This window comes from Rhinoderma darwinii, chromosome 2, assembly GCF_050947455.1.
Source record: "Rhinoderma darwinii isolate aRhiDar2 chromosome 2, aRhiDar2.hap1, whole genome shotgun sequence".
Lineage (NCBI taxonomy): Eukaryota > Metazoa > Chordata > Amphibia > Anura > Rhinodermatidae > Rhinoderma > Rhinoderma darwinii.
Genome location: NC_134688.1, coordinates 291,086,468 through 291,158,556, shown reverse-complemented (window position 1 = coordinate 291,158,556; position 72,089 = coordinate 291,086,468). Strand labels below are relative to the sequence as shown.

At 42.3% G+C, this 72,089-nt stretch overlaps 1 protein-coding gene across 3 annotated transcripts; it reads left to right on the top strand.

Moving 5' to 3' along the window:
• The first annotated feature begins 43,950 nt into the window (after nt 1–43,950).
• Nucleotides 43,951–68,556, top strand: DHDDS (dehydrodolichyl diphosphate synthase subunit). Of its 3 annotated transcripts, none has more exons than XM_075850573.1 (9): nt 43,951–44,038; nt 45,312–45,386; nt 45,471–45,587; nt 47,146–47,288; nt 52,844–52,960; nt 54,038–54,139; nt 55,098–55,212; nt 55,968–56,075; nt 68,259–68,556. In XM_075850573.1, exons 2-9 carry the CDS (start codon nt 45,324–45,326, stop codon nt 68,490–68,492), a joined length of 999 nt encoding a protein of 332 aa, XP_075706688.1. In that variant the 5' UTR covers nt 43,951–44,038; nt 45,312–45,323; the 3' UTR covers nt 68,493–68,556. The 3 variants fall into 3 exon arrangements, with proteins under 3 accessions (XP_075706688.1, XP_075706689.1, XP_075706690.1); XM_075850574.1 differs by having other exon boundaries at nt 44,006–44,052; XM_075850575.1 differs by lacking the exon at nt 43,951–44,038 and adding an exon at nt 44,123–44,213.
• Nucleotides 68,557–72,089: the final 3,533 nt, after the last annotated feature.

Below are 72,089 nucleotides of genomic sequence, written 5' to 3'. Positions count from 1 at the left end.
GAAAAGTCATTCACCACAGGGTCTCCCTCTTGACTTTCATCGTTCTTAGCCATTTGGTGTCCTATAGCTTCTACCAGCTACATTGTTAAAAGCACTCCCAAATTAGGAGCCGGCACGGCTTAGCAATTTGAAGAAACCCTTTCCTGACTTATAGCCAAAATCAGGGAAGGGGGGTGAGATTCCCTCCCACATTTACGGCAGCTGTGGTTGCTTTCCCTTATTCACCTTGCTGTAATTCTGGGAAGTGCTCCCTCTAGTGGCCAACATAGGAAAACATGTCAAATTATTATTACATTTTTAATACTTCCCACCATGTGGAAGGAAAAAAAAAAGACAGCAAAAAAACGTAAAATATATAATAAAAATAAGTAACTTACTTAAAAAAAAATGTAAAATTCGTGACACATTGCCATTAACCCCTTAAGGACGCAGCCTGGTTTGAGCCTTAAGGCTCAGAGCCCATTTTTCAAATCTGACATATTTCGCTTTATGTGGTAATAACATCAGAATGCTTAAACCTATTCAAGCGATTCTGAGATTGTTTTCTCATGAGACATTAGGCTTTATGTTAGTGGTGAAATTTGGACGATATATTCAGTGTTTATTGGTGAAAAATTGCAAAATTTAGAGAAAATTTATAAAAAATATCATTTTTCAGAATTTAAATGCATCAGCTTGTAAAACAGACGGTTATACCACCCAAAATATTTACTAGTTCACATTTCCCATATGTCTACTTTAGATTGGCATCGTTTTTTGAATTTTTTTTTTATTTTTCTTGGACGTTACAAGGCTTAGAACATAAACAGCAATTTCTCATATTTTTAAGAAAATTTCAAAAGCCTTTTTTTAAGGTACCTGTTCGGTTCCAAAGTGGCTTTGAGGGGCCTATGTTTTAGAAACCCCCATAAAACACCCCATTTTGAAAACTAGACCCCTTAAAGTATTCAAAACAGAATTTAGAAAGTTTATTTAACCCATTAGGCATTTCACAGGAATTAAAGCAAAGTGGAGGTGAAATTTGCAAATTTCATTTTTCTTGCTGAATTTCAATTGTATTATTTTTTTTCTGTAACACAGAAGATTTTACCAGAGAAACACTACTAATTATGTATTGTCCAGATTCTGCAGTTTTTTTAAATGTCCCACGTGTCTCTAGTGCGCTCGTGGACTAAAACACAAGTCCCAGAAGCAAAGAAGCACCTAGTGCATTTTGAGGCCTCTTTTTTATTAGAATATATTTTAGGCAGCATGCCAGGTTTGAAGAGGTGTTGAGGTGCCAAAACAGTAGGAATCCCCAAAAAGTGACCCCATTTCGGAAACTACACCCCTCAAGGAATTAATTTATGGTTGTTGTTACCATTTTAACCCCACAGTTTTTACACGGCACGTATTTGAATTGGGCTGTGAAATTCAAAAAATGAAATGTTTTCCAATAAAATGTAATTTTTCATCAAAATTTCTTATTTTCACAGGGAACAAAATAACCCATTTTGTTGCCCAATTTCTCCTGAATGCAGCAATACCCCATGTGGCGATAAACTGCCATTTGGGCCCATGGGAGGCCTCAGAAGGGAAGGAGTGCTGTGTGTTCTTTGGAGTGCAGATTTTGCTGGATTGGTTTTTGGGTGCCATGTCGCATTTGCAGAGCCCCAGAGGTATCAAAGCAATGGAAACCCACCAGAAGTGACCCCATTTTGGAAACTACACCCCTCAAGGAATTAATTTATGGGTAATGTGACCATTTAGACCCAATAGTTTCTTCACAGCACTTATTTGAATTGGGCTGGGAATTCCCCCCAAAAAATTTTTTTTCCAATAATATGTCATTTTAGCTTACAATTTCTGATTTTCACAAGAAATAAAATACTCCATTTTGTTGCCCAATTTGTCCTGAGTGCAGCAATACCCCATTTGTGGTGATAAACTGCCGTTTGGGCCCATGGGAGGGCTCAGAATGAAAGGAGCGCTATTTGTTCTTTGGAGTCCAGATTTTGCTGGATTGGTTTTCGGGTGCCATGTCGCATTTGCAGAGTCCCAGAGGTATCAAAGCAATGGAAACCCACTAGAAGTGACCTCATTTTGGAAACTACACCCCTCAAGGAATTCATTTATGGTTGTTGTTACCATTTTGACCGCACAGTTTTTTCACAGTACCTATTTGAATTGGGCTGTGAAATGAAAAAAATGACATTTTTTATCAAAATTTCTTATTTTCACAGGGAACCAAATACCCCATTTTGTTGCCCAATTTGTCCTGAGTGTGGCAATTCCCCATTTGTGGTGATAAACTGCCGTTTGGGCCCATGGGAGGGCTCAGAAGGAAATGACCACCATTGGCCTACTGGGGATTTTCTGGTGCGAAGTCATGTATGCAGAAGCCCCTGAGGTACCAGTACAGTTGAAACCCCAGAGAAGTGACCCGTTTTAAAACTACACCCCTTAATTTTTTTTTTAATATGTTAACGATGTTAGTGCTTTATTAAAAATGTTTATATTTATTTGTGTGTTTGTGTTTTACTTTTTCTTATTTTTACACTTTTTCTTCCCTATGGGGGCTGCCATTTTTTTTTCCATTTCTGTATGTGTCGATTAACGACACATACAGACATGGAATACGGCAGCCACAGTCCCATAGGGACTGCGAACGGCTCCCGTCCCATCCACTTCAATGTACGCCGTCTGTGTGGGAACTGCGCATGCGCCGCTCCCACACAGTCCAATTTGAAATGCGCGCCGTCCGGCGCCATTTTCGTGTGGACCGGAAGTCGCGCCCGGACAGTAAGATTACTACTTCCGGTCGCGGCTTCCGGACTTGTGCACTTGGACCAGCGGCAGCAGACGGAGCGGACGGGCCGGAGGGAGCCGCGGCGGCAGGAGCAGGTAAGAGATTTATATGTATGTTCGTGTTTGTGTACGTTTACTACTGTATGTAAACCTACTACACTGTGTGTTAGCTCAAAAAATGGCGACACACAGTGTAGGAGGTTAGACCGTTCAAACCCCTCGTTTATCCCGGCACTAGCCAGGATAAAGGAGGGGGGGGATGCTGAGAGCTCACTAGAGCGAGGGCTTTTTACCCAATTTTGCAGCATAAAGCAATGTGGTTGCTTTACCACATGCAATGCTGCAATTTTGGGAATAGCTCCATCTAGTGACCAGCAATGGGAAATATTATAAATTAGAATTAATTTATAATATTTCCTGACTCGTGAAAAAAATAAAAAAAATTTGAACAATGTTTAATCACCTACACACTAAATGTTTAATTAAAAAAAAACAAACATGTTTTTCTGGCAACACATTGCCTTTAAGGCATTCATCTAGAGGTGTAGTGAGCATTTTGACCGGAGACATACACCCCATAAACTGTAATGTGGGTTCTCCTGGGTATGGCAATACCCCACATGTGGCTGTTATCAGCTGCCTGGGCACACAGCAGGGCTCAGAAAGGAAAGATGAGGGGGGTAAGCTGTGTGGAGTGCATCAGGGTACCTTATACCACACCGCATGGCGCTGTAGGGCTTCAGGACTTGATCTGACAAATCCACCCCTCCCATGTACCTATTGTAGTCCAGGATGCAGTCTGGTTTGGGGGTCTCTGTACTGGTACCTCGTACGGGTACATGGGTACTGGTGTGGCCATGTATTGTTGTCAATACAAGGACATCTCTCTTGTCCTTGTACTTGACACACAATATGTTGTTGGTAGATTGTGGCCTGCTCTCACCCCTACTGAGTGTTTGGCCAAGCAGAGTCTTAGGGAGGCCTCTCAGATTTCTTCTAGCAGTGCCGCATGCCGCAGTACTTCTGGAAGCGAGGCAGTTGAAGAGTGGGAAGCTGGTATAAAAATTATCCAGGTAGAGGTGGTAACCCTGGTCCAGCAGTGGGTGCACCAAATCCCAAACAATTTTTGCATTAACTCCCAGTAAGGGGGGGGGGGCATTCTGGGGGCTGAATACTGCTGTTCTTCCCTTCATATATCCTAAATCTGTAGGTATACCCTGATGCACTCTCGCACAGCTTATACATCTTCACACCATACCTTGCCCTCTTACTCGGCAGGTACTGGCGGAATTGAAGCCCCCCTTTAAAATTTACCAAGGACACATCAATAGAAATACAATTCTCGCGGGGTGAATGCTTGGGAAAACCGGGCACTGAAACTGTCTAATAGGGGTCTCCATTTATAAAAACGGTCACAACTGGGGTCATCTCAGGGTGGGCACGGCTCATTATCAGTATAATGTAAGAAGTTGCTTTGAGGGGCCTATATATTAGAAACCCCTATCACACACCCCATTTTAGAAACTAGACCCCTGAAAGTATTGACTACAGCATTTAGAAAGATTATGAACCCTTTAGGTGTTTCACAGAAATTTAGAGCAAAGTAGAGGTGAAATTTACATTTATTTTTTTTTTGTCAGAAAATCCTTTTTATACCATTTTTTTTTATAACACAAAAGGTTTTACCAGAGAAACGCAACTCAATATTTATTGCCCAGATTCTGCAGTTTTGAGAAATATCCCACATGTGGCCCTAGTGCGGTAATGGACTGAAGCACCGGCCTCCGAAGCAAAGCAGCACCTAGTGGATTTTGAGGCCTCCTTTTTATTAGGCACCATGTCCGGTTTGAAGAGGTCTTGTGGTGCCAAAACAGTGGAAACCCCCCAAATGTGACCCCATTTTGGAAACTAGACCCCTTGAGGAATTCATTGCAGTTTTCATGGGGTGCATTCGACTTTTTGATCCGTTTTTATTCTATTTTTAAAGTGGCGTGTTGACTAAAAAACAGCAATTCTACTATTGTTTTTTCATTCTATTTTTTTTACAGCGTCCACCGTGCGCTATAAATGACATATTCACTTTATTCTGCCATGCGATACGATTACGGCGATACCATATGTATATCGTTTTTTTATGTCTTATGGCATTTGCACAATAAAATACTTTTTGTAAAAAATCATTCCCTTTTTGTGTTACCTTATTCTAAGAGCCATAACTTTTTTATTTTTCCATCAATAAATCCGTGCGAGGACTTAGTTTTTGCGTAACGAACTGTAGTTTCGATTAGGACGATTTTTAGGTACATGCAACTTTTTTATCTCTTTTTATTCCATTTTTTGGGAGGTGAAGTGACCAAACAATTGTGATTCTGGTACAGTTTATTATAATTTTTTCACCGCGCGGGATAAATAATGAAATAATTTTGTAGTTCAGGCCGTTACGGACGCGGCAATACCAATTATGTATAGTTTATTTGTTTGTTTATATATTTTTATAATAAAGGACTGATAAGGGAAAAACGGGGATTTTTACTTTTATTACTTTTAAAACTTTTATTTTCTTATTTTTACACATCTTTTTTTTACTTTATTACTTTGTCCCACTAGGGGACTTGAGGGCAGGAGGGTCTGATCGCTATTCTAATACACTGCACTACATGTGCATTAATACATGTACATAATATTCCGTCGCTGAGCGCGAACGGCATGGTCAGCGCGGCGGAATATTACGTCGCTGAGTGTTAAGGGGTTAAGGTTATCTTCACGCACAGAATTTTTCCCCGGAAACCACAAACAATTTAGAGCTCCTGACCTTTTTAGGGTCTCAAAGTATTCTGCTTTCTCTATTCTGTATGGCTCATTCTGCTTTTACAGCAAATTGAAAACTGTGCCAGATCTGTGGCCGCCTAATCAGAAATCTGCAAATACACGGTACAGTGTCATCAGAGTTCTGTCTTCAGAGTTCTGGGAGGGGGGGGGAGAGACTTGAATAAGTGCCCGGGGCCCATGGTACCCTTAATCCTGCTTCTGCCCGGGTGACCGGCCTAGTTTTCTAAGTAGGCAAATAAACTGAGGTAACCGGGCACCACTTGATGTAAACTCATTAATGACAGCTTAGAGCCATCACCGCTTAGTTTACTAAGACTTATAAGAGGTACATGATAACCCGAGATGCACCAGAATTTTGGTGCATCTCGGGTGCGTGCGCCACTAAATGAACCTAGTGTGGGGACTACGTCAGATGAACTAGGAGTTATTAGTGGTCATTAACCTACTTTATAAAGTAGGTAAATAATCTCTAGTAACTCACGTTGCTAGCGGTCATTCACCTTCTTGTTGGCGTTCCTGCACCATCCCCAATCTAGAGAGGCAGGCCTGGTCTGACCAGTCCTGCTCCAGCGGAACGACCCAGGCGCCGCCCAGGTGCCGCCTGCATCACAAGAAAAGCGCCGAATGGCGAGGCAGGGAACTGATGATTTCCTTACCTCGCCAGCGCTTTCAATTGTATCCGCATCTTAAGGATGTGGATACAATTAAGTACAATAGTGTGTGCTCCCTTCCCGTTCGAGTACCTGACAGTCAGTCAGGTCACATAAGCCCCAGACTTTTAGCCCGGTGTCTCTGATCCCCGGCAACTAACACATTTAATTGTATCTGCGTCCTCAGGACGTAGATACAATTTAATACTATGACAGAACAGGAAACTCTCCGCTTCCTGCTCTGCAATTCACTAGGCTGCAGGCCACGTTATGCCTGCAGCCTATAAGATGCTGGGACAGAATCCCTGCGCATTTTGATGCGATGACGTCACAGGATCGCGCCAGCCTATGCATGGATCTGGTCCCAGCTTCTCATAGGCTGCATGTCTGAGGAGGCTGCGGAGCTCCGTTCAGCGCGGGAACAGGGCTAGATAAAGTATACGGTTCTTTTTAATTTGTTTGGGGGCACCCTCGCAGTATATACAGGGGAGCTGTGTGGCAATATCTACAAGGGGGGGGGGTTTATATGGCACTATCTACAGGGGTTGTGTGTGGTACTATCTACAACAGGGGTGTGTGGCACTATCTACAGTGGGCTGTATGGCACTACCTACAAGGGGGGGTATGTGGCACTATCTACAAAGGGGTAGTATGGCACTACCTACAAGGAGACTGTGTGCTGTGTGTGGCACCACACAGGGGGGTTGTGACACTATATACATTGATGCTAAAAGAGAAAAAAACAACAATGCACGTCACCTGGGGGGGGGGGGGGGTGACATAAGATGAGAAAAGGAATATGCTCACCTATAGAAGTTGTGCATACACATGCACAACTCTGGTATCTGCATAAGCGACAATCAACAGAGAACAGTTGCAGCTAAGGTCCAAACCAGCAACAGGAACTGTTGCCACGATAACAAGAGGATAAGGGTAGGGAGAAAAAACTCTACCCTAAGTTGGCACTGCTATTTGGAGAACAAACAATTTCTAGCATGAATAGTAGTATAAAAGTAACTAAACAATCTATTGGATAAAGGCTCCAGTAAGGCCTCATGCAAACGGCCGAGCCCATAATCACGGCCCGCGATTGCGATAACGGCCAGCCGCCGACTTCTGCATTTTCGGGCTGTGCTCCCATACAAAGGGGGGAGCACGGCCCATAAAAAACGAAAAGTAGGACATGCTCCATAATTCACAGCACAGTTCTACAGCACGGACACCCTTCCGTAGCGATACAGAAAGGTGTCCGCGGCCAATAAAACTGGGCGGGGTCCGTAATTGCGGACCGTATTGTGGTCCGTAATTGCGGACCGTATTGCGGTCCGCAATTACTCCGTTTTTTTTTACCTTCGTATGCACGGGGCCTTAGGGTCCAGTTTCTTCTCCCTACCCTTATCCTATTATATACAGGGAGCATTGTGTGTCACTCTCAACAGGTGTCTTTTATTAGAGCCCCCAGAAATAAAACTTTTCTTGGGCCCCCAGAAATGGCAAATTTGCTCCTGAGGACAAGTACAGAGATACTTACTGCTGGGACTCTGGGTATCTAAGCCTATCATATGTAATACTGACTGCTGGGGCCTTGTACCTCAGCGTATCATGTCTAATACCGTCTGCTGAGACAATTTATCCAATTCTATCCAGTGGTGTAGCTATAGTGACCGTAATCTTATAGACATGCTGTTTCCGATATGTGTGTGTGTATATATATATATATATATATATATATATATATATATATAGGTAGAGATAAGCAGCACTCTGCGACAGATTCCAACACGGTGATGGGTGCAAGCAGGTAATCCAGATCTGTGGATTATAAAACATAAACGAAAGTGTGATTTATTCAGTCAACAGCTGCAACGTTTCCGTCCTGCTATAGGACCTTTTTCAAGCAAGGTCCTATAGCAGGACGGAAACGTTGCAGCCGTTGACTGAATAAATCACATTCTTTTTGGAACCATCGGGGTGCTGTGGGATTTCTTTCGTTTATGTTTTATAATCCACGGATCTGGATTACCTGCATGGATTACCTGCTTGAAAAAGGTACTATAGCAGGACGGAAACGTTGCAGCTGTTGACTGAATAAATCACATACTTTTTGGAACCATCGGAGTGCTGTGGGATTTCTTTCGTTTATATATATATATATATATATATATATATATATATATATATATATATATATATATATATATATATATATTTATTTATATTGTAGCAGTGCAAGGGGCAGGATTTGGGCCCAGAATTATATATTTAAAAGGTCTGGGTTCCTGGAGTGGAAGAGAATAGTAAAAGTTCCACTTAGGCCCCATGCACAAGACCGTATTTTTGTCCTCCCGTAAATACTGGCGGAAATACGGGTCCTTGGTCACACGTATTCGACCCGTATTGCACCACCCGTATTGCACCAGTATTTACGGACCCGGGCCCGTAAATACGGGTCCGGTGTCACCAGTATTCCACCCGTATTTACGGGCATTTTTCCGCTGCAAAATTGCATTGCACTAATCGGCGGCCCCTTCTCTCTATCAGTGCAGGATAGCGAGAAGGGGCAGCCCTTTCCGAGGTAAAAGTAAAAGAAATTCATACTTTCCCGGCCGTTGCCTTGGTGACGCGTCCCTCTCTTGACATCCAGCCCGACCTCCCTGGATGACGCGGCAATCCATGTGACCGCTGCAGCCTGTGATTGGCTGCAGTGGTCACATGTGCTGAAACGTCATTCCGGGAGGCCGGACTGGAGGAAGAAGCAGGGAGTTCTGGGTAAGTATGAACGTCTTTTTTTTTTTTACAGGTTGATCTTTATTGTGATCGGTAGTTTCTGTCCAGGGTGCTGAAACAGTTATTGCCGATCGTTTAACTCTTTCAGCATCCTGGACAGTGACTATTTACTGACGTCGCCTAGCAACGCTCCCGTAATTACGGGTGCACACACGTAGTCACCCGTAACTTACGGGAGCCCCATAGACTTCTATGGGCCTGCCCGTGCCGTAATTACGGCCTGAAATAAGACATGTTCTATATTTTTCAACGGCACGGGCACCTTCCCGTAAGCATACGGGGAGGTACACATGGCCAATAGAAGTCCATGGGCCCGTAAAAACGTGCCGTAATTACGAGCGTTTTTACGTTCGTGTGCATGGGGCCTCAGTCTCCAGGAGAGTCCAGGGTTTGGGCTGACTTATGAGTCTCATTAGCTGCCAGCTGTGAGGACTCCTTTAAGAGAGGTGTGATCTATTCTCACAATGCTCGCAGTCTGAGGTAGACAGGCATTGCCAGCCTGTGGGAGTCAGAGGCTCTGGTAAGCACATGTGTGTTGTGTTGTGTTGGGCATAAGGCCTTTTACCTTGATAGCTAGGGAAACTATATGTTTAGTTAGAGGCTGGACGGCCTAGGGTTTATTTTCAAGCTGGTTGCGGCCAGTTTCATACCGAATCCTCTGTGTTGGAGTGGAAATTCTTGAGTGTGCCAACCATCTTATCCTGGAGATTGCGATCCTGTGAGCTAACTTACCCCAAGTTGTCACAATATATATATATATATATATATATATATATATATAGACTTTTCAAAAAGAGATATTGTAGAACTCCAGTAGCCAATAAAAAAGTATAATTTATTCAGTCGACATTAAGAAAAGTGCAATGTTTCAGTCCTGCAATTGGACCTTTCTCAAGCATAGTGATACAAAGGTTTGTGGCAACATATATGCGAGCGTTACACTGGCATCACCAGCCTCATTATAATAAATTAAACCAATACATAACGTGCAAAGCAATATATAAAAAATTAGGTTAAGGTATCAAAAAAGATAAAATTGATGCATAAAGTGAAAGCGACAAGTGCATCATAATAAAAAAATAAACATACATATAATATGAAAAATACCTAATTAACCCCTTTCCCTGCTTGCATTCTGGGCCCTAATGACCAAGCAATTTTTATGGTTTTTCCATCGTCACATTCGTCACAAGTAGAGATGAGCGAACTTATCAAAAGTTCGGTTCGGCTAGTTCGCCGAATTTCACAAAAAAGTTCGGTTCGGACCGAACTAGTTCTGACCGAACCTGTCACTTCTGTGCGCTGAGCATGCTACTGTCCGGGGTGCTGATAGAGTTAATGGGCTGCACTAACTCTTTCAGCAACCTTCACAGTACATGCTCGGCGCGCGGAAAATACAATTTAAATGTAATAAAAAAATAAAAATTATACGTTCGTACTTACTTTCCTCCTGTCCGGCCTCCAGCGATGACGTTTCATCCCTTTCGCCGCTGCAGCCAATCACAGGCTGTAGTGGCGGTCACGCACGTCAGGATGACGCTTCATCCCACGTGACCGCCTCTGCAGCCAATCACAGGCTGCAGCGGCGACATGGATGAAACGTCATCGCTGGAGGCCGGACAGGAGGAAAGTAAGTATGAACGTATTATTATTTTTTTTTGGCATGTATGTATGTTGGCATGTATGTATGTATGTATGTATGTATGTTGGCATGTATGTTGTCATGTATGTATGTATATCTGTGCATGTATGTTGGCATGTATGTATATATGTGCATGTTTGTATGTATATTTGCATGTATATATTTGCATGTATGTATGTTTGCATGTGTGTATGTTTGCATGTATGTATTTTTGCATGTATGTTGTCATGTATGTATGTATGTTGTCATGTATGTATGTATGTATATATGTGCATGTGTGTATGTATATTTGTATGTATGTATGTTTGCATGTTTGTATGTATATTTGCATGTGTGTGTATATATCTATATATATGTATGTTGTCATGTATGTATGTTGTCATGTATGTATATATGTGCATGTATGTTGGCATGTATGTATATATGTGCATGTGTGTATGTATGTATATTTGCATGTATGTATGTTGTCATGTATGTATGTATGTATATATGTGCATGTATGTTGGCATGTATGTATACATGTGCATGTTTGTATGTATATTTGCATGTATATATGTTTGCATGTGTGTATGTATGTTTGCATGTATGTATGTTGTCATGTATGTTTGTATGTATGTTGTCATGTATGTATATATGTGCATGTATGTATGTTTGCTTGTTTTTATTTTTGCATGTATGTTTGCATGTATGTTTATATATATGTGCATGTATGTCATTATGTTTGCATGTATTTATGTTTGCATGTATATTTGTGCATGCTTGTATATATGTATGTATCTTTGCATGTTTGTTTGTATGTATGTATGTTTTCATGTGTGTGTGTATGCATGTATGTATGATAGTTTGCATGTATATATGTGTGTATGTTTGCATGTATGTATATTTGCATGTATATATGTGCATGCTTGTATGTATGTTTGTATATATGTATGTATGGCCATGTATGATACTGTCTGCTGGCGCCCTGTATCTAAGTCAACTTCACGGCAGGCTTCTATACATGGTATAACAGTCAGTATCACACATTAAACTGAATCTAAGCCTACGACATGTTTTATTTCATTTTTTATTTTTTTTTACAGGTTTGGTGTTTGGACTACGTCGGTTTCGAGGACTACTTAGATGACGTGTTTTTTTCTACAATAAAATGGTTAATGAGGGTTGTGTTGGGGGTGCTTTATTTCAATAAAATATTTTATCTATATCTTTGTCTTTTTCTTTTCAAATTTTATTACTACCACTTTAGTAATGGCCGCTGTCTGAGTGACAACATCCATTACTAAGGCGAGGCTTAGTGTTAGCCGGTGCAGAGGCTAACACTAACCACCATTATTACCCCGGTACCCACCACCACCAGGGGTGCCGGGAAGAGCCAGGTACGATCCAGTACCCGACCATCTGTTGTGATGGTCGGGCTCTGGGGCGGCCGCAGGCTGGTATTATGAGGCTGGGAAGGGCCAAAAACAGTGGACCTTCCCACCCTTGTAATGCTAGGCTGCTGCTGCTGTGTTGTATCTGGCTGGTTATAAAAGTGGGGGGGACCCCACGTCATTTTTTTTAATTTATTTATTTAATTTTTTTTTTTAAAAAAGACATGGGGTTCCACCCAATTTATCATAACCAGCCACATACAACACAGTGTTATTAGCCTGGGAATGGACAAAACCAGTGGCCCTTCCCACCCCAGTAATGCCAGACTGCTGCGGCCTTGTATATGGCTGGTTATTAAAAATGTGTGGGACCCGTCTATTGCTAAATTTGTTAAATTCAAAAAAAAAAAACGACGTGGGGGTCCCCATTTTTATAACCAGCCCGATACAACACAGCAGCAGCAGCCTAGCATTACAAGGGTGGGAAGGTCCACTGATTTTGGCCCTTCCCAGCCTCATAATACCAGCCTACGGCCGCCCCAGTACCCGACCATCACAACAGATGGTCGGGTACTGGATCGTACCAAGCTCTTCCCGGCACCCCTGGTGGTGGTGGGTACCGGGGTAATAATGGGTGGTTAGTGCTAGCCTCTGCACCGGCTAACACTAAGTACCGCCTTAATAATGGATGCTGTCAATCAGCCAACTGCCATTATCTAGGCACTAATAAAGTTTAAAAAAAAACACAAAGACAATTCTTTTTTATTGAAATAAGAAATCCCCAACAAAACCCTCGTTAACCATTTTATTAAAATTTGAAAAAACGTAGATCTACGCAGTAGTCCAACGAATCGAAGATGTAGTCCAATCGGTACATCAAAATCTGCAACAACATAAAAAAACAGTTATCAATGTGAACAATACCAATACTTCTACTCACCTACACACATATATACACGCACACACAAACAAACAACCATACACAGACACACACACATATATACACAAACACAACAAGATATACACACACACATAAACAGACAAACACACACACATATACACGAACTCACATATACAAACAAAAACACACATATCCAAACACACACACACATACACGAACACATATACACATATACAAACAAAAACACACATACCCAAACACACATATACACAAACACATATGCACAAACACACCCATATATACACACAAACACACACCCATATACACCCATATACACAAACATCTACACACAAACATATACACACACACACACACATATACACAAACACACATATAAAAACAAAAACAGACAAAGTCACATACCCAAACACACATATATACACAAACACACACATACACAAACACGGTTTCTTTTAAATGCTGCTGGGGAACCCGCTCGATCCACTATATAAGGATGCGCTACAGTGCAGCATTTAAAAGAAACAGGATCCTGACCTGTCCATAGAGTTTAAGGCAGCACAGAGTATTTCAGGAGATGAGCGTGCAGATTCAGTGCTGCTGTGAACTCTGCTCTTACCATTACGTAGCTCTCAGTCTGTTACCTCTCCTCCACTCCTGTCCTCCAGAACACCTTCACATGATTGGCAAGTCACCACGTAATGGTAAGAGCAGAGTTCACAGCAGCACAGAGTATTTCAGGAGATGAGCGTGTGGATCTTGTGCGGGGTGGTGACTTGCCAATCATGTGAAGGTGTTATTGAGGACAGGAGTGGAGGAGAGGTAACAGACTGAGCTACGTAATGGTAAGAGCAGAGTTCACAGCAGCACTGAATCTGCACGCTCCTCTCCTGAAATATTCTGTGCTGCTGTGAACTCTGTTCTTACCATTATGTAGCTCAGTCTGTTACATCTCCTCCACTCCTGTCCTCTATAACACGTTCACATGATTGGCAAGTCACCACCACGCACAAGATCCGCACGCTCATCTCCTGAAATACTCTGTGCTGCTGTGAACTCTGCTCTTACCATTACGTGGTGACTTGCCAATCATGTGAAGGTGTTCTTGAGGACAGGAGTGGAGGAGAGGTAACAGACTGAGAGCTACGTAATGGTAAGAGCAGAGTTCACAGCAGCACTGAATCTGCACGCTCATCTCCTGAAATACTCTGTGCTGCCTTAAACTCTGTGGACAGGTCAGGATCCTGTTTCTTTTAAATGCTGCACTGTAGCGTAGCCTTATATAGTGGATCGAGCGGGTTCCCTAGCAGCATTTAAAAGAAACAGGATCCTGACCTGTCCACAGAGTTTAAGGCAACACAGAGTATTTCAGGAGATGAGCACGGGCAGCCGTTCGTTTTTCCGAGCCGTGCTCCCATTATGCACACGACCGTAAAAACACCCGTTATTGCGGGTCGTAATTACGACCCGCAATAACGGGCTCATAGACTTCTGTTACCCACGGGTACCTTTCCGTTTTCTCACGGGAAGGTGCCCGTGCCGTTAAAAAAATAGAACATGTTCTATTTTTCTATTTTACGGGCCGTGCTGCTATAATTATAATGACAGCACGGTTCGCAAAAGCGGCCGGCTGCCCGTGGCCGGCCGGCCGTGCTCGTAATTACGAGTCGTAATTACGAGCACGGCCCGTAAAATAAAAAAATAGAACATGTTCTATCTTTTTAACGGCACGGGCACCTTCCCGTGAGAAAACGGGAAGGTACCCGTGGCTAACAGAAGTCTATGGGCCCGCTATTTCGGGTCGTAATTACGACCCGTGATAACGGGTGTTTTTATGGTCGTGTGCATGAGGCCCCGTAATGACGGGTGGCTACATGTGTGCACCCGTCATTACGGCAACGTTGCTAGGCGACGTCAGTAAGGGTATGTGCACACACACTAATTACGTCCGTAATTGACGGACGTATTTCGGCCGCAAGTACCGGACCGAACACAGTGCAGGGAGCCGGGCTCCTAGCATCATACTTATGTACGATGCTAGGAGTCCCTGCCTCTCCGTGGAACTACTGTCCCGTACTGAAAACATGATTACAGTACGGGACAGTTGTCCTGCAGAGAGGCAGGGACTCCTAGCATCGTACATAACTATGATGCTAGGAGCCCGGCTCCCTGCACTGTGTTCGGTCCGGTACTTGCGGCCGAAATACGTCCCTCAATTACGGACGTAATTACTGTGTGTGCACATACCCTAAATAGTCACTGTCCAGGGTGCTGAAAGAGTTAACTGATCGGCAGTAACTGTTTCAGTACCCTGGACAGTGCCTACCGATCACAGTACCTGTAAAAAAAAAGACGTTCATACTTACCGGGAACTCCCTGCTTCCTCCAGTCCGGTCTCCTGGCCGTTGCCTTGGTGACGCGTCCCTCTCGACATCCGGCCCGACATTCCTTGATGACGATGCAGCCCATGTGAGCGCTGCAGCCAATCACAGGCTGCCGCGGCCTCTGCAGCCAATCACAGGCTGCAGAGGCCTCTGCAGCCAATCACAGGCTGCCGCGTCAGAAAAGGTCGGACTGGAGGAAGAAGAGGGACTCGTCACCAAGACAACGACCGGGTACGTATGAAATGCTTTTTATTTTATTTTTAATCAGCAGCCTCTTTTCTCTATCAGTGATTGATAGAGATAAGTGGCTGCCGATTTGTATAATGTTTTTGACCGGGTTCGGTCAAAACGGGTTCGGCCGAACCCGGTGAAGTTCGGATTCGCTGCAAACCGAACTTTTCCGGAAGTTCGGACCGAAACCGGGTTCGGTTGTCCCGGTTCGCTCATCTCTAGTCACAAGAGCTATAACTTTTTATTTTTTCGTCTACATAGCTGTATAAGGTCTTGATTTTTCAGGTACTAGTTGTATTTTTTAATAGCACCATTTTGGGGTACATATTATTTATTCATTAACTTTTATGAACTTTTTTTGAGGGGGGGATAGAAAAAAACGGAAATTTCTGCACACTTTTTTGCATCCTAAATCTACGCCATTTAACGTGTGGTATAAATAACACAATAACTTTATTCAACGGGTCGTTCCGATTATAATGATACAAAATTTGTATAGATTTTGTATGTTTTACTACTTTTACACAGTAAAAACACTTTTTTTCAAAATTATTTGGTTTTGTGTCTCCATATTTGAAGAGCCATAACTTTTTTTTATTGTTCCGCTGATGCAGTTGTATGAGGGCTTTTTTTCTGCGGGACGACTTGTAGTTTTTATTGGTATCATTTTGGAGTAGATGCAACTGTTTGATCACTTTTTATCACCTTTTTTTTAAGTCAGGATTCACAGAAAACAGCAATTTTTCCATGACTTTTTATGGCGTTCACCGCGTGGGTTAAATAATGTAATAGCTTTATAGTCGGGGCCGTTACGAACGCGGCGATACCAAATATGTGTAACTTTTTTGCTTTATTTTGTTTGTTTTATTTAATAGTAAAGCATTTTGTAAGGGGAAAAAGTGGGGGTTTCATTTATTCTCACCTTTTTTTTATTAACTTTATTAAACTTTTTTTTTACTTATTTACTAGTCCTGCTAGGGGACTTTAATATGCGACCACCCGATGCATTTAAAACGCACAGGCGACTGTTAGGCCATGCCTCTGGCAAGACCTAGCAGGCATTTACTAAAGGCAGACCTGGGAGCCTTTATTAACCCTTTCAAGACCAAGCTCATTTTGGCCTTCAGGACCAGCCCCATTTTTTAAAATCTGACATGTGTCACTTTATGTGGTAATAACTCTGGAATGCTTTTGCCTATCCAAGCGATTCTGAGATTGTTTTCTTGTGACATATTGTACTTTATGTTAGTGGAAAAATTTGGTCAATAAATTCATTGCTTATTTGTGAAAAAAACCTAAATTTAGGGAAAATGTGCAAAAATTATGATTTTTCTAATTTTTAATGTATCTGCTTGTAAAACAGATGGTAATACCACACAAAATAGTTACTATTTCACATATTCCATATGTCTACTTTATATATGCATCGTTTTTTGAACATTATTTTATTTTTCTAGGACGTTACAAGGCTTAGAACTTTACCAGCAATTTCTCACATTTTCAAGAAAATTTCAAAAGGCGATTTTTACAGGGACCAGTTCAGTTCTAAAGCGGCTTTGAGGGCCTTATGTACTAGATAGACCCCATAAATCACCCCATATTAAAAACTACACCCCTCAAAGTATTCAAAACAGTATTCAGAAAGTTTCTTAACCCTTTAGGCGTTTCACAGGAATTAAAGCAATGTAGAGGGGAAATTGACAAATTATTTTTTTTTGCTGCAATTCATTTGTAATACATTTTTTTCTGTAACACAGAAGGTTTTACCAGAGAAACGCAACACAGTATTTATTGCCCAGATTCGGCAGTTTTTAGAAATATCCCACATGTGGCCCATCATCCCTATTTACTGCCCATCCTTTAGTGCTGCTATAGAGCCTACCAGCACATTTTATCGTCCACCAGCACCTTTTACTGCCCACCCTTTAGTGACACTATAGTATCTGCCAGCACCCATTAGCGTCCACCCTTTAGTGCCCAACAGCACTAGTTCAACCTCGCCCACTACTACCTTATATTTGCGTAGTAGTTTTGTGGGGTTCCTTATTTTACCTTCATTAAAAAAAAAAAAAAAATAGAAAAAAAAGTTTTAGTCATTTAGGTTAGCTTAATAATTTTGTAGTAATTTTGAGTGCTACTTTTGCACGTCAGTTTCCATGCCAATACTAATTCAGGAATTTAGTTTTGCACGTCAGGGTTAGTGCAGCGTTATTACACACCCATAATGTCTCGTCTATTTAGCGTGGAGGAGGCATATGCCATTTATGTTCAGATACGGAAAGCGCCAGTGAGGGTGAATCTGAGTTTTTGTTATCCTCCTCCACTGATGATTAGGAACCGCCTCAGAAATGAAGCAGGGATAGTGATCCGAATGAGCCCAGCACAAGTGACCCCTCTTACACACCTGAAATTCCTGAGTTTACCTCTGCCCCTGGCATAAAAATAAATCCAACTGACTTTCAGGAAATTTATATTTTTTAAATGTTTTTTTTTCGGATACTTTAGTTAACCTAATGGTTGTGCAAACAAATTTATATGCACAACAATTCTTAGCCAAAAATCCGACATCCCATTATGCCTGAACCCAAGCTTGGCATCCAACCAATCCAAATGAAATTGCAACCTTCTGGGGGCTCTTGCTCCACATGGGCCTTATAAAAAAAGCCAACCATAAAATCGTATTGGTCCACAGATATGTTGTATGATACACCTGTATTCTGTGCTGTGATGCCTCGAAAACGTTTTGAGACTTTTTTATAGTTTTTACACTTTGCTGACAATGAGCAGTGCCCACCCCCGGATCATCCAAATTTTGATAGGCTGTTCAAAATTAGGCCCATCATCACATATTTTAATTTGGTTTTTGCAGAAGTTTATGTTCCTTAAAAAAACGTAGCCATTGACGAATCATTAGTCCATTTCAAAGGAAGGCTTCATTTCCGTCAATATTTGCCAAACAAGAGAGCCAGATATGACATAAAAATATATAAACTGGCCGAGAGCCAGTCTGGATACACACACTCCTTTCGTGTGTACGAGGGGAAAGACACACAGATTAGTCCCCCAGAGTGCTCCCCAGTTCTTGGCACAAGCGGTAAAATAGTGTGGGACCTGCTGCATCCTCTGATGGATAAGGGGTACCACCTATAACTCGACAATTTCTATACTAGCATTCCGCTTTTTAAGTGCCTTGTTGAAAGGAAAACACTGACCTGTGGCACTGCTCGCAGGAATCTAAAAAACCTTCCAAAGCCTTTTCTTGCTGAAAAACTGTCAGTTGGCGAAACCAGGGCACGATATGATGAAAATGTGCTACTGGTAAAATTCAGGGACAAAAAAAGAGGTCCTCATGCTTTCCACAATCCATGGCAACACCACAAACCCAGTTTCAGTGCATGGAACAAGCACCACTGTTTCAAAGCCTGTATGCATACAGGCCTACAACAAACATATGGGAGGGGTGGATTTGGGAGATCAACTAATGAAGCCATACTGTGCCATGCGAAAGACAAAAGTATGGTACAAAAAACTGTAAAGTATATTAATTAAAGTATATTTAATTGAAATGACCCTCCTCAATTCTTTTATTTTGTACCGAAGTGCTGGCAATCGTTCTAGGTACCTCGAGTATCTTGAAAATGTTATTAAAAAAAAGTATTTTTAAAAACCAAGAGGAAGGAGCGAGTAGCAGGGCTTCAGGAAGTAAGGCAAATAGAATTGTCCCTGGCCAGCACTTCCCCAGTGAAGTACCCCCAACGGAAAAAAAGAGCCATCCACAAAAACGATGTTGCGTGTGCTCGAAGGATACGATATATCAATGCAGCACTTGCCCCTCCAAACCAGGGCTTTGCATGAAAGAATGTTTCAGAATATACCATTCTTCAATGGATTACAATTTTTTTTCATGCTTTTCGCCATTTTCAGGATGTCCATATAAACTTCATCTTACATTTTATGTCACCTTCATTTAAAAATTGTCCACTTGTGCACCAATTGGATATATAAAACAAAACAAAAAATCATTATACCCCTAGATGAATACCACCATGGTGGCCCATAATCACCCAAGCAAAAACTAGGCCTTGAAGAGCCTCATGGTACAACTTCACATCCGGGCCCCACCGTGTGCCTATACAATACAAAAAGGTCACATATAGGGTATCAATGAACACAGGAAAAAAAACAGAATTAGTTGTGAGTTCTTTTTTTTCCCATTGGTGCTTGATACATCCCCAAAATGTTTCATCAAACTCACACGTTTGGAAAATAAATAAAAAATAAAATTCTACTAATTTTGTCTTCTGAAAAGTCAAATTTCTCACTATACCCCTAGATGAATACCTTGAGAGGTGTAGTTTTCTTAATTGGGTCACATCTTGGGCGTTTCCTATATATTGGTACCTCATGGGCTCTGAAAACACAATATGGCTGAAAAATATTCCAGAAGAATCTGTGATCAAAAACCAAATGGTGCTCCCTCCTTTCTGACCCTTGCCTTGTGCCCATATAGCAGTTTACAACCACATATGGGGTATTGCTGTAATCAAGAGAAAATGGGTAACAAATTGAGCAGTGCTCTTTCTCCTATTGCCCCTTGTATAAATGAAAGGTTTTGGGCTTAAATCGACATTCTATTGGAAAAAATGTTTATGACTTCTATGAAACACCTGTGGAGTCCAAATGCTCACTACACCCCTAAAACAAAATCCTCAAGGGGTGTAGTTTCCAAAATGGGGTCACTTCTTGGGGGTTTCCACTGTACTAATACCTCAGGGGCTCTTCAAATGCAACATGGCGCCTGAAAACCATTCCATCAAAAACTGCGCTCCAAAATCCAAATGGCACTCCTTCCCTTCTGAGCCCTGCTGTGGGTCTAAACAGCAGTTTATGACCACATATGAGGTATTGATGTAATCTGGAGAAATTGCTTTACAAATATTGGGGTGCTTTTTCTCCTTTATTACTTGTAAAAAAGAAAAAATTCTATGTTTCCAACGAAAAAAAGGTGATTTTCATCTTCACAGACGAATTCCACTAAATTCTGCAAAAAAAACTGTGGGGTCAAAATGCTAACTATACCCCTAGAAAAATGCCCTGAGGGGTGTAGTTTAAAAAAATGGGGTCACTTTTGGGGGTTTCCACTGTTTTGGCACCACAAGACCTTTTTAAACGTGACATAGTGCCTAAAATATATTCTAAAAAAGGAGGCCCCAAAATCCTCTAGGTGCTCCTTTGCAACTGAGGCCGGTGTTTCAGTCCATTAGCACACTAGGTCCACATGTGGGATATTTCTAAAAACTGCAGAATCTGGGCAATAACTATTGAGATGTGTTTCTCAGGTAAAACCTTCTGTGGTACAGAAAAAAATGTATTACAAATGAATTTTCCTTCAATTCCTGTAAAACACCTAAAGGGTTGGAACACTAAACACTTTCTGAATGCTGTTTTGAATACTTTTAGGGGTGCAGTTTTCAAAATGCGGTGTTTTATGGGGGTTTCTACTATATAGGGCCCTCAAAACGACTTCAGAACTGAACTCGTCCCTGAAAAAATAGCCTTTTGAAATTTTCTTAAGAATGAGAGAAATTGCTGCTAAAGTTCTAAGCCATGTAACGTCCTAGAAAAATAAAAGGATGTTCAAAAACGATGCAAACATAAAGTAGACATATGGGAAATGTGAATTAGTAACTATTTTGTGTGTTATTACTATCTGTTTTACAAGCAGATACATTTAAAATTTGAAAAATCATAATTTCTTCATATTTTCTCAAAATTTTGGTGTTTTTCACAAATAAGCAATGAATTTATCGACCAATTTTTTTCACTAACATAAAGTACAATATGTCACGAGAAAACAATCTCAGAATCAATTGGATAGGTAAAAGCATTCCCAAGTTATTACCACATAAAGTGACATGTCAGATTTGAAAAAATGGGTTTGGTCCTCAAGGCCAAAATGAGCTGGGTACTCAAGGGGTTAAATAGAGCCGAAATCTCTTCAGAAAGCGTATTTTTTTCTCTTCTATGAACATGGATAGTTGAAGACAGAAGACACCTATACCAAAATGCTTTATACAGAGGGGGTTCCTCTGTCCCTAAGCTGCGACCCGTGAGGACATGGGGGGCTGTATACTGGGGGTTTCCTTGGTCCCTTAACCTGGCTTCTAAAAATCTTACCTGGAGGTAATGAGAAGCCACGCTTCCAGTCTGGAGCGGAATACAGGTCTTACCTGTCCCTCGGCTCCTAGATGTGGATCCCATACACCTCCGGACGGGTGTCCCAAGATGGCTGCCTTCGAGGTAAGGTGTACGCTGGATTCCGGCGCATGTGCTGTGCACTCTCCCGGACTTCGGTTCAGACTGCTCATGACCGAGAACTGAAGTCTCGCGGGATCCCGGCGGTTCAATAAAGGACCGCGAATCCGGGGCTATGGTGCTGGTGCAGCTGCTCGACCCTGGAGATTAAAGGGAATGTGTCGCTAGAAATTTTTATTTTTTTCTTCAGTTAAACAGTTAGTATGTAAGTGATTAAACATTGTTTTAATTTTTTTAAATTTTTCACAAGTCAGGAAATATTATAAATTAGATTCTAATTTATAACATTTCCATTCCCATGTGCTGGTCACTAGAGTGAACAATTCCCAAAATTGCAGCATTGCAATGTGGTAAAGCAACCTCATTGCTTTATGCTGCAAATTTGGTGTAGACACACACGCTCTAGTGAGCTCACACAATCCCCCCTCACTTATCCTGGCTAGTGCCAGAAGGAGGCGGTTGAATCTTCTAATCCTCCTACACTGTGCATTCGCTCAGAAAATGGCGGCACACAGTGTAGGAGGATTAGATACAGTGGTAATCATACAGTATAACACGAACATAATACACACATCACATACACAAACATAACTTACCTGCTCCTGCCGCCGCCGCTGCTGCCACCGATCCTACTCCTCGCGTCTTCGCTGCCTGGAACATATGTCCGGAAGCCGCGACCGGAAGTAGTCATCTTACTGTCCGGCCACGGCTTCCGGTCCACATGAAAATGGCGCAGGATGTCGCTTTGCCAAAGAACTTCCTTTTGGACTGTATGGGAGCGGTGCATGCGCTGTTCCCACACAGACGGCGTACACTATAGTGAATGGAACGGCTCCCGTTCGCATTTTCAATGGGGATGTATGTGCCGTATGCCATCTCTGTATGTGTCGTTAATTGACACATACAGAGATGAAAAACAAAATGGCAGCCCCCATAGTGAAGTAAAAGTAAGGAAAAAGAAAAAAGTAAAATACAAAAACACAAATAAATAAATTTTCTTTTAATAACACACTAAAATCAAATTTATATATATATAAAAATAAAAAAAAATTTGCGACACCTGTCCTTTAAGGTATCCAAATCTTTCATTGTGTAAAGTGAGAAGGGTTTTTTGCCTCTTACAGATAGGATTGTAATTGCATGCCTTTTTCCCCAGATGGCAAGTCCTGCATCCCAAGGGAAATGTAAAAGGAAATCCAAGCACAACCGTTGCCAGGGGATTGGGACCAGAGTTTCTGCTCATCTTGCAGACCTACTGAACAATCCTTCCATACTGAAGCCGTGGGGTTTCTGTCCTGGTTTAAAGATCAGTTTACAGATACCTTTCAGGAGATTAAGTTGGCTGCTATGCCGAAAAAAATCTAAAAGGTAGAAAGCGGTTGCTCTCTCCGCAATCCCCTTCCGAATATGATCAATCAGAGGAGGATCTGGATTCAGAGGACTCTGAGGGGGAACCTTCAGATAACATTTATCTGTTAGATAAAGACAAGGTCCCGCAATTGCTGAAAGCAGTCAAACTGACTGTGGAGACTGATAAAGATGTGTCTCATAAACCTAAAAAGGAACAACTTTATTATTTTCCGGTAAATAAAGACAGAGTCCTCCCCTCCCATCCTATTATTACAGATTGGGACCAGAAAGATTAGGATAAGTCGGAGAGACGCATCGATCAAGGGGCGAGGTTTAAACACACCTACAAAACAGATCCCAAGTTCAGTTCTAACTGGGATGTTCTGCCCAAAGTTGATCTTGCTGTCGCCAGATTATCAAATAAATCTGTGTTTCCTTCAGAGGAGTCCTTGCTCTTAAAGGAACAGTGTCATCACAAATTATTTTTTTATATGTTAAAGATGTTAGTGCTTTATTAAAAACGTTTATATTTATTTGTGTGTTTGTGTTTTACTTTTTCTTATTTTTACACTTTTTCTTCCCTATGGGGGCTGCCATTTTTTGTTCCATTTCTGTATGTGTCGATTAACGACACATACAGACATGGAATACGGCAGCCACAGTCCCATAGGGACTGCGAACGGCTCCCGTCCCATTCACTTGTGTGTACGGCGTCTGTGTGGGAACTGCGCATGCGCCGCTCCCACACAGTCCAATTTGAAATTGGCGCCGTCCGGCGCCATTTTCCTGTGGACCGGAAGTCGCGGCCGGACAGTAATATTACTACTTCCGGTCGCGGCTTCCGGACTTGTGCACTTGGACCAGCGGCAGCAGACGGAGCGGACGGGCCGGAGGGAGCCGCGGCGGCAGGAGCAGGTAAGAGATTTCAATGTATGTTCGTGTTTGTGTGTGTTTACTACTGTATGTAAACCTACTACACTGTGTGTTAGCTCAAAAAATGGCGACACACAGTGTAGGAGGTTACACCGTTCAAACCCCTCGTTTATCCCGGCACTAGCCAGGATAAAGGAGGGGGGGATGCTGAGAGCTCACTAGAGCGAGGGCTTTTTACCCAATTTTGCAATGCTGCAATTTTGGGAATAGCTCCATCTAGTGACCAGAAATGGGAAATTTTATAAATTAGAATTAATTTATATTTCCTGACTCGTGAAAAAAATAAAAAAAATTTGAACAATGTTTAATCACCCACACACTAAATGTTTAATTTAAAAAAAAACAAACATGTTTTTCTGGCAACACATTGCCTTTAAAGAGGCTCTGTCACCACATTATAAGTGGCCTATCTTCTACAGAATGTGATTGGCGCTGTAATGTAGATTACAGAAGTGGTTTTTATTTAGAAAAACGATCATTTTTGACGGAGTTATGACCCATTTTAGCTTTACGCTAATGACTTTCTTAATAGACAACTGGGCGTGTTTTACTTCAGGAACGTTTGTGTGGGATTTGCAGCACAGCAAGCATAATCTCGTGAGATTATGCTGTAAATGACAGCCCAGCGTGAGCTCGATGTGCTGTGTGAGTAAGTCACACACAAACGTTACTGAAGTGTCGGGATTGTGAATAGACATCCCGTCCTGGTTGGTCGCGATGTCTATTAACTCTCCGGACACTTCAGTAACGTTCGTGTTTGTGTATGTGGCTGCACATAGTGATCTAGTAAGATCACTATGTGCTGAATAAATGAATGGAGAGAAGTGTATGACGCCGATTGGTCAGCGTCATACACTCCTCTCCACAATGCCCACTTGGTCAAAAAGTAAAACCCCCCCACAGTTGTCTATTAAGATAGTCATTCGCATAAAGCTAAAATAGGTCAGAACTCTAAATAAAAAACACTGCTGTAATCTACATTACAGCGCCGATCACATTATGTAGAAGATGAAGAACTTATAATGTGGTGACAGAGCCTCTTTAAAGGATCCAATGGATCGCAGAGCTGATTCCATATTAACCCCTTCCCGTTTGTGGGCGTGACTGTATGTCCAGATACAAAGTGCGTTCCCGCACACGGGCGTACAGTCACGCCCTGTAGATAAAGCGAGCACAGGAGCTGTGCGTGCTTTATTTTCAGCGGCTGTCAGCTGTCATACAGAGCTGACATCCCGCTGCAAAGGCTGCGATGGTTGTTACCGCCGATCGCAGTCATTTAACCCCTTCAATGCAGCGGTCAATGGCGTCCGCTGCATTGAAGTGGTTGACAGAGGGAGGGAGCTCCCTCTGTAACCCCCGGGCCCCCCCCCGCGATGGATCGCGAGTGGCAATGGTTGCTATGGCAACCAGGAAGCCGTTGCTAGGCTTCCTGGTTGCCCAGGTACGGAAGCCTATTAGGTCCTGCCCGAGGCAGGACCTAATAGGCTAACTGTCAGATGATGAATGACAGTTACAATACACTGCACTACATAAGTAGTGCAGTGTAATGTACCGGAGATCAGAAGACCAGATCTTCAAGTCCCCAGGTCAGTGTAAAAGAAAAAGTGAAAAAAAGTAAAAAAAAAATGTGAAAGAAAAATAAATAAATAAAAGTTTTAACTAATAAAAACAATAATCGCCCTGTTTCCCTGATCAACTCCTTTATTATTAGAAAAAAAACGAAAAAATGAAAAAAAAACTATACATAATAGATATCGCCTCGTTCGGAACCGCCTGATCTATAAAAATGTCACATTATTTTTACCGCACGGTGAACACCGTAAAAAGTTTTACTAAAAAACAATGACAGCATTTTATTTTTTGGTCACCTTTTCTAAAAAATTTTTTATAAAAAGTGATCAAAAAGTTGCAAGTAACGCAAAATGGTACCAATAGAAACTACAGTTTTTCACGCATAAAATAAGTCCTCCCGCAGTGATATCAACTAAAAAATAAAAAAGTTATGGGTCAGAAAATGGCAACACTAAAACATAATTTTTTTAGAAAAGAGTATTTTTATTGTGGGAACGTAGTGAAACGTAAAAATACTATATAAATTTGGTGTCGCTGTAATCGTATCGACCCACAGAATAAAGTTAACATGTTGTTTATACTGCACGGTGAACACTGTAAAAAAAAAAATATATATATAAAACGTGCTAGAATGGCTGTTTTTTGGTTTCCTCATCTCCCAAAAAATGAAATAAATAGTGCTAAAAAAAATAATTGCATGTACCCCAAAATGGAACCAATAAAAATTACAGCTCGTTCCACAAAAAACAAGCCCTCACACAGCTCCATCAATGGAAAAAGAACACGTTATGACTCTCAAAACGCAATGATGCTAAATGACGGCCCAGACAAATTTTTTAGGTCCAGTAGAATTTCACTAAATACCCCACATCATCATTTGTTGGACCCCACAGGTGGACCCTGTAGATGCAGCAGAGATGAGGAAACTTTAGGGCCTTGTGCGGCTTATAGGGCTAGTGAAGTCAAAGATTTGGCAATACTAGAGCACAGATATTTAGTATAATACTCAATAAACCCGGCCTGTGCATAAAGGATTGGTTCAAAGCGTACCACACCAATCCATGGATTATTCATTCACCCCATTATTACATCATCCTATTATGACCTGTTGCACACAGTTTACATATGCCCTGATGTACTCCTCCCAGTTTACATATACCCTGATGTACTCCGCCCAGCTTACATATATCCTGATGCACTCCGCCCAGCTTACATATACCCCATTATAAACTGAAATACCAGTATGACACCCAGCAAAATCTGTGCTTCAAAAGCCAAATGGTGGTCCAACTGAGCCTGGCAGTGTGCCCAAAGCGCAATTTATGACCACATATGGGGTATTACTGTATTCTGGAGAACCCGCTTAACAATTTATGGGATATGTGTCTACGGTGGTACAAGCTGGACACAACACATTGGGCACTGAAATGGCATATCTGTGGAAAACAGCCATTTTCAATCTGCAACATCTATTGTTTACTCATTTTTGCAAAACACTTGTGCAGTCAAAATGCTCACTACACCCCTAGATAAATTCTTTGAGGGATCTAGTTTCCAAAATGGGGTAATTTTTCGGGAGTACCACTGTACTGGTAGTATAGCTCAATGCAACATGCAAAACGAATCTTGTAAAATCTCCACTCCAAATACTAAATGGCGCTCCTTCCCTTTAGAGCCTTGCTGTATGTCCAAATAGCAGTTTATGACCACATGTGGGGTATTTCCCTACTCTGGAGAGAATGCTTTACAAATGTTACGGTGCTTTTTCTCTTTTATTTGTTGTGAAAATGAAAAATTTTGAACTAGTGCTAAGTCTTATTGGAAAATAATGTAATTTTTCATTTTCACTGCCCATTTGTAATAAAATCTATGAGACACCTGTGGGGTCAAAATGCTCACTACCCCGCTAGATTAATTCCTCAATGGGTGTAGTTTGCCAAGTGGAGTCACTTTTGGGGAGTTTCCACTGTACTGGTACCTAAGGGGCTTTGCAAAAGTGACATGGTGCAGAAAAACCAATCCAGCAAAATCTGCTCGCCAAATGGTGCTCCTTCCCTTCTGAGCCCTGATGTGTATTCATACAGTGGTTTATTACCACATATGGGGTATTTCCGTACTCTGGAGAAGTTGATTTGCAAATGTTATGGTGCTTTTTCTCCTTTATTTGATGAGAAAATGAAACATTTTGACCTAAAGCTACATCTTAGTGGAAAAAAATGTAATTTTTCATTTTCACTGCCCAATTCTAATGAAATCTATGAAATACCTGTGTGGTCAAAATAATCACTACACCGCTAGATGAATTCCTCTAGGGGTGTAGTTTCCCAAATGGAGTCACTTTTGGGTTGTTTCCACTGTTTTGGCACCACAAGACCTCTTCTAACCTGACATGGTGCCTGAAATATAATTTAAGAAAAGGAAGGCCGAAAAATCCACTAGGTGCTCCTTTGCTTCTGGGGTCTTTGTTTCAGGCCCGTAGCACACTAGGGCCACATCTGGGATATTTCAAAAAATTGCAGAATCAGGGAAATAAATATTCAGTTGTGTTTCTCTTGTAAAATCCTTCAGTATTACAGGAAAAATGGATTAAAATGTAATTTCTGCAAAAAAAATGTAATTTGCAAATTTCCCTTCCACTTTGCTTTAATTCCTGTGACACGCATAAAGGGTTAAGAAACTTTCTAAATGCTGTTTTGAATACTTTAAGGGGTGCAGTTTTTAAAATGGGATGATTTGTGGGGGTTCCTAATATATAAGGCCCTCAAAGCCACTTCTGAACTAAACTGGTACCTGTAAAAATAGCCTTTTTAAATTTTCGAAAAAAAAAATATGAGAAATTGCTGATAAACTTATAAGCCTTGTAACGTCCTAGAAAAAGAAAAGGATGTTCAAAAAACGATGCAAACATAAAGTAGACATATGGGAAATGTTAACTAGTCACTATATTGTGTGGTATAACTATCTGTCTTACAAGCAGATACATTTGAATTTAGAAAAATGCTAATTTTTGCACATTTTCTCCACATTTTGGTGTTTTTCACAAATAAATATTGAATTTATCGACCACATTTTTTCACTAACATAAAGTACAATATGTCACGAGAAAAAAATCTCAGAATCACTTGGATAGGTAAAAGCATTCCAGAGTTATTACCACAAAGTAACACGTCAGATTTAAAAAATGATGCTGTCATATGGTCCAAAAGTGCGTCCTTAAGGGGTTAAAAAAAAAGCCTACTCATCGTCGGCTGTGGCTTGTAAAGTGGCATCGGCTTCCATCCCGGTTGCCAGAGCCCTTCATACATGGCTTAGTCAACTCTCTCAATATCTGGAGGAAGGTGTACAGAGAGAGAAGATCTTGCAAAATATCCCTCTCATGAAAGCAGCTGCAGAGTTTTTGTGTGACGAGCCGCTGGATGTCTTGAAGTTTTCTTCTAGATCTCTGGCTCTCTCTAATATGGCGTGTAGAACCCTCTGGATCAAGCAATGGACAGGGGACGTGCCACCTAAAAATTATTTCTGTTCCCTACCATTCCATCCCTCCTCTCTCTTCGGCCCTCAGCTGGAAGACATCCCTAAATTAATTAACGATGAAAAAGGGGTTTCCTTCCCACGTCCTCCAATAAGGCCGCCATTTAGAACCTTTCAAAACCGTTCCAAAAGGTCCCCTAAAGGTCAGAAATATTTTCGGGGAGGGGTGACAGGCAGCGTAGATTCAAATGCAAGCAAGAGGGTAACCCCTCCGTTAGGAATAAATCACCCTTTCAAAAAAATTCTAACTTATGACGCCGAGAGAGAGGAGTGTGCAGTAGGTGGAAGACTGGGAAAGTTTGTTCACCTATGGCTAAAAACGTCCACAGACGCCTGGGTCAGATCCACCATCCAGAATGGCTACTCGCTGGAACTAAACACCGTTCCAAAGAACAGTTTCTGTATAAACAGGGGAAGAAATCCTATTGTTCTCAGGCTTATTCAGGACTTCATAAGGAAGGGAGCATTGGAGGAATTCCCATATCATCAGCTGGGTCGGGGAGTGTACTCTCCTATCTTTGCCGTTCCAAAAAAAGACGACAAGTGGTGGTTAGTGATAGATTTAACATATTTGAACCAGTTCTTTGTAAAGAAAAAGTTCAAAATGGAATCTATACAATCGGTCATAAATATTATCCAGGAAGGAGATTGTCTAGCCACTATCGATCTGCAAGATGCATACCTTCATATCCCGGTCCTGAAGAAACACAGGCAGTTTCTTCGGGTAGCAGTTCTTGTTCATCATCAAGTCCCACATCTTCAGTTCACCTGCCTACCCTTTTGGATAACATCAGCACCCCAAGTGTTTACAAAGGTAGTGGTGGTACTGTCTGCAGTTCTACACATGAAAGGGATCATCGTATATCTGTACCTGGACGATTGGCTGGTGAGAGCTCCATCAGAGGACATGCTCATAAAACACCTGAAAGTCACTCTAGACATGCTCAGATCGCACGGTTTCATCATAAATCTCCAGAAGTCTCATCTAACACCATGCACCAAGTTAAAATACTTAGGCTTCATGATAGACACAAAAAATGTCACTGACTTTGTCCAGCGACCGGATATGTTCTATCCGTCAGGGTGTTCAGCGACTAACTTCATTGAGTCACTGCTCCATCCGTCAGGCCATGAGAGTGTTAGGCCTTCTAACATCGGTTATCGAGGCGGTACCCTGGGCAAGGGCACACATCCGAATGTTGCAATCCAACAAACTAAAAAGCTGGGACAAGAGAATAGTGTCGCTCGACACCTTAATATCAGTGCCTCTGGATGTGAAACGGGACCTCCAGTGGTGGTTGGTACCCCACCATTTCGATCGAGGCAGATCTCTGAAACCAGTTAATCGGATACTCCTCACTACGGATGCCTCAGGCTCAGGCTGGGGTGCACATGTGGGAACTTCATGGGTGCAAAAGAAATGGTCCAATCACAACAGCTGCCTTTCATCCAACATGAAGGAGCTCAGGGCGTTACACTTTCAGGCTGTGCTCCATCATCACGATGTACAAATTCAGTTAGACAACCTCCCCGCAGTGTTTTATGTAAACAAGCAGGGGGCACCAGTAGCAATTCCCTCAGAAAGGAATGCAGTCAGATTATGCGGTCGGCAGAACGCAATCTGAGAGGAGTCTCCGCAGTCCACATTCGAGGAGTGTTGAATTTGAAAGCGGATTGGCTGAGCAGGAAACGGATTTAGCCAGGAGAGTGGAGCTTGAATCCAGAGGTCTTCCTCCAAATCGCCAGGAAGATGGGCAAGCCATCTTTAGACATCATGGTGACCATAAAGAATGCCAAATTAAGGAAGTTTTTCTCCCTCAACAGGTCAGATCACCCATATGCCATAGACAGTCTATCATTGTGTTGGGAGAAGACCTTCATATGTCTTTCCCCCAACCCTCTAATTCCTCGAGTGTTGAGGAAAATAAGGGACGAGAAAGTGAAGGCCATAGCGATCATTCCTCATTGGCCCAGAAGGGCATGGTTTCCGCTCGTGTTGAAACTCTCGAACGGCAACTTCTGGAAACTCCCATTACGTCCAGCTCTCCTGCTACAGGAGGATTGGTTTCATCCCACGTTAGACAGGTTACAGTTGATGGCATGGAAACTGAACGACAGTCTCTAAAATATAAGGGCTTCTTTGATGAAGTATCCGTGTGGAGTTGTTCAGATAGAACTAGTTTTTCTCAGGTGCTCAGAATATTGTCCCAACCCAGTTGAGGGAATGTAAAGAATTGTATTCGGCACACTCTTAGAAAGGTAAAGTGAATTTTATTTAGATTTTTTTATCGTGATGCCAGTGGCTAAATGTGCAACGTTTCGGTCGTTAGACCTTCATCGGGCACTAGAGAGACATATACATATAATTTAGTATAATGTAAATTGTTAGAGCAGATGTCGGCTCATCCATGAGACCCTCTAGACAGGCATTCCTCAACACACCCAAGATGGGAACTTTTCCGTGCAGGTCTTGTCTTCAGTGCTCACATCAGGGGGAACAAAATTCACCATCCTCTTTCTGGCCAGGGTATTCCTGTCCGTGACTATTTCACCTGTAATACCAACTTCGTGATATATATGATTAAATGTCCCTGCAGCCTAGCATATATAGGGCAAACCACACAACGCATTAAAGACAGGATTGGCCAACACAAATCCAATATACGCTGTGGAAAAATGCTACTACCCATCCCAGCACACTTTTCTAAATATCAACACATCTCACAACTGATGTTTCAAGTGATTGAGCACGTTCCAGCTCCCAGAAGAGGAGGCGACAGAATCGAACACCTAAAGCGTAGGGAAGCGTTCTGCATACACAAACTGCAGACTCTGGAACCTAAAGGCCTTAACAGGGAATATGAAATTAGTAGTTTCCTTTACAGTACATCTACCAGGTTATGTCTATTTTCATTTGTCATTTTAACTCTGTCGCATAATAGCAAATTTTGATCACATTGTGTTTCGGATGTTGTTTCAGCTGACTTTATCATGAACTAATATATATTCTATTCCCATCCTAGACTCGCTGAGCCTTACTGTACCGCAACGGGGACTGCTTTTCTGTCTATCTGACCTAGACGACACTTCCATTGTATCCTTTATATAATAGGGCGTAGTAGAGTAGGTTTATTTCATCACCCTCCACCACACAGAATTCTGTTCCCAAATTGCTTCCCTATAGATACATTTTCCTTGATTGCCCTTCACATCATCCCATCAAAATGTTCCTAACACAATCTGGACCTAATTTTTCTGTCCAGCCACACATCCCATCCCGTTTATTTCCCTTTAAATTCGTGCTCATCAACACTAATTTTCTAGGTACTGACATATGTACACTTACACATAGGAGATTGCATCTTCCGTCTCCAAGGAAACGCCGCCTCTGACGACGCTCAGTGCGTCCATGTGCGTTCCACGCCTCCTTCCTAATCCTCTTAGTGGAACGCATCTTGCCATGCGCTCCACTGCGCATGCACCGACGCGCTGTATGACGTCGCCGCAAACACCGGAGCGCCAATACCACGCTCTCCCCCTTGATATTAAAAACAGTCACCACGGACAGGGATAACTAGCGCCATTGAAAGCGGCAAGCCGCCACTATTTACAGAGCGCCAGCTTCATGAAAACAGTCCCCAGTACGGCTCAGGTATGTTATGCTGTTATGTTATGTCATGCTGCTGTTACTATGGATCTTGTTATCATTCACCATACTTAAAGGGTTATTCCCATCTTCAAAAATGTAGCTAGGAAGCTCCCCCATGTAAAGTAAAGTATTTTTCCAATTACCTGTTCGTCGCCCAGCGATGTTGTTTTCTTCCGATTCTTGAGCGTTGTCTAGGTGACTGCGCATGCGTAATGACATCCTCTCCGTCCTGAGGAGAGGATGTAATTTATCTCGTGAACGCGCATCTCGGCGCATGCGCAGTAGATGCAGGGCGAGACACCAGTCGCAAGGTATGTATATATGTGTTTGCGTATATATGTGTGTTTGGGTATGTGTCTTTGTGTGTTTTTGGTTTTTTATGTGTGTTTGTGTATATGTGTGTGTGTTTATGTGTATATATGGGTGTGTTTGTGTATATGTGTGTGTTTGTGCATATATGGGTGTATTTGTGTATATTTTTGTGTGTTTGTGTATATCTGTGTTTGTGTATATATGGGTTTGTTTGTGCATATGTGTTTGTGTATACGTTTGTGTGTAGGTGTGTGTGTATGTTTTTGTATATGTGTGTGTTTGTGTATGTGTGTATATCTGTTTGTGTATATGTTTGTGTGTATATGTGTGTTTATGTGTGTGTGTTTTTGTATATATGGGTGTGTTTGTGTATATGTGTGTGTTTGGGTATGTGTGTTTGTGTATATGTTAGTTTGTGTATATGTATGGTTGTTTGTTTGTGTGTGCGTGTATATATGTGTGTAGGTGAGAAGTATTGGTATTGTTCACATTGCTAACTTTTTTTTGATGTTGTTGCAGATTTTGATGTACCAATTGGACTACATCTTCGATTCGTTGGACTACTGCGTAGATCTACGTTTTTTCACATTTTAATAAAATGGTTAACGAGGGTTTTGTTGGGGATTTCTTATTTCAATAAAAAAAGAATTGTCTTTGTGTTTTTTTTTCAAACTTTATTAGTGCCTATATAGTGGCAGTTGGCCGATTGACAGCATCCATTATTAAGGCGGTACTTAGCGTTAGCCGGTGCAGAGGCTAGCACTAACCACCCATTATTACCCCAGTATCCAACCGCCACCAGGGGTGCCGGGAAGAGCTTGGTACGATCCAGTACCCGACCATCTGTTTTGATGGTCGGGTACTGGGGCGGCCGCAGGCTGGTATTGAGGCTGGGAAGGGCCAAAAACAGTGGACCTTCCCACCCTTGTAATGCTAGGCTGCTGCTGTTGTGTTGTATCGGGCTGGTTATAAAAATGAGGGGGACCCACATGTTTTTTTTTTAAAATTTAACAATAGACGTTGGGTCCCCCACATTTTTAATAACCAGCCATATACAAGGCCGCAGCAGCCTGGCATTACATAGCTGGGAAGGGCCACTGGTTTTGTCCATTCCCAGGCTAATAACACTGTGTTGTATGGGGCTGGTTATGATAAATTGGGTGGAACCCCATGTCTTTTAAAAATAAAAAAAATGACATGGGGTCCCCCCCACTTTTATAACCAGGATGATGGATGGATGGATGGATGGATGGATGATGATGATGATGATGATGATGATGATGATGATGATGATGATGATGAAGCAGCAGCACCAGCATTACAAGGGTGGGAAGGTCCACTGTTTTTGGCCCTTCCCAGCCTCATAATACCAGCCTGCGGCCGCCCCAGAGCCCGACCATCACAACAAATGGTCGGGTACTGGATCGTACCTGGCTCTTCCCGGCACCCCTGGTGGTGGTGGGTACCGGGGTAATAATGGTGGTTAGTGTTAGCCTCTGCACCGGCTAATACTAAGCCTCCCCTTAGTAATGGACGTTATCACTCCGCGGCCTTTACTAAAGTGGTAGTAATAAAACTTGAAAAGAAAAGACAAAGATATAGATAAAATATTTTATTGAAATAAAGCACCCCCCAACAGAACCCTCATTAACCATTTTATTGTAGAAAAAAACGTCATCTAAGTAGTCCTCGAAACCGACGTAGTCCAAACACCAAACCTGTAAAAAAAAAATGAAATAAGACATGTCGTAGGTTTAGTTTCATGTGTGATACTGACTGTTATACCATGTATAGAGAAGCCTGACGCAAAGTTGACTTAGATACAGGGCGCCAGCAGACAGTATCATACATGGCTATACATGCAAACATGACAATATGCATACAAACATGCACACATATACATACAAGCATACATACACATATACACATATATACACATACATACATACATACAAATACACATATATACATGCATGACAACATACATACATGACAACATACATATAAACATACATGAATACATAAAAACATGCTCACATATACATACATGCAAACATACATGCACATATACACATACATACATGACAACATACATACAAAACATACAAACATACATACACGCACACATATACATACTTGCCAACATACATACACGCAAACACACTTACATGCAAACACACTTACACGCAAACATGCACGTATATACAGGGTGGGCCATTTATATGGATACACCTAAATAAAATGGGAATGGTTGGTGATATTAACTTCCTGTTTGTGGCACATTAGTATATGGGAGGGGGGAACTTTTCAAGCTGGGTGTTGACCATGGTGGCCATTTTGAAGTCGGCCATTTTGTATCCAACTTTAGTTTTTTCAATGGGAAGAGGGTCATGTGACATCAAACTTATCGAGAATTTCACAAGAAAAACAATGGTGTGCTTGGTTTTAACGTTACTTTATTATTTCATGACTTATTTACAAGTTCTCTTTGTTTACAGCCATTGACATGTCGCAGAGGTTAACACGTGAGGAGCGGATAGAAATTGTGTTGATGTCTGGTGAACGCAGTACCCGGGTCATTGCAGCAGATTTCAATGCAAGACACCCTACGAGACCACCCATCTCCCATGCTACAGTTTGCAAACTGCTTGCCAAGTTTCGTGAAACTGGTTCAGTGTTGGATTTGCCCAAATGTGGACGCATGAAAACTGTCACTAATGAAGAAACATCAGTGGCTGTCCTAGCTTCATTCAGCAAGAGCCCACAGCGTAGCACTCGCCGCATGTCACTGGAGAGTGGCATCAGTCGAACATCCCTTCGGCGGATATTAGCTACTCACAAATGGCACCCTTACAAACTCCAGCTGCTGAAGCATCTCAACGAGGATGACCCAGATCGGTGCACTGAATTTGCAGAATGGGCAAAAGAAAAATTGGAACAGGACCCTCAGTTTACACAGAACATTTTGTTCAGTGATGAGGCAAACTTTTATGTCAATGGTGAAGTTCACAAACAAAACCACCGCTATTGGTCTGACACTAACCCACATTGGATAGATCCCTCCAAGACTGTTGGAACACAAAAATTTATGGTATGGTGTGGTATATGGGGTACAAAGATAGTGGGGCCATTCTTCATCAATGGAAACCTCAAGGCCACGGGATATCTGAAATTGCTACATGATGATGTGTTTCCCTCTTTATGCACTGAAGCTGGCATGTTCCCTGAGTTTTTCCAGCAAGATGGTGCACCACCACATTATGGGTGTCAGGTTCGAGCATTCCTAGATGAACAGTTTCCTGGAAAGTGGATTGGTCGTCGTGGGCCAGTTGAATGGCCCCCTAGGTCTCCCGATCTGACTCCCTTAGACTTTTATCTTTGGGGTCATCTGAAGACAATTGTCTATGCTGTGAAGATACGAGATGTGCAGCAACTGAAACTACGGATACTGGAAGCCTGTGCTAGCATTTCTTCTGCGGTGTTGCTATCAGTGTGTGAAGAGTGGGAGAAGAGGGTTGCATTGACAATCCAACACAATGGGCAGCACTTTGAACACATTTTATAAGTGGTCAAAAACTTGTAAATAACTCATGAAAGAATAAAGTAACGTTAAAACCAAGAACACCATTGTTTTTCGATAAGTTTGATGTGTCACATGACCCTCTTCCCATTGAAAAAACTAAAGTTGGATACAAAATGGCCGACTTCAAAATGGCCGCCATAGTCAACACCCAGCTTGAAAAGTTTCCCCCCTCCCATATACTAATGTGCCACAAACAGGAAGTTAATATCACCAACCATTCCCATTTTATTTAGGTGTATCCATACAAATGGCCCACCCTGTACATACATGCCAACATACATGCAAACATTACAACATACATGCAAACATACATACATGCATACATAAAACATGCACACATATACATACAAGCATACATACATGCACATACATACATGACAACATACATGCAAGCATGCATACAAAAATATACATACATGCCAACATACATGCAAGCATACATATATACACATACATACATGACAACATACATGCAAGCATACATACATGCAAGCATACATACATGCAAGCAAGCATACATACAAGCAAGCATACATACATACAAACAAACATGCACACATATACATACAAGCATACATACATGCAAGCATACATAACCGTTCAAAAGTTTAGGGTCACTTAGAAATTTCCTTATTTTTGCAAGAAAAGCACAGTTTTTTTTCAATGAAGATAACATTAATCAGAAATACACTCTATACATTGTTAATGTGCTAAATGACTATTCTAGCTGCAAACATCTGGTTTTTAATGCAATATCTATATAGGTGTATAGAGGCCCATTTCCAGCAACCATCACTCCAGTGTTCTAATGGTACATTGTGTTTGCTAACTGTGTTAGAAGGCTAATGGATGATTAGAAAACACTTGAAAACCCTTGTGAAATTATGTTAGCACCACTGTAAACAGTTTTGCTGTTTAGAGGAGCTATGAAACGGACCTTCCTTTGAGCTAGTTGAGAATCTGGAGCATTACATTTGTCGGTTCGATTAAACTCTCAAAATGGCTAGAAAAAGAGAGATTTCATGTGAAACTCGACAGTCTATTCTTGTTCTTAGAAATGAAGGCTATTCCATGCGAGAAATTGCCAAGAAACTGAAGATTTCCTACAACGGTGTGTACTACTCCCTTCAGAGGACAGCACAAACAGACTCTGACCAGAGTAGAAAGAGAAGTGGGAGGCCCCGCTGCACAACTGAGCAACAAGACAAGTACATTAGAGTCTCTAGTTTCAGAAATAGACGCCTCACAGGTCCTCAACTGGCAGCTTCATTAACTAGTACCCGCAAAACGCCAGTGTCAACGTCTACAGTGAAGCGGCGACTCCAGAAAAAGCCATATCTGAGACTGGCTAATAAAAGGAAAAGATTAATATGGGCAAAAGCACACAGACATTGGACAGAGGAAGATTGGAAAAAAGTGTTACGGACAGACGAATCGAAGTTTGAGGTGTTTGGATCACACAGAAGAACATTTGTGAGACGCAGAACAACTGAAAAGATGCTGGAAGAGTGCCTGACGCCATCTGTCAAGCATGGTGGAGGTAATGTGATGGTCTAGGGTTTGCTTTGGTGCTGGTAAAGTGGGAGATTTGTACAAGGTAAAAGGGATTTTGAATAAGGAAGGCTATCACTTCATTTTGCAACGCCATGCCATACCCTGTGGACAGCGCTTGATTGGCGCCAATTTCATCCTACAACAGGACAATGACCCAAAGCACACCTCCAAATTATGCAAGAACTATTTAGGGAAGAAGCAGGCAGCTGGTATTCTATCTGTAATGGAGTGGCCAGCGCAGTCACCAGATCTCAACCCCATAGAGCGGTTGTGGGAGCAGCTTGACCGTATGGTACGCAAGAAGTGCCCATCAAGCCAATCCAACTTGTGGGAGGGGCTTCTGGAAGCATGGGGTGAAATTTCTCCCGATTACCTCAGCAAATTAACAGCTAGAATGCCAAAGGTCTGCAATGCTGTAATTGCTGCAAATGGAGCATTCTTTGACCAAAGGAAAGTTTGAAGGAGAAAATTATTATTTGAAATAAAAATCATTATTTCTAACCTTGTCAATGTCTTGACTATATTTTCTAGTCCATTGGCAACTCATTTGATAAATAGAAGTGTGAGTTTTCATGGAAAACACAAAATTGTCTGGGTGACCCCAAAATTTTGAACGGTAGTGTACATGCAAACATACACACATACATACAGGACAACATACATTCATGCAAACATACATACATAAACTCACCTAAGACGTTCCCCCGAAGATCTGAACGGTCCCGTCACTTTTCTTCTTACTGCTCCCATTCACAATAACAGAGCGGTGGGCGCAGATGACGTAATCACGTGGGCCTGATATGATTACGTCATCTGCGCCACACCGCATTGTTACTATGAATGCGAGCGGCGCCAAGTGACGGGATCGTTTAGAGCGCCGTTAGAACGTCTTAGGTGAGTTTATTTTTTTGATAGATTTTTTTGTTGTTCGCCGGGTGCTGATGCAGCACCGGTGCGGCGGCTACAAAAATTACATGTAGTGACAGGGTGGGGGGTGGGGAGAAGTTGGTTGCCGAAACGGGGTGAATGTAGTGTAGTGTAGTGTTGTTGACATTCACGGTAAGTTCGTCTGAACCGGGCTTACCATGCATGCTTGAAACGAACATTCTCCCGATGTTGCTAGAACGACAGTATCTAGCAATGTCGGAAGCGCGCACACTGCAGAGCAGAGCGGCTTGATTGACATCGAGCCGCTCACGCCCATTTTTTTAAAAGATAACCAGCACTTGCTGAGTTATCAAGTGTAAAAAAAAGGTACTATGAATTTTTACACATTTTTTACAGCAAATGTTTTAAAATTAATTTCCTGCTTATAATGTCTAAAAAAAATAATTTGGAGTCAACTTGGGAATAACCCTTTAAGACTATCCAGCCTTATGCCCTATTGGTCACCCTGTAGATTTCACCAATCTATAATGACAGATAGATACGATAGTATGTCCTACTATACACCATATGTTGCATTGTCGACTTGCTTCCTTAAAGAGGCTGTCACCAGATTATAAGTGCCCTATCCCCTACATAATCTGATCGGCGCTGTAATGTAGATAATAACAGTGTTTTTTAGCAAGTTATGAGCAATTTTAGATTTATGCCAATTAGTTTCTTAATAGACAACTGGGCGTGTTTTTACTTTTGACCAAGTGGACGCTGTGGAGTGAAGTGTATGACGCTGACCAATCAGAAGTAACCAATCAGCCTCATACACTTCTCATTGTTCTAGCCCAGCTTCTTTCACTGCACAATCACACTGTTCTGTGGATCATGCTGGGCTGGAACAATAAGTGTATGATGCTGATTGGTCAGCGTCATACACTCCTCTGTTCTTTATGTTTATAGTTTTTTTTATGTTTTATGGCGTTTGCACAATAAAATACTTTTTGTAAAAAATCATTTACTTTTTGTGTTACCTTATTCTAAGACCCAGAACTTTTTATTTTTCCATCAAGAAAGCCGTGCGAGGACTTGTTTTTTGCGTAACGAACTGTAGTTTCGATCAGAACCATTTTTAGGTACATGCGACTTTTTGATCTCGTTTTATTCCATTTTTTGGGAAGTGAAGTAACCAAAAAATTGTGATCCTGGTATGGTTTATTATTATTTTCTTCAACGGCGTTCACAGCGCGGGATAAATAACAAAATACTTTTGTCGTTCAGGCCGTTACGGATGCGGCGATACCAATAATGTATAGTTTATTTATTTTTATTAATAATAAAGGACTGATAAGGGAAAACGGGGGATTTTTACTTTTGTTACTTTTATTTTTACACAACTATTTTTTACCTTTATTACTTTATCCCACTAGTGTACTTGAGGGCAGGAGGCCCTGATCGCTATTCTAATACACTACACTACATGCGTAGTGCAGTGTATTAGAGCTGTCAGCTACTCACTGACAGCAAGCATAGTGAGTCCTGACTTAGTCTTAGGCTTCCGTAGATGGCATAGCCGGACTCCATTGTTAAGCGTCCGGTTGCCATAGCCACCATCGCCGGCCGCTATCGTGTAGCAGGCCGACGATGTTAGCTTAAACCCTAAGAAGCCGTGATCGCTATTGAACGTGGCTTCCAAGGGGTTAATCAGCGGGGACACAGCAGACGGTCCCTGCTGAAGGAGCTGCGGCAACTGCTGTACGAGACCGCAGCTGTCACAGCTCCTGTATGTGACGGGAAGACGGCAGAAATGGACGTTACTCCCGCGACATACTATTCTGGCGCTGAGCGCGAACGATGCACTTAGCATGACGGAATAGTACGTCGTTGAGCGCGAAGGGGTTAAAGTAAGTCTGAGTAACCCCATATAAAGTTCATCTGTTCTATTAGGATTTTCCTGACATTTTCTTTGTTGCATGTGACAGCAAAAGCCATGGTCCGTAAAGTGCTTACAACACGTCAAAGGGATCTGATTGTTGAAAGGCATCAGTCAGGAGAAGGGTACCAAAGAATTTCAAAGGCATTAGATATACCATGGAATGCAGTGAAGGCTGTCATCAAGAAATGGATTACATTTGGCACAACAGTGACATTACCAAGAACTTGACGTCCCTCAAAAGTTGGTGAAAAGACAAGACGAATGTTGGTCCAGGAGGCTACCAAGAGGCCTACAGCAACATTAAAGGAGCTGCAGGACTTTCTGGCAGGTACTGGTGGTGTAGTGCATGTGACATCAATCTCCCGTATTCTTCATATGTCTGGGCTGTGGGGTAGGATGGCAACACGGAAGCCTTTTCTAACAAAGAAAAACATCCAAGCCCGGCTATGTTTTGCAATGACCTACATCAAGTCACCTCAGAGCAGGAGTCCCGGAGCAGAGCGCTAGTATAAGCTCTGCTCTGGGACTCCGGCTCTGGTGAAGCCCCTGACAGCACTGTCCATATATGTAAAACCAAACACTGAAGCCAAAGTATCAAAAATATGAATAGCCATTAATGAAAGTACAAAATTTACTTTATTAGTCCATAGCGAACTAACACAGTTGAACACAAATGTATACATACAACATATACACTAAAGACATATAAAATGTTAAAAACAAAGTGTGGTTGAGTGGTGGAGGACACAGCAGGGGGCAATAATCTACAGAAAGCACAATAACTAAAAATAGGAGGCGTTTATATACATGTAAGCAATGCAACATAAGAATGTAATACAAATAAGCAGTGAATACTGACACTCAAACAGCTTAGTCAATCATTTGGAAGTGGCACAATAAATGTCAATACGCATTGATAATCCATTGGTCGTTAACTATTCCATAATACACTAATAGCCACATGTATAAATCCTGAACTAGATGGAAAAACTAGATGTCAAAAATGAGACCAAGCCAAAAACATCACTCACTATCCCATGTATTTAGAATCCCAAGCCTCTGGAAAATGGCAGTAGACCAAACTTTATAGGCATTTGAAAATACGTATTACATCAAAAACAAACAATACAGACTCAGACTGGTCATGTTGCAGACTAGCCTGCAGCCGTGTCCCCTCACCGCACCCTCCATATATGGACAGTGAGGTCAGGGGCTTCCCCAGGGCCCCGGAACAAAGCCGCTTATAGCACTCTGACTGTGACTCCACCTCTGCTCCTGACATTACTGTCCATATATGCATAGTGATGTCAGAGGCTTCCCCAGAGCAGAAGTATAGTGGGCTGTGTGGCCTTTGCGCACCTACCACCCATAATCTAGTGCAGGAAAGGGACTACACTCATTCATGACATCATAAAGGAGCGCCAGTGCACTCCTCCTTCGGCCTGCTCTCTCCTCTTCCGAGGGAGCTATGCTGCTGCATGTTTGAGACCCCTGATCTAGAGAAAGTAAACACATGCCCAGTGAAGATGTTCATCATTATTCAACAATTGGACCTATTCACTTAGCCCATGGATGTGTCCTCTATGTGGCCCTAACACATGTATGTCATGTAACCCTGTAGCTAACAATGTTAGGGGTCACATGATGTGTTTGTGTAAGGGGAGGGTTCACATGACTGAGTTCACATGACTGATGCCATGTTCATAGTTGCCAACATTTAAAAAGAACACAAATAAAAATTCAGGGCACATAGGGTGTGTCGTTCATCTGGTGGATGTGGCTAACGAGGGAACTATTTTCTGCAGAATTTCTACACTAGTTTGGCTGACAACTACTATGGTGGCAAGTATCTTTCTCTGGTTAACTGATTGTATACAGGCAGGTGATGTGTCATTTTGTCACTAGGGCTAGGCGATATATGCTGACCACTATTGGTAGCGTAAAAACCAGCGTAGATAGTGCCACACACTGCTCCCTGTAGGTAGTGCCCCCTGTAGATAATGCCACACCTCCCCTTTTTAGATAGTGCCACAGTGCCCTCTGTAGATAATGCCAGTGACCTCTGCAGCTAGCGCCACACACAGCCCCTTCGAGATAGTACTTTACTCCTCAATTTGTAGAGTGCCATACGCCTCCCTTTGTAGATAGTGCCCAGGTGCCACCCTAACAGATAAAAAAAACAAACCTTATACTCACCTAGCCCCGTTCCCACAAAGAACGTAGCTCCACAACCTCCTCTGATTCGTCGAGACGAGATCCTTGCGTAGGCCGGTGCGATCCCATCACGTCATCGCGCCGGCATGCGTACGGATCCTGTCCCAGCATCTTATAGACGGCAGGCCTAAAGTGGACTGTAGCCTAGTGAATGGAAGAGCAGGCCCCCTGCTCTGCGATAGTATTCAATTATACAATTGGTATATCGGATCACTAGGACCCCCAGAGATGCCAGGTCATTGGCAGCGAAGTGCCTGGATATGCAGTCACTCTATAATTACGGCATGTCCCCTGAATATGTTATAAAAGTACATTCACACTAATTTGAATTATTATGCTTAGTAAATATTGCATTCCCACATTGTTGCTACAACACAAGTTTTGCCTAGTACACTTCACTTCCTGTCTAAAGTTATTACTAATAGCGACGCCGCATTCACCACAAAGTAGTTTACCACACCTCATCCTTCTGTGATTGGTCTGGACCCAAACTCCCGCTCAAAGCCAAACCAATCGCCTCGACTGTGTGACGTCATGAGGCGGCGACCTGCTGAGGTCAGTGTTGAGCGCGGCCTCGGCTGCCTGTGAATGCGGAAGTCTTTCATACATAGAAGGTAATGAGACTTGGGTAAGAGAGGTGGCTTGGCAGGTTGCATTAGACGTGTTTGATATAGAAAGTACATATGTCGCTTTCGCTATTGTGCAGTTTATGATATTCCTTCTCAAAGTAAATAAGTGACAACCTGTTGCTGCCCTACGTTGGAACTACAAATCCCAGCGTAGCCGCCGGTATGTCATGCGAAGGGCATCGAGATAGATGTATTTAACACACGTTATGTGTCTCATTTAGGGCTTTATTTTTGGCGTGCAGTTGTGTCTCTGCTGTGCCCTGTGGATTTGTGTGTGAGGTTCAGATATAGTATATGTTATGTGTCCCTATCTGCTGCACGCTTTGCTTATTTGTATGGCACTTGTCCAGCTCTGCAATAATAGTTTGTGTTTGACCATACCGCCCAACTTTCAAGTATCACAGAGGGACAACGGATGCAGCGCGTGCCAATTTTTTTTCTTTTAAGCCATGCCCCTAATCCCGCCCATACACACCCAATTCAGCCCACACAGTATCATGCTCCCATAGTGCCTCCCACACAGTATAATGCCAAATAGCTGACCCCACACAGTATAATGTCCCCTTAGCTGCCCCTTGTGCCAGGGCCCTTGTAGATAGTGACACTGCCCATGTACATATCGCCAGTGTCCCCTGTATATAGTGCCACAAACCCCTTGAAGATAGCGCCCCCCCCCCCCCTGTAGATAGCGCCATTGAGACTGCCTCTAGGAGCGGAATCCCCAGCCAGAGCATAGGCTGGGGATTCCGCTCCTAGAGGCAAACCCTGATGTCACTGTCCATATATGGGCATTGACGTCAGTGGCTACTCCTTAAGCGGAATCCCCAATGCCGACTCTGGCTGGGGATTCCGCTCCAGGAGGAGCCAGTGATGTCAATGTCCATATATGGACAGTGACCTCAGGGGTTTCCTCTAAGAGCGAAATCCCCGGCCAGATCATCGGCAACGGGGATTTTGCTCAAGGAGTAGCCACTAATTCTGAACCCGGAAACCATCGGCTCCCTGCTTCAGAATTAGTTCAGAGCAGAGGGAGCTTCTGCGCTCGCCGAGGAACACCTATGTGTCCATCACATGACCAGGACTGGAAGTAAACAAAAAAGGTTCTTATTGAAGGACAGCAAGCAGAGATCTTGAAAACCGTGAGGATTATAGTGTATATGAAAGTTGTATAACTTTTCATTTTCAATAAATAACATTTATTTTCTGAAACAATGTACATGGAAGCTTTACTATTCAAAGCATACTTTTTATCTTTTAGATTTGTTCCATCATGTCTTGGATTCGTGACAAGGAGCTGTCACTGCTTGAACGCTTATGTGCAAATGTCCTTAAGGTAGGCAGGCCATTCCTCTGCATATATTTGTATGCCAGCAATGCCAAATTCGTCTTGACAGTATTTCTCTACTTTTTAAAACAGGTTGGCCCAATGCCCAAGCACGTGGCATTTATTATGGATGGGAACCGAAGATATGCTCAAAAATGTCATGTGGAGAGGCAAGAGGGCCATTCGCAGGGATTTGAAAAGCTTGCAGAGGTCAGAGGTTGCTAATAATAAGCCTGTTAGATTTGTAGTGCCTAGGCACGGCATAGTTTGATGCACTCTTGCTATGTATACAAGCTGGCATGTACCTGGATTATCCACTATTAAAAATTAATTGCCTATCCTGAGGATAGGCCATCAATAACGGATTGCTTGTGGTCCGACTCCCGGGAGCCCCGCTGATCAGCGTGTGCGCTCTCCTCTTCAGCTCTTGCACTGTCCGTAGCAGAGACACGCCCCCTTGCCAGTTCGGCAGACAAGTACAAGACTGTGTGATCTCTCGCAAGAGATCAGTCTTGTCCTTGTCTGCCGAGAGCTGAAGAGTGAGAGCGTGCACACGCTCTCCTTTCTCCAACTCTTGCTGTGATACTGTCTGTAGCTGATTGGACAGCGTCACAGCGATCTTACACGCCCCCTTGCCAAAAAACGCCCCATTGACAGTTCAGGGAGTTATTTAAATATCGGGCGCCAAATATAACGGCACCGATATCTAAATAACGGAGGAAGGGAGAACATTTTTTTAAAGTGCCCCAGGGTTTGTGCAGCCCTGCCCATTACATGCTGCACTCAGCTGCAGGTGAAAGGTTCTCTTTAAAAACTTTTCCAAAAAACGCCTGGATTCAGAGGCTGTTTTCTCCTGAAACTAGCCTTGTTTTTTTTCATTATGAACATGTCCTTTGTGAGCCTGCCCTAACGCTAAAAGGAGAAAAATCAAAACTTTTGGGCTTTATTTTCACATGTTTTTTTGAACCATAAGGCTGGGTTCACATGGAGTTTTTTGCAGGAGGAAAATCTGGAATTTTGAGGCAGATTTTCCTCTGCCTGCACGCCGATTTTGGCGACGTTTTTCACCCACGACCATTGAGCGCAGCGGTCATAAAACGCCACGAAATACGCTTTCTCGGCCTCCGAGGCGTAAACGCCCGAAGATAGGGCATGTCCCTTCTTTTTTCCTGCAAGACTGTTTTTCTGCTCACGGGAAAAAAAAAACAATGGGAGGCATTTTCGGCTGTTTTTTGGCGCGTTTTGCAGCGCGTTTTCCGCGTCAAACTTGTAAAAAAAACTGTGTGTGAACCCAGCCTAAAGAGTATTGGATACAAAAGAGAGAAGTCTTTACTTTAAACTTTTCATTCTTTTTGTATCCATTCGTGGCTTTCGCTAAGAAAGGTAAAAAAATGCATGTGTGAATCCGTTCTTCAGTAAGCTTATTTTGTTAGACCTCATGCATACAGTAGTGGTTTTGCTGGCGCAAAACCACAGATCCGTTGCGGGTCCATTGCAAAAATACCTTTGTTGTGTGTCATCAGGATTCACGGATGCACAACAACAAAAAAATTATTTCACCAGTTTTTAGTGAACCCACAAATCCAGATCGTAACGTTTTTGCAGCCTGGATTTATTGGTGCATGGGACCATAGGAATGAATGAATGTGTCCACAATTTATCAGAAAGAAATATGGATAAATTGCGGATTCAAATGCACGGTCATTTGCATATAAGGCCTTAGAAATAAACTTTTTTTTTTTTTCCTCTCTCCCCTTCCTCTCTGTAGACCTTGCGTTGGTGTTTAAACCTTGGAATTTGTGAGGTGACAGTGTATGCTTTTAGCATTGAGAATTTCAAGCGTTCTAAGGAAGAGGTGGACGGCCTCATGGAACTGGCTCGCCAGAAGTTCACGCGTCTGCTTGAAGAGAAGTAAGGATTTAAATTTACACTAACTTTCAAACAACTTATTACAATTTTTTGTATATCAGATATAGCTCAACGTTGTAATTTTCTTACTGTTAAAATGTAGTTGTTTTATCCATGCAAATTCTGTGTGAAGGTACTGCCACTAGGTGTCTCCCTTCCTGTAATCTATCAATCCCGTGTTGTCAAGCAAAATCCCTTCCTAGGTACAGAGCAGAAAGTTGGGGTGTGTCTTTTCACTTTCTGCCTGTAGAAGTCTATGCAGAGGGGAGGGGGAACAGGAGGAGGGAACAGGAGAAGTGAAAGAGACACAAACATGCTGCCTATACAAGTCTATGGAGGGGGGAACAGGAGCAGATGACATGAAAAAAAACACAGACAGCATCCTGGTAAGTTATGTCAACCCAGTTCTGTATTCTCAGCTACACTGCTCATTACTGTTATATAATCTCCTCCACGTTGCTGCAGTTTTTATATATGTGATCGAGATAGGAGAGCAGCAGTCTCCGCTTACATATGTGCAGTGTATAGAAGAAATGATAGCAGTTAGTCTCCGCCCACCAGATCAGAGACATCTGAGAATTAGAGAGAGAGCCTGCCGAGGGGAAAACTGCCAAAGGCCTTGTTCACACAGTGCAAATATGCTGCAGATTTTGTATGCTCTCTTTTTTCTTTTTTTTTTTTTTTTAAGGCCAAAACAAGACTTGGAACCAGGGGAGCAGACCTATATAGTCTCTTTATTCTCCGGTATTCACCAGGTATTATTCCTGGTATTTGTCTTAAACGCATGCAAATCTGCTCTGTGTGAACAAAGCCAAATAATGTAGAAGACAAGTCATATAATGGTCAGAAATAGTGTTATTTATGTACACAGATATGACTGCTTATTCTGAAAAGTTAGGTACGCTTTAAGGATGTTAACTGTTTAAAAAAATAAAATAACAGGCCAAAAATGATTAATTGCCACTTGACTTTTTCTGTAGTTGCCCTTTACAGCCGCAGCTACAGCTTGCTGTACTGGTACGCCTGTACTGGTCAGAGTGCCACATAGTCAAACTTCATCACTCCCAAGGCCACAATAAAACTAAAAAACTGTGACACATTGGTGCATCGCTCATTACAGGTGCAGATACAGTTATCCGTCTTCTAACGAGCCAAGCACCTGTTTGTCCATCACATGACCAGCCTCCACTTTTGGGACTGCTATCAATGGGAAAAAAAGCAGATCCTTTCACAATAGCATGCATGCGCGGGGGCCTCGCTATCTTGTCGTCTCTGTTCTACAACTTTGGGGACCCCTATTCTCCCTATATATGTGGATCCCTGGGATGGTACTCTAACCTATCAGATACTTATGGCACCCCTTTAAAGAGACAGCCTGTGTAATACTGACTCACTGTGTTATGCTTAAAGGGAATGTGTTGCCAGCAAAACATGATTTTTTTTTTTTTTTTTTTTTTTTTTTAATTAAACATTTAGTGTGTAGGTGATTAAACATTGTTCACATTTTTTTATTTTTTTTTCACGAGTCAGGAAATATTATAAATTAGATTCTAATTTATAATATTTCCCATTGCTGGTCACTAGATGGAGCTATTCCCAAAATTGCAGCATAGCATGTGGTAAAGCAACCACATTGCTTTTTGCTGCAAAATTGGGAAAAAAGCACTCGCTCTGAGAATCCCCCCCCCCCTCCTTTTTCCTGGCTAGTGCCGGGATAAACGAGGGGATTGAACGGTCTAACCTCCTACACTGTGTGTCGCCATTTTTTGAGCTAACACACAGTGTAGTAGGTTTACATACAGTAGTAAACACACACAAACACGAACATACATAGAAATCTCTTACCTGCTCCTGCCGCCGCGGCTCCCTCCGGCCCGTACGCTCCGTCTGCTGCCGGTCCAAGTGCACAAGTCCGGAAGCTGCGACCGGAAGTAGTAATCTTACTGTCCGGCCGCGACTTCCGGTCCACAGGAAAATGGCGCCGGACGGCGCGCATTTCAAATTGGACTGTGTGGGAGCGGCGCATGCGCAGTTCCCACACAGACGGCGTACACAGAAGTGGATGGGACGGGACCCGTTCGCAGTCCCTATGGGACTGTGGCTGCCGTATTCCATGTCTGTATGTGTCGTTAATCGACACATACAGAAATGGACAAAAAAATGGCAGCCCCCATAGGGAAGAAAAAGTGTAAAAATAAGAAAAAGTAACACACAAACACACAAATTAATCCAAACGTTTTTAATAAAGCACTAACATCTTTAACATATTAAAAAAAAAATTGTGATGACACTGTTCCTTTAAGGAGGTGCTGCATGACACTGGGGAATCACAGCATACCAAAGAGAGTAGCAGTCAGTCCCCCCATAACAGTGCCATACCGTGTGTGTGTGTGTGGGGGGGGGGGGGGCACTATTAGTACTTACATGTCAATACTCCTATCAGAGGGCGCTCAGACTTGCGCTGATATCTATGATCATATGAGCGTACAGTTGGGGTAGCTGCTCCTCCTTGCCAGTGTTTAGCATACAGTAACATCAGATATCGGCGGCCATGGGTCACATGTTATACAGGCAGCAGGTAAGAGCAGTTCTGGAGAGTGGCTGGCCTGGATGTCTGTGTGTACTGAAGCCATTGTCTAGCAAAAGCCTGTTTAACCTTTTGCCCGTACTAATGTAATTGGGTCCCACTTTACTGAGGCTTACATGAGATGTTTTTATATTTTTTTTTTTTTTTTTATCTTTGTAGCAAAAAAATAACTTATGTAAATACATCCTTGGGAATATTGCCTGTTGTATGTTCCCTCACTTTTTATTCAGTCTCTAGCTTGTTACCAGCAGTGGTTACCCTATAGCCTAACCCATTAGTGACCACCAATGTGCTTTTTAACGGCGGTCACTAACGGGCATTAGGCTAGGCTGTCGCCTTTTCACGGCGGCCTAGTCTACGTCCTGCACGAGAGTCTCGTGCAGGCTGGAGTGGATGCTCGGCTGTCTGACAGCCGGGCTCCTGCTCTAACAGTAGCAATTTAAGTTTTCTTCGATGGCGACCATTTAACCCCTTAGAAGACGTGGCCAATAGAGACTGTGGTATCTAAGTGGTTTACAGAGGTAATATCATAAACAAAACGTCTCACAGGACAATTAGATAGTGGGCTACGCGATACGTGATTCGGATTACCACCTCCCAAGTAACGAATAGAAACTACAGAATATCATATACTAGTCCTTCTCAATGAATTAGAATATCGTCAAAAAGTTTATTTAATTCCATAATTTTTAATTCAAAAGGTGGAACTCCTATATTCTATAGATTCATTACACAAAGAGTGATCTAATTCCAGCATTTTTTTCTTTTAATGTTGAAGATTATGGCTAACATTGACTCTGGACTTGATATAACAGTCTTCCGCTGCAGATTTTCGGCATGAAAATCTGCATTAAATCATCTGCATCTACAGGGGACGTTACATGTAAATATTATCACATATGTAAATTGTTTGACATTTCTACATGTCTAGACTTAGGAGCCCAAGGTTCTCCAGTGATGGTTTTTTTTTTTAACGGCGTTTAAAATAACTCCGCTTAGTCATGGCTACCATGGATCATGGATTTTGTCTTTTTCAGTGGACATAAAGGACATGTACCTGCATGCCCATCATTTCCCCGCCCTTTCAGCGCTTCCTTCGTTTTGGTGTTCTTACCAATAGGAGTTTGTCGTTTCACCAAGAGCCTGTCAGTGTTAATGGTTCTTCTTAGCTCCAGGAGGGTTTCAGTGATCACCCTAGCTAGCTCTCTGGATACCCTGGCCCGATTCAGCTGGATTATCAACCACTCAAAGTCCTGTCTGACTCCTTGTCGAAGGATTGCCGTCCTGGGAATTGAGTTTGACACCCACTTGGCTCGGGTGTTACTACTTTCAGAGGAATTGTTCACCCTCCAACAGAGAGTATGCATTCTACTGAAGGAAGCCCCACCTCTCTCTGCTACTGCATTAGGGGGTTTTGGCCACCATGTTGGCTTCCAGCAATGCCATTCTGTTTGCCCAGTTTCATACCAGTCCGCTTCAAAGGTGGAATTGCTCTCCAGATTACCTGGAACGTGGAATCCAATTTCCCTTGACAGTATGATGGTCCTTCAACTAGTGGATCTTCTACCCAACGATCCTTTTCAGGTTGTTTTCCCGCTTCACTGGCAGGTCCTCTCCATTGTTGGGAAGGTGCCATCCGGGAACCTCACATCGCAAGTCTTCCCATCAATATGTTTCAATTGAGGGCGATATTCTTTTGTCTCAGTTAATGGATGACTTTTCCGAATCTAGACAGACAATGTCACGCAGAGTTCAGCAGCAATTCAGAGGCTGCAAAGATTCTGGAGTGGGCGGAACACTATGTTCCTGCTCTCTTGGTAGTTCACATCCCAGGGGTTAACAAAGGATCCCGATGTTTGCACGGTTGACGATCTGGTGTCTTCATGGGACCAATTTATCTGATTTAACTTTAATCCTACTCTGCCTCTTCTTCCCAATCTCCTCAGAAGGATCAAGGCCGTAACTTTGGACAGCATCGTTGTTTGTATGCAGACGTGGTGCCTCTGCTGGCCAACGTTCCCTGGCTTGTTGGAGCGGGTAATCCACACCATGTTGTAGGCTAGGAAGCCTTCATTTTCCTGCATTTACAATCGCACCTGCACTGGTGTGAGTATCTGCACCTTCCTCTCTTCCCCCCCCCCCCCCCCCCCCCCCCATTTGCCCCCTTCTCCCACTTAGGATCTGACCTTTGTTCTCTCTATGCTACAGTGCGTTATGGCTCAGTGAAAACCTCTATGCGAGATCTCATTACGTGTCACCGCCTGGAAGGTGTTTTTTTTTCGTGTCCGTGACCTCTATCCAGAGGGTTCCTGAGCGGACAGCCCTGTCCTGTCATTCGCCGTATTTAACTCTCGACCAGGATGAGACCGTTCTGCATGCTGTGCCTTGTTTTTCTTTCAGTCTGGTATTCTATAGTTATGCCATCTGTCTTCCTGTCTCTGGTGCATGCTAAGGAACACTGTCCCCCAATGAGACGAACAAGAAAAGGGGATTTTTTTTTTTTGTTTTTTTTTTTGAGGACTCCCTGTAAAATCCTATTCTTGTTCAGTCCATTGGGGACTCCCACCCTTTGTTTTTCACCGTTCATAAGGTTGTCCGTTGGACAAAGTTTCTTATCTGGTTCTGATATTTTACCTTGCGTTCTGCTTGTGTCCAGACCTGAATGCGCTCAATGCCTGTAGGAGGGACCAACACTTCTCTTTTTTTTTTTTTTTTTTTTTTTTAAATTTGTAATGTAACGCCTCCTTGTGTAAAACGGCACATACCCATGGTCTGTGCCCCCCTCCCCCAATGGACTGGACGAAAAAAAGATATTACGGTGGGCATTCAAAAAATCCCCTTTTCTGTCTGTATGTGATTGTGCGTTTTTCTAGCAATACTAACAATTAAACAATCAACTTTATTTCAGTTTTTGCAGACACTAAGGGGAGTGCTAAATTATATTTTACATTTCAACTAATGTTCTCTGCAGGGATAAGCTACAGAAGCATGAAGTTTGCATACGAGTGATTGGTGACCTGACTTTGCTTCCTCTAGACATCCAGAAGCTTATTGCACAGGCAGTCCTGGAAACCAAGGGTTACTCGAAGTAAGTGTTTAAGCAAAATGGGTAATTTTATTTTGTTCTAGTATTTTCTGTTTTAAAATTACATTATTTTTTTTATTCAGATTTTTATTAGCAGGACAGTTCTTTATTCCCTACAAGTAAGGTTCATATTTAATGCTGCAAACAGATATCTTAAAAATAATAAGGAACTGATATTGGAGGCAGCGCTTAGCTTTTGCATCCAACTCTAATGATTTGAATGGGGAATTCTGTCTCTCTGAATCGGCGAATGGGGTGTGAGGATCCTATGTTAGCGAAAATGGTCATCACTCTAGACACTAATGTAAGTTTTGAGTTGGATTCTAGGATAAACTTTTGCGGGTTGTGCTTTATTTAAGAAGTATCAAAGGGGAGAGAATAGACATGGACCGCACATCCACTGTATAGTATGATCAATGCGGCTAGGCAAAATATTTAAATATGAACGAGAGGTTCTTTTGTAACATTTTGATCAAATTGTATGCAAGCCCACTTGCCACTTCACGGCGACCTCTAAAAGTGGGTCCCTACTCTAGCGGTTGCAGCACCGCATGGCGGCTACCGCCACCGCAGCACCGCTCCTGCAGAGGGAGCAACCCAGGGGCCCAAAAGCACCCATGCCTTCAGACCGTGCCAAGCCTCCTTGGCTCTGGGCCACGTCCCCCCACAAGTGCAGCACTACAGCAACAGACAGCACCACAACATGTGAACAGATGGAATGATCTCACCTTGCCATGCGCCCCCAGTGGCCGACAGAGTACAAGCAGGAGCAGGAACACTTATGAGGTCATTCCTAAATTAAAATCAGCTGGGCCAAAAGTGTGGAGTGCTGGTACCAAGTGAAACAAAACAACAGAGGGGATAGACTCTGTATCATATCAAAGGGGAGAGAATAGACATGGACCGCACATCCACTATATACTATGATCAATGCGGCTAGGCAAAATATTAAAATATGAACGAGAGGTTCTTTGTAACATTTATTTAAGAAGTGCCTAGCTAAGAGAAATTGAATCCACATATTAAAATGATATTTAATTCTATTATTCCATTTTAATTTACCTTTTTTTTTTTTTTAAGGTGTTTTCTAAATGTTTGCTTTGCTTACACATCCCGACATGAGATCAGCAATGCAGTTCGAGAGGTAGCTTGGGGAGTTCAAAAAGGTCTTATACATCCCAGGTATCTCTTATTATTATGATTATTATTTTTTTCCCATTTCGTGTGTGTGTCAAAAGATTAGAAATCAGCACTGCAATTTCTGAAAATGGCTGCAAAATCCTACCAGAACCACCGACTCTTTATCCTCCAGTAGCAAAAATATCAAAGGGTGCATATGGGTGATTAAAAGAGCCCCATAAATGTTTCATTATGATTCATCTTTGCACATAGAAAATTAATAATATATGTAATTTACATCAATTATGCTAATCGCATCTTTTGAAATAAATCTTATCCCCGAAGTATCTGAAATTTTACCAATGTTTGCATACAGTTGCCACGGGTCACGTCCTGCTGTAGTTCCTACTTTACAGGGTGAGCATATGCAGGTGCGATTTGTTCATTCTTTGTGGGCAATTCAGCTTTACAATACCGCGCATACGAACTTGCTCATCCTGATAGTATAAGGTGGGCATGTGCAGTAGTCTTCAGCGCCAATGGCTCTCATTCCCCGAGGATGTGCCAAACTGTTTTTGTTTCCTATTTTTCTCACGCTGCCGCTGACTCTCCAGTAGGAGTAATAGATCCGTCGCATACGTGCGGGCAGTGCACAGGGGTGGGCTCGGCAGCTCTAGAAGTCGCAAGTTAACTTCTGGGAACGATCGATTTCAGAAGGGAAACAGCGATCACGTGGGAAACTGAGTTGGACTGCTCACTTTATTCACTTTGTGCCATTAAGAGGGCAAAGTAACCGGGGATCGGACTAAGAGTTAACAAAAAGCATGTAAGTGCTTTATTGATATGTGTTAATGATTTATTAAGGTACGTGGGGTTTGGAAAAAACTTCCTATTGTGGGAAAACCCCTTTAAATCTTTGACCACCATTTTCACGTTTACAGCTAGATGTAAAACTATTAAAAAAAATTATTAGTTAATAACTATGTTATTTTGTACTGATCTCCAAGTCTTTATTTCTTAGTGATGTATCTGAGAATCTTCTGGACCAATGTTTGTACACCTCAAATTCCCCTGATCCTGACCTTCTTATCCGTACTTCTGGGGAAGTCCGACTCAGTGACTTTCTTCTATGGCAGGTAAGAAGTTGCTCCAAAAGGGGTTTTCCCACCATAGACAGTATATGCTAGTTAGGTGTCCCAGCTCCGGGACACCCACATTTTAAGAGTACTGGAGTCAGCTGGCCCCCAGTCAGCCTGGTGAGCAGCCCCTCCCCCTCAGTCTCGCTCTATATATGCTGCGATCAGCATTGATTGCGGCATATAATGGGTTAAACGACCAGAATCAGAAGTGTGTCACAGCCGTTGCCGTGCTCCTGATTGCAAGGGCACAATAACCATGCCCACGCGATCAACATGGGATATATGCTGGTCATAATACAGCTACTTCATATTAAATCAAAAGGAGAATAGGAATGACTGAAACACCATACATTACAAAATGTATTCAATGTAAATGCAATAATGCATACAATATAAAAAATGCATAGAGACAAAAACAAACAACCTCATGTGGCCACATGATACAGCTACTGCCTGTCGCAAGAGGTTAGTGCCGTTGCAAAGATGTCTTACTGACACGTGCCCTAGACAGCCAATCACTGGCTGCATCAGTCAGGTGTCGACTTTACAACTGTAGCCAGTCACTGTTGTGGCGCTGTAATCCAAGCCAGCTGCAAATTGATGTCCCCGTGCTCCGCTCTCATTCAGTAGAAAAAAACACTAGTTATTGGAATACTAGAAAATGTACCACAGGGCAATGGTTACAGCACACAGAAGAAAAATTTAATTCAAAGGAAAATAATAATCATTTCCTCTTTTTAATCTTCTCTCAGACTTCACATGCCTGCTTGGTATTCCAGTCAGTCTTGTGGCCAGAGTATACCTTTTGGAACCTGTGTGAAGCTGTTCTGCGCTATCAGTACAATTACAGTGCAATCCAGGTTCGTACATTGTTCTATTGCCTACACATATATCTTTAATACATTAAAAGGTTTACTTGTACACATTGATTAGCTCATTTATCAACTTTGCTGCATAGATTGGGACAGACTGAGCAGAGTTATCTATTTATCATTAGAATGTGGACAAGTTCAGCTTTATTGTACTGCTGGAGGCTTAGATCAGGTAAGATAGTAACACTATACATGTAGAGAATGATATATAGAGAATTATATATATCTCTTCCCTTGCAACTCGCTGGTCTCTGGGCCCGGGACCTGTACTCATCACTTTAATACTTAAAGAGGCTCTGTCACCAGATTTTGCAACCCCTATCTGCTATTGCAGCAGATAGGCGCTGCAATGTAGATTACAGTAACATTTTTATTTTTAAAAAACGAGCATTTTTGGCCAAGTTATGACCATTTTTGTAGTTATGCAAATGAGGCTTGCAAAAGTCCAAGTGGGTGTGTTTAAAAGTAAAAGTCCAAGTGGGCGTGTATTATGTGCGTACATCAGGGCGTTTTTAATACTTTTACTAGCTGGGCGCTCTGAAGAGAAGTAACATCCTCTTCTCTTCAGAACGCCCAGCTTCTGACAGTGCAGATCTGTGACGTCACTCACAGGTCCTGCATCGTGACGGCCACATCGGCACCAGAGGCTACAGTTGATTCTGCAGCAGCATCAGCATTTGCAGGTAAGTCGATCTTACCTGCAAACGCTGATGCTGCTGCAGAATCAACTGTAGCCTCTGGTGCCGATGTGGCCGTCACGATGCAGGACCTGTGAGTGACGTCACAGATCTGCACTGTCAGAAGCTGGGCGTTCTGAAGAGAAGAGGATGTTACTTCTCTTCAGAGCGCCCAGCTAGTAAAAGTATTTAAAAACGCCCCGATGTACGCACATAATACACGCCCACTTGGACTTTTAAACACACCCACTTGGACTTTTGCAAGCCTCATTTGCATAACTACAAAAATGGTCATAACTTGGCCAAAAATGCTCGTTTTTTAAAAATAAAAATGTTACTGTAATCTACATTGCAGCGCCTATCTGCTGCAATAGCAGATAGGGGTTGCAAAATCTGGTGACAGAGCCTCTTTAAAGAGGCTCTGTCACCACATAAGTGCCCTATCTCCTACATAAGGAGATGGGCGCTGTAATGTAGGTGACAGCAGTGTTTTTTATTTAGAAAAACGATCTATTTACCACTTTATTAGCGTTTTTATCTTTATGCTAATTAGTTTCTTAATGCCCAAGTGGGCGTGTTTTTACTTTAGACCAAGTGGGCGTTGTACAGAGGAGTGTACGACGCTGACTAATCAGCGTCATACACTTCTCTCCATTCATTTAGTCAGTGCATAGTGACACTGCGTTGTTCACTATGTGCTGTCTTATACTGACACATTAACGTTACTGAAGTGTCCTGACAGTGAATAGACATCATCTCCAGCCAGGACACGATGTCTATTCACAATCCCGACACTTCGGTAACGTTTGTGTGGGACTTACAGCAGAGCAAGCGTAATCTCGCGAGATCATGCTGTAAATGACAGGTTACAGCGAGATTACGCTTGCTCTGCTAGAAGTCCCACACAAACGTTACCGAGGTGTCGGGATTGGGAATAGACATCCCATCCTGGCTGGAGGTGATGTCTATTCACTGTCAGGACACTTCAGTAAAGTTAATGTGTCAGTATAAGACAGCACATAGTGAACAACGTAGTGTCACTGTGCGCTGTGTAAATGAATGGAGAGAAGTGTATGACGCTGATTGGTCAGCGTCATACACTCCTCTGTACAACGCCCACTTGGTCTAAGTACAAAAATACGCCCAGTTAGGCATTAAGAAACTAATTAGCATAAAGCTAAAATCGCTCGGAACGTGGTAAAAATAGATAGTTTTTCTAAATAAAAAACACTGCTGTCACCTATATTATAGCGCCCATCTCCTTATGTAGGAGATACGGCACTTATGTGGTGACAGAGCCTCATTAATTATTCTGACTTTTCTCTCTCAATTCCAATTCATTTTTTCCGACACACACACGCGCGCGCGCAGCATAAGGATGTCCAGGTTTGACGGTAATTAGCATCCTCTAGTCTAAGGGCCTTTTTACACCGGCCAATTATCAGGAAAACGAGCGTTCACAGAACGCTTGTTCCCGATAATTGCCCTGTGTAAACAGGGCAACGATCGGCCAATGAATGAGCAACCACTTGTACATTGGATGATTGTATCGTTTTAAATGCCGAAACTATTATCGTTGTCGTCAGTACATCTCCCTGTTTAAACAGGGAAACGTGCAGCCCACATGATAGAATTGTATGGGGAAGAGTAATCTGAGTAACGAGCGCTCGTCCCCATACTAGCTCCTTGTGAAAGGAGCAAACGAGCGCCAATGAACGAGCTGTCTCATTGATCGGCGCCATGTAAGACCAACCTAAGTGCCGTAAGCTGTACCTAAACCAGTAAGATGCTGATTATGGCACCAGGACCAGAGGCTGTTCGTTACAGTAAGATCAGGACACTCGATGCAGCAGAAATACGGCAATTATCAGGAGAACATAAATATACGGCAGCTCTGCAGACTGACGCTTCTAGCTGCCGTATATATTTAAGTGAAGCAGTTGAAATGGGGTTAATACATCTCTACCAATTTCTTTCTACAGCTAATGAAACTAAAATTAAATATATGATATTTTCCCTTTTAATCCGTTAGTGACCACCAATACGTCTTTTCACGGCGATAACTAACAGGCCTTCGGCTAGGCCGCCACCTTTTCACGGCAGGCTAGTCTAAGTCCTGCACGGGTGTCCTGAGCAGGCCAAGGTGAGTGCTCGGCTGTCTAATGACAGTCAGGCTCCTGCTCCAACGGTAGCATTCGAAGTTTCCTTCTATCGTGACCGTTTAACCCCTTTCAGGGGGAGGGGGCTCCCTCTGTCTCCAATCGGCGGACCGCAAATGCAGTCGCGAGCCTCTGATGGGTTGCCATTGCAGCCGGGGCCTAACAAAGGCACCTAGGCCTGCCATGGCTATGCCTATTAGCTTGTGTCAAAGGCATGGCCTGATAGATTGCCTGTCCGTTTTACACTGACAGGCAATAATGCTTTGGTATACTTTTATACCAATGCATTATATAGGCGAAATATTGCATAGTGAAGTAGCCTAGTGGGATTAAAAAGAATATTCATCATTTTTATTTTACATTAACTCATAAAGGTGCACAGTAAAAAAAACATATATTTTTTTTCCAATAAAAAGTGGATTTATTTGGTAAGCGTAAAAAAGAAATAAAAATACACATATATGCTATTGCCTCAATCATAATGACATGAACAATAAAGACAACATGTAATTTAAACCGAAGGATGAACGCCGCAAAAAAAATGGTTGCTATAGCTGCCTTGGCGCCATCTTTGTACACCTATTAAGCCTTTCCTCTGGCAGAGCTTAATTGATGCCTGTCAGAATCACGATATACTGCAATACATGTATTGTAGTATATCGTGCAAGCGATCTAACGATCGCTGGTTGAAGTCCCCTAGGGGGACTAATAAAAAAAGTAAAAATGAGTTAAATAAAGTTGCTTTTTTTTGTGTAAAAAAAAAATAAATAATAAAATATTAAGTTAAAAAAAAACATTTTCCCCCTAGAGCCTAGTAAAAAAAATAAACATAATTGGTATCGCTGTGTCCGTAAAAGTCTGAACTATTACAATATATAATTATTTAAGCCGCACGGCGAACACCGTAAAAAAAAAAAAAAATTGTAAACGCCAGAATCTCTATGTTTTTGGTCACCTAATCTCCCACAAAAAATGAAATAAAAAGTGATCAGAATGTCGCATGTACACCAAAATGGTATTATTAAAAACTACAGTTTATCCCGCAAAAAATAAGCCCTCATACCACTTAATAGACGGAAAAGTAAAAAAAGTTATGGCTCTCGGAATTTGGCGACACAAAATAAATTTTCTTTTTTACACTTACTACTTTTACAAGTAAAAACCTAAAATATAGAAAAAACGATATATATATTTGGTATCGCCGTAATCGTATTGACCCACAGAATAAAGTTAACATGTTTTTTAGTTGCACCGTGAATTCCGTAAAAACAGTGCGCAAAAAAACCATGGAGGAATCTGTTTTTTCATTTTCTACCCCACAAATAATTTTTCTCCCGTTTCCTAGTACATTATGGCAAAATAAATGGTGCTACGACAAACTACAACTCGTCCCTCAAAAATCAAGCCCTCATAGTACTATATAGACGGAAAAATAAAGACGTTATGGCTCTTGGAAGGTGGGGAGGAAAAAACGAAAATGAAAATCTGAAAAAGGGCTGCGGCGGGAAGGGGTTAAAAACCAGCTGTGCTGGTTTTCTCAGGGTTGTAGGTGTGCTTTATTTCAGGGCTGCTACTTGCTGAATTTGTTATGAGTTCGGCCGAGATGTCCCGTGCTGACCCATTCAGAGCTCCTAGCCTGGTAAGAATGTGGTTATATATATATATATATATATATATATATATATATATATATATTTTTTTTTTTTATATAACCCGCTCCCTCTGAAAAGTCTCAATATTTTATTGAAAATATCATATATGTTTATTTTTTCAGGGAGGTAAAGAGGGAATTCAAAAGGTCCGACTTAGTAAGTAGTGTGGAATTTGTAAGAAATCACTTCCTACCGCCCATAAGAAAGCCTTATGCCAAAGATGTTTGGAGAAGGTTGTAAGTGAGGAATCTCCATCCCTTCTACAAAATATAAGTATGATACAGGAAGAGGTGTATACAGCATTGTCTCAGGGCCGCCCACCGTCTCCCATGCCTTCCACTTCTAGATCTATCCCACAGGAGATGTCAGACTCTCTGATATTCATCAGGAAGAGGGTGAATTAGTTTCCGACCTTTATTTTTGGACACAGATCAACTTCTCAAAGCAATCCGGGCCAGTTTGAAGATAGAGGATATACAGGATGCATTCTGTACAGGATCAAATGTTTGAGGGACTGGACTCTAAGAGGAGACGTGTTTCCCAGTCCACAAAAATATTAAGAAATTGATTAAAGAAAGAGTGGACAGACCTTGAGAAAAGGCTATTTATTCCCAGAAACTTCAAGTGTAAGTACCCATTCACGGATGAAGATTCAGAGAAATGGTATAAAACCCCCAAAATTGATGCCCCGGTAGCGAGAATTTCAAAACGCACTTCCCTACCATTTGAGGACATGGGATTATTAAAGGACCCTATGGATCAAAAGGCTGAGGGTATCCTTAAACGAACATGGGAGGCCAGTACAGCAGCTCCAAACCAAGTATTGCTGCGACATGTACGCCAAGATCTTTAAAGATTTGGATGGAGCAACTAGTAGATCATCTAAGATCCAAAACTCCAGAGACCAGATTTTAGCCTCCATGCCAGTACTTCAGAGGGCCGTGGATTTAATTTCTGATGCATTGGCCGATTCTGTCAGACTTAATGCTAGAACAGCCGCCCTCTCCAATTCTGACAGAAGAGCTATCTGGCTCCGTTCCTGGGCAGGAGACACCGCGTCCAAATCTAGGTTGTGTTCCATAGCCTGTGAGGGTGATAGATTATTTGGCTCTTGGCTAGACGACCTCCTGGAGAAAGCCTCGGACAGGAAAAAGGGGTTTCCTTCTGAAACCTGTTTCTTCCGAGAAAGACTGCCCTTTCAGAACCAGAGGAGAAACCCTCGGGAGGTTAAGAAAAGAGATGGTAATCCAAGATGGCAAAAACAGTGGGGTTTAATGCCAACGCTGGAGAAGGCCCCTCCAGAAATACTCAATGATGCCAGGGAGTTTGTGGGAGGCAGTTTAAAATTCTTCTCCCATACATGGTCAGGGATTTCTTCAAGTTCATGGATATTAAATATTGTATCTCAGGCTTATCAACTGGAGTTAAGTTCTCTTCCCCCAAAGAATTTTGTATTAACACAGATATTAAGCCCCTTTTCTCGTCCGCAGCAGTTGGAGAGAGAAATGGAAATCCTCCTGCAGAAACAGGTGGTGATTCCAGTCCAGACTTCACAGCACAACCAAGGTTATTATTCCCCTTTATTTCTAGTCCCCAAGTCAAATGGGAGATCCAGAGTGATAATAAACCTGAAGTGTCTAAACGTACACATCCAGTACAAGAAGTTCAAGATGGAGACGATTACTTCCACCATCAATCTGTCCAGACCCTTTTGCTTCATGGCCTCAATAGATCTACATGATGCTTACGTCCATTTACAAATACATCCAGACTCACAAAGATTCCTGAGATTCGCAGTAACATTAAAGGGGAAGGTTCATCATTTTCAGTTCCAGGCCCTGCCATTTGGCCTTTCGTCCGTTCCCAGGATCTTCACCAAGATTATGACGGAGGTCACGGCTTATCTTCATCAGAAAGAGATATTAATCATCCCTTACTTGGACGATCTATTAATATCAGCAGAATCCCATCTAAGATTAAGTGGCCATCTAAAGACGACGCAACAGCTTTTGTCATCCCTGGGCTGGTTGATCAATCTAGAGAAATCAGACCTGACACCAGAGCAATCAAATGTATTTCTAGGGATTCTCTTGGATTCTCCGGTCCAAACTTAATTTCTTCCGAGAGAGATGCGCTACTCCAGATGGTCACTTTCTTCATTTATCGAACATCTGCTTCTTTAAGAGAGATGTCAGTGTTGGGGTTACTAACCTCTTCCATTCCAGCAGTTAGATGGGCCCAGGTGCACTTGAGAATTCTCCAGCAGAGAAGGAGGATTCCTTTTCAGGTTAAAACACTCTCTGATGTGGTGGACACAAGAAAGAACTTTATCAAGAGGTATCCCGTGGTCACAGAGGTACCCAGTAGTCATAACTACAGATTCCAGTCAATCCGGATGGGGAGCCCATTCAGGTCAAAACATGGATCATGGAACCTCTCTTTCAAGAGCTTCATCAAACTTAAGAGAACTAATTGCGGTCTGGGAAGCTCTGAAAGCCTTAAAGTCTACTAAAGGGCAAAGACATCCAGATGTTTTAAGACCATCTCTCTACGGTAGCCTACCTGAACAAACCAGGAGGAACGAGAAGCCGGCTCCTTTGTCGGGTACCAGAACAAATCTTCATTTGGGCCGAGCAAAATGTTCTATCTCTAACAGCTATACATCTAAGAGGAACAGAAAATCAGGTAGTAGACTACCTGAGCAGACAGACCTTGTTTCCAGGGGAGTGGTGTCTAAATCTGCAGATAATTCAAAAACCTTATAAGAAGATAGGGACAGCCGGATATAGATCTGTTCGCAGACAGGAAAAACAGGGAGGTAATGAAGTTTTTCTCTGTCCTACAAGGACAATCCGTCAGGAGTAGATGCCCTGTCTCAAACCTAGAGGGGTAAACTCCTATATGCCTTTTCTCCATTCCCTCTCATCCCCAGGGTACTGAAGGTGTTGGAGGAGAAAGCAAGGGTTATTCTAATAGCCCCATATTGGCCCAAGAGGTCATGGTTTCCGCTATTACTGAGGATGTCTCAAAAAGCCCCCTGGCATCTATCTCCCAGGCACGACTTGCTGTTCCCGGGACCAATCCTTCATCCAGATGTGAACCAACTTCATCTTACAGCTTGGATGTTGAACGGAACATGTTGATGGAGAAGGGCCTTTCAAAAAAAGTGGTAGATACATTATTGAAGAGCAGGAAAAAGGTCACCTCCAAGATTTACCACCGGGTTTGGAGAACATTCCCCTCCTTCCTGAAGCGAACCTCTTCAACGTATTCTTTTCTCCAAGCCAAGATATCCACTATCCTGGATTTACTTCATTCAGGTCTCGACTTGGGCTCAAGAACCAGTACCTTGAAAGTCCATACTGCAGCTCTCCGTGCCTTCCTGGATTAGAGGCTAGTGTCCCATCCATGGGTTAAGAGATTCTTCAGAGCAACTTCTCGTATGGCGGCTCCAATTGTTTCCAGAGTCCGTCCTTGGGATCTGAATTTAGCACTGACGGCACTTACCAGAGATCCTTTTGAACCAATTCCGGATGCTTCCTTGAAATTCCTAACCTTGAAGACCATTTTCTTCTAGCGATAACATCTGCTTGCAGAATTGGAGAAATACAATCCTTCTCATCCTCTCCTCCCCATTTAAACATCCTGGAAGATAGGAACATTCTAAAGCCCTTACCAGCTTTTCTTCCAAAGGTCATGTCCAAATTTCATTGTCAGAAAGATATCCCTTCCTTCATTCTGCTCTTCCCCTAAGAATAAAAAGGAGGTGGAAATGTATACTTTGGATGTCACAAGATGTATCCTCACGTATCTAGACAGAACAAAAGCTTTCAGATGTCAGGAGCAATTGTTGATTCCGTTCCGTGGCAAAAACGGAGGTCACCAGGCAAGCAAGATTTCTATTTCAAGATGAATCAAGGAAGCGATCTCCCATTCCTACAAGGTCATGGAGAAGTCTCCTCCTTTGCTGCTTAAAGCTCGTTCAACCAGAGCTGTTTCTACCTCCTGGGCTAAGAAGGCTTCTGCTTCAATCGAGCAGATCTGTAGAGCTGTGACATGGTCTAGTCCAAATACTTTTTTCAAATACTATAGATTGGATGTAATGTCCAACCAAGACCTTGGCTTTGGCGGTAAAGTTTTACAGGCCATTGTCGTCGAACCCCTAGAAAAAAATTGTTAATCCTGCTGGTGGTGCTGTCGGGCTTTTTCCCCACCCTTTTCCATAAATTTATTTGAAGAATATTAAAATTCTTTAGCGTGTATGTTATCAAGCCTCAGGTCTTAACTGCAGAGGGTAAGGAGGAAGGGGAATTGAAACTGCTTCCTGTTTCCTGTCCCTTTGGAGGTGGGGAATGCCTCCTGGTGGTGCTGTCATGGAGGTTAAAGGAAAATCAAATTACCAGTAAGTAGTAGTAATTATTTTTTTTCAATGCCCCCCAAAAAAGTAATCATAGTTTATCAAGTCTCATGTACCAATGAAAACTACGTCTTGTCCCCCCAAAAAATTAGCCCACATATCGCCAGATTGATGGAAAAATAAAAAAAAGTTATGGCTCTTGGAAAGCGATAATGCAATAACAAATGATTTTCGTTCAAAAGTGTTTTTATTGTGCAAAAGTAGTAAAACCTAAAAAGCCCCTATGTATGTGGTAAAAAATTATGTTTCCAAAAATGGTGGCATTAAAAAATACAACTAATCCCACAAAAAACAAGTCCTCATACAGCTATGTCGACTGAAAAAGAAAAAGTCTTACCTCTTTGAATGAGACGATGGAAAAACAGAAAAACTTGCTTGGTCATTATGGCCTAACTCAGGCTTGTCACTAAGTGGTTAAATCAATTAACAAATATATCTGTCATACATGATGTGTAAATACATTTCCACGTGACTTCACTCTAAGGCCTCATGCAAATGGCCGTTTTTGGTCTGATATACGGATCGCATGTCAGCCACATTTCCCTGACCGGACACCATTCATGGAGCCAGGCTCCTAGCATCATAGTTATGTATAACACTAGGTGTCCCTGACTCCCCGTGGGAATACTGTCATGTACTGTTTCAGTATGGGACAGTATTCCCACAGGGAGGCAGGGACAGCTAGCGTAATACAAAACTATGATGCTAGGAGCCTGGCTCCCTGAACTGTGTTCAGTCCAGGAAATGCGGCCCACGTGCGGTCCGTATATCACAGGCCGAATACGGCCATTTGCATGAGGTCTAAGACCTCTTTCACATGGCAGTATTTTGGTCATTATCTTGCATCAGTAATTGAAAGCCAAAATTAGAAGTGGAATCTACACTGAGCAAAGTATGATGCAAAGATTTTTAACTCTTCCATGTTTTGCATCCACTCTCTAATTTTGGCTTCCAAATGCTGATTTAAAATACTTCCATGTGAAAGAAGCCTATTCCAATCTTTTAGTTACAAGCTTTGCCACAAGTCCACATTAAATCCACACAAAATCCACTGCAATTTTGCAACATAAGTTATGCCACAGATTTGAAAATTCTGCAGCATGCCCTGAATTCCACACAGGTTTCTTTCCACTATATGTGTATGGGGTTCTCAAAACCCTATTCACATGTGTCGTATTCTAATTATTCTGAAAGTGGCTTAACACACTCTTCAAACCAAGAGTGCCACAAGGAGTTATCGGTATTGAGCAGGCATCGAATATAAATATCATATACACATGAACAATTATTAAAAAAGTATAAGCTTTGTTTCTGTTTGTCTTTTTCCGGAAATCAATGTATCGGATGATGGGCTCCATAGAATGTCTGAGCGCATACTCCGATACATCGGATTTCCGGAAAAAGCCGAGCAGAAACTAAGCTGCTGAGCACTCACACGAGCGCGTCAGCTGCTCAGTTTTAGCGATTGGTGGGGGTCTCCGTGCTCGGACCCCCACCAATGAAAACCTCTGACGTGTCAGAACTTTGTTAAATGTTTAGCTACAGTTTAACCAGGACTGAGCTCTCACACGTACTACACTTTTTTGTGAGAATTTTGTCTAAATAAATTCATAAACCCTTGTAGGTGGGGAGGCAAAATAATTCTTATTAGATACAAGCCCTACACCCACTAATGCCTCAACATCCACGCTATACTAGTTCTCATATTTACTTTTATTAACCAACATTGTGTTGTAACTAGATTTATTGAACTCCGTAATTTTAAACATTAAAAACCCGGTCATTTAGCCTGCATACTTGGTATAAGATTCTAGTGTATTCCAGTATCCAGTACGGGATGAATGTCAATATGATATACAATTGGATGGTTGACAGTGCCACTGCAGTCCGCTCTGTCACTTCCTATTAGCAGGCCAGGCGACCGCTGTTTAAAATTTACAAAACAAAGCCACCTCTGTCTTGACATGAACCGGTGTCCTTAAGGGTATTAGGCCTATAAGTATGCAGGCTAAATAAACTGCGTTTTTAATATTTAATTTCTGAATTCGGTAAGTTTATTTACACCACCATGTTTGTTAATAAAAGTTAAATTTTAGAATTTATGTGGTGTGGATTTTGAGGCAGTAGTAGCCCTACGGCTAGTATCTTAATTAAAATTCTGTCTGTCAACATTCATAAATATGTTGTGCCAACTGCAAAAGGTTTGGCGTTTTAGGATAGTGGGTAGAACCAAGTCAACCATTCCCTCTGCCACTAATGCTGACTATACATCCAAATCTGCTTTCATATAGCACATATACATTAAAGGGAAGGTGTCACAAATTTTTTTTTTCTTTTATATAATATTGCTTTTAGTATGTCATTAAAATAAATTTTATTTATTTGTGTTGTACTTTTTAACTTTTTTTCTTTCTTTTACTCCTCTATGGGGGCTGCCATTTTTTTTTTTCCTTCATCTCTGTATGTGTCGATTAATGACACATACAGAGATGGAATACGGCACATACATCCCCATAGAGAATGCGAACGAGTGCCGTTCCATTCACTATAGCGTACGCCGTCTGTGTGGGAACGGCGCATGCGCCGCTCCCATACAGACTAAAAGGAAGGTCTTTAGTAGAGCGACATCCGGCGGCATTTTCATGTGGACCGGAAGCTGCGGCCGGACAGTAAGATGGCGACTTCTGGCCGCGGCTTCCGGCCATATGTTGAAGGCAGCGCAGACGCAAGGACTAGGAGCGGCAGGGCGGAGGCGGCAGCAGGAGCAGGTAAGTTATGTTTGTGTGTGTGTGTGTGTGTATGTATGTTAGTGTTACAGTGGTCATCAGACAGTATATCTAATCCTCCTACACTGTGCATTCGCTCAGAAAATGGTGGCACACAGTGTAGGAGGTTTGAACATTCAACCCCCTCCTTTCTCCTGGCACTAGCCAGGATAAAGGAGGGGGGATTATTTGAGGACACTAGAGAGAGAGTGTGTCTATTCCAAATTTGCAGCACAAAGCAATGAGGTTGCTTTACCACATGCCAATGCTGCAATTTTGGGAATTGCTCCCTCTAGTGACCAGCACATGGAATTGTTATAAATTAGAATCTAATTTATAATATTTCCTGACTTGTGAAAAAATTAAAACAATGTGTAATCATTTATATACTAACTGTTTAACTGAAAAAAAAAATGTCTAGCGACACATTCCCTTTTTAAAGTGTGGAGTTGTTTACTGGTTTCTGAGTGATTACTGAGGATTTTTTTTTCTTACCCACAGAAATCCAGAGAGCTGTACAATCTAGAGCGATCTAGACTTCAAAATGAAACTGACCAGACCTGGGTACAAAAGAATATGTGCCATGTAGAGCACAGTCATGGAGAAGAGACGACAAATGTTTTTCAGAGGCTAATGCTTCAGTGCCGGACAGAAAGAGAACAGAGGACACAAAACTTTTTAATGGCACTGGAGAGGAAAAGAGACGATTTTCTAGAATCACTCTGCACAAATTAAATGGAAATATTGATTGTTCTTGAACATAGTATCACAAGTTCTTGTTAAAGTATTACAAATGTCATGTTCTGGTGATTTCTGTAATCATGCCTAGGTGAATCAACCTACGTAAATGGATTAGGATTTGTCTGACCAGTTAGTCTTCAACACATGGCATGTTGATTATACTTCGGGACCGAAGGGGAGAAATGTACTGTGACATTTAATACTAAATGTCTTTAGAGCACATCAATGTGATCTTTAGTAGTGGTCTCCAATCTGTGATTCTCCAGCTTTTGCAAAGCTTCCAGCGTTACTTACTGCATGTGTCTATCCAGGACATGCTGTGTTGTTGTCATTTTTGAAGAGCCAAGGATTGGAGACCATTGCCTTAAAAAAAAAAAAATTTTTTTTATTCCTGGAGGCATCTCACTTTCTTCCTCCTCAGACTTCAGATGAGAGTACTCGAAATCTGGGAGGTAATTTTTTAGCAACACAAAACCTTCCTGTTCTGTCTGCAGTGAGGAGTCAGCGCATGCCTATAGCACAGCCAAAATTGGCATGAAGAACTGTTAGACCCGTTTTCTCTGTTGTATTTTTTTTCGCAAGGAAGTTTGCGGGGCTTAGACAATATGTTGCAGACTCATAAGTAGTTTTTACTTTAATTCTCCAAAAATAAATCATTCATACATAATACAATGCAGACATGTAGATTATTGCAGTCCATAGATTCCATACACTGGAAAGATGCTATAAACAAAGAAATATTAGTTGTAATGTGTTTTACTTGTAGCCTTTACTGCCAAGAAACAGTTAACGGTTTTTAATTCCAAGGGACTAACTTGTTCTAATTCAAATAATTTATAAATATTGAATGAATGTATTTTTATAGTGTGTGTTTGTATATACAGTATATCGACCTAAGTATTGGAATACCTATGCTTTACACCTACAGGAGCTTTTATGACCTCTCCTTATAAATCCATAGACATTAATATGGAGTTGGTTCCCCCTTTGCAGCTATAACAGCTTCCACTCTTCTGGGAAGGCCTTCTGCAAGATTTTGGATAGTCTGTGGGAATTTTTGCACAGTCATCCAGAAGAGCATTTGTGAGGTCAGACACTGATGTTGGACAAGAGGGCCTGGCTCGCAATCTCTGTTTTAGTTTATCCCAAAGGTGTTTGATGGAGTTGAGCTCAGGGCTCGGTGCGGGCTCGTCAAGTTCTTCCACACCAAACTTACCCCACCACACCGTTATACACCTCGCTTTGTTCACTGGGACAATGTCATGCTGGAACCGAAAAGAGCCTTCCCCAAAATGTTCCCACAAAGATACAAGCATACAATTGTCCAAAACGTCTTGGTATTCTGAAGCATTAAGATTTCTCTTCACTGGAATTTGGGGACCTAAGCCAACCCTGATAAACAACTCCATAGCATTATCCCTCCTCCACCAAACTGTACAGTTGTCACAATGCAGTGAGGAAGAGCACGTTCTCCGGGCATTTACCAAACCCAGACTCGTCCATCAGACTGCCAGATAGAGAAGGGTGATGCATCACTCCAGAGAACACGGTTTCACTGCTTCACAGAGTCCAGTGGCAGCATGCTTTACACCACTCCATCCGGTGCTTGGTGATGTAAGGTTTTCATGCTGCTGCTCAGCCATGGAAACCCATGCCATAAAGATCCCGGCACACAGTTTTTCTGCAGATGTTAATGCCAGAGGAAGTTTTGAACTCTGTAGTAATTGAGGCAGCAGAGCGCTGGTGGCTGCTGCAATATGCGCCTCAGCGACTGTAACTTTATGTGGCTGAGTTGCTGTGCTTCCTAAACGCTTTCACTTTGCAATAATACCACTCACAGTTGAACGTGGATTATGTAGGAGGAAAGAAATTTCACTAACTGACTTGCAATGGTGGCATCCGATTACAGTACCACGCTGGAATTCAGTGAGCTCTTTAGTATCACCCATTCTTTCATAAATGTTCGTATAGGCAGACTGCATAGCTAGGTGCTGGTTTTTATACACCTGTGGCAATGGGACTGAATGAAACATCTGAATTCAATGATTAAGAGGTGTGTCCCAAAACTTTTATCTATATAGTATGTGTATAGATATATATATATATATATATATATATATATATATATATATACATACATACATACATATACACACACGTGTGTATATATTCATTTTTTAAAACATTGGAGAGTGTTTATGCATACTTATCATCTTTCCAGGTGAATTTTCGGAATATGCGGTTGTGTATATACATGAGTAATATCAGTATTTCTGACCACAATGTCATCTGTACAATTTTTTCAAAAAGAAAAAAGTTTTTTCCCCCTGCAGGCTCCAGCTCTAAGGCTGGGTTCACATGACCTATTTTCAGGCGTAAACGAGGCGTATTATGCCTCGATTTACGCCTGAAAATACGGCTACAATACGTCGGCAAACATCTGCCCATTCATTTGAATGGGTTTGCCGACGTACTGTGCCGACGACCTGTCATTTACGCGTCGTCGTTTGACAGCTGTCAAACGACGACGCGTAAAATGACTGCCTCAAAGAAGTGCAGGACACTTCTTTGGACGTAAATTGAGCCGTTTTTCATTGAATTCAATGAAGAACAGCTCAAATTTACGGCCGTCATAGACGCCTGACATAATGCGAGGAGGAGCAATTACGTCTGAAACAACGGAGCTGTTTTCTCCTGAAAACAGTCTGTAATTTCAGACGTAAAAGGCAGCTATCGTGTGCACATACCCTTAGGGCAAAGCCACACGTGGCGGAATTGCTCTTGAATTCCGCTGCGGACACTCCGCAGCGGAGCCGTTTCTCCATTGACTTCCAGTTCTATTTAGTAGGGTTCGTTTAGACGATGCGGAAAATTCCGCTGCGGAGCATAGGCTGCGGAGCGGAATTTGGTGTCCGCAGCATGCAATGGATGTTGCGGAGTTGTAGCGGACTGGTTGCGGACTCATGGCGGAATTTCTCCATTGACTTCAATGGAGATTCTAAATTCCGCAATGAAGTCCGCAGCTGTCATGCACATGTTATGTGTGCTGCGGATGCGTCTTGCTTTTTTGACATGACATTTTCTTCATTCTGGCTGGACCTATGTATTTCTAGGTCTACAGCCAGACTGAGGAAGTCAATGGGGCTCCCGTAATGACGGGAGCGTTGCTAGGAGACGTCAGTAAATAGTCACTGTCCAGCGTGCTGAAAGAGTTAAGCGATCGGCAGTAACTGTTTCTGCACCCTGGACAGTGACTACCGATCCCAATATACAGCAACCTGTAAAAAAAATAGAAGTTCATACTTACCGAGAACTCCCTGCTTCTTCCTCCAGTCCGGCTTCCCAGGATGACGTTTCAGTCTAAGTGACGGCTGCAGCCAATCACAGGCTGCAGCGGTCACATGGACTGCCGCGTCATCCAGGGAGGTCGGGCTGGATGCCGAAAGAGGGACGCGTCACCAAGACAACGGCCGGTAAGTATGAAGTTCGTTTACTTTCACTAGGGAAAGTGCTGTCCCTTCTCTCTATCCTGCACTGATAGAGAGAAGGGAAGCACTTTTACCGCAGTCCGCAGCAGCTAGTCCGCATCAA

Bases quoted from the DNA above. Each gene is read 5' to 3' on its own strand.
- DHDDS (XM_075850573.1), top strand. From the start codon at position 45,324: ATGTCTTGGATTCGTGACAAGGAGCTGTCACTGCTTGAACGCTTATGT. The intron at 45,387-45,470 runs GTAGGCAGGCCA...TTTTTAAAACAG, and splicing joins TATGTGCAAATGTCCTTAAG to GTTGGCCCAATGCCCAAGCA. The intron at 55,213-55,967 runs GTAAGAAGTTGC...ATCTTCTCTCAG, and splicing joins GTGACTTTCTTCTATGGCAG to ACTTCACATGCCTGCTTGGT.